The 71,306-nt window shown below is 40.8% G+C and overlaps 3 protein-coding genes across 6 annotated transcripts; 1 reads left to right on the forward strand and 2 right to left on the reverse strand.

Moving 5' to 3' along the window:
- Window positions 1-414: 414 nt before the first annotated feature.
- On the reverse strand, window positions 415-14,716 carry C4H17orf80 (chromosome 4 C17orf80 homolog). Of its 3 annotated transcripts, none has more exons than XM_036757303.1 (5): window positions 14,016-14,716; window positions 8,695-10,181; window positions 2,104-2,211; window positions 1,515-1,628; window positions 415-724 (listed from the first exon to the last, which is right to left on the reverse strand). In XM_036757303.1, the coding sequence occupies exons 2-5, from the start codon at window positions 10,175-10,177 to the stop codon at window positions 696-698; spliced, it is 1,734 nt and encodes a 577-aa protein (XP_036613198.1). In that variant the 5' UTR covers window positions 10,178-10,181; window positions 14,016-14,716; the 3' UTR covers window positions 415-695. The 3 variants fall into 3 exon arrangements, with proteins under 3 accessions (XP_036613198.1, XP_036613196.1, XP_036613197.1); XM_036757301.1 differs by having other exon boundaries at window positions 14,582-14,663; XM_036757302.1 differs by lacking the exon at window positions 1,515-1,628 and having other exon boundaries at window positions 14,582-14,663.
- A 331-nt stretch (window positions 14,717-15,047) lies between these two features.
- On the forward strand, window positions 15,048-40,600 carry FAM104A (family with sequence similarity 104 member A). 2 transcript variants are annotated; one of them, XM_036757304.1, is made up of 4 exons: window positions 15,057-15,304; window positions 18,364-18,460; window positions 36,646-36,708; window positions 38,108-40,600. In XM_036757304.1, the coding sequence occupies exons 1-4, from the start codon at window positions 15,282-15,284 to the stop codon at window positions 38,351-38,353; spliced, it is 429 nt and encodes a 142-aa protein (XP_036613199.1). In that variant the 5' UTR covers window positions 15,057-15,281; the 3' UTR covers window positions 38,354-40,600. The 2 variants fall into 2 exon arrangements, with proteins under 2 accessions (XP_036613200.1, XP_036613199.1); XM_036757305.1 differs by lacking the exon at window positions 36,646-36,708 and having other exon boundaries at window positions 15,048-15,304.
- On the reverse strand, window positions 39,400-57,143 carry COG1 (component of oligomeric golgi complex 1). The gene is made up of 14 exons (XM_036755652.1): window positions 56,661-57,143; window positions 50,363-50,778; window positions 50,006-50,187; window positions 49,690-49,860; window positions 48,847-49,003; window positions 48,402-48,612; window positions 46,950-47,729; window positions 44,740-44,886; window positions 43,745-43,906; window positions 42,064-42,191; window positions 41,468-41,576; window positions 40,873-40,982; window positions 40,714-40,792; window positions 39,400-39,600 (listed from the first exon to the last, which is right to left on the reverse strand). Exons 1-14 carry the CDS (start codon window positions 57,141-57,143, stop codon window positions 39,460-39,462), a joined length of 3,276 nt encoding a protein of 1,091 aa, XP_036611547.1. The 3' UTR covers window positions 39,400-39,459.
- Between the last annotated feature and the right edge of the window lie 14,163 nt (window positions 57,144-71,306).

Raw genomic sequence — 71,306 nt, forward strand, 5'->3', positions numbered from 1 at the left:
TAATAATAATTAAAAAAAAGATGATTTCAGAAATTCCTGGTCTAGAGAGGATGGCCATAAAGCCTTCCTAATATGGAATATGGACTTTCAATATAGATATCTGGAAGGGGCTGGTACCAGTGGTCTGAACCAAATTTGAGGGGAAAGTATTTGTTTTCCTGAAGCCCTAGTAGGAGTTGTAGTTACAATTTACCTGTTTTTCCTCTTTAAACTAAGACTCCAACACACAGGTTAACTGTAATACAGTGTACCAAAGTAATAAAACGAATACTCATTTTTTGTCTTCTCCACACCCTCCATACAGGTGAAGCCAGTCTATGTGATCAGGCATAAATTTGACTATTTTTTCTTTTCGGTAATTTCCAACTAATAAGATCCTAGCAATGAGAATAATATTCCTATAGCACTATTTTTAGAAATTATATTTTATTTATTTTTTCCAATTACATGTAAGAATTTTTAACATTCTTTTTTTTTAAGTTCCAAATTCTCTCCCTCCCCTCCCCCATAAAGGCAAACAATTTTATATAGATCATACATGTAGCACTAATATTTTTAATATGCTTCAGGAACTTTCCTGTTCCACCTCCCACTTCCCAATTGAAATTTTAAGCTTCTACATAAATTGCAGTGGTTCTCACTGTATCTCTTCCAGTCTATTAGAAGAACTCTTGACATGATACGTGGTATCCAGATCAGTGGTGCCTGCGCCAACGCTGCAACTCTTTGGGTAGAGAAGAGAAAGAATTAAGGTTTGAGAGGCGACAATTATTGACCATAAAGTGAAGTAAGGTCCTTTTGTACAAGTTGAGATTCAAAGTCCGGGATTTCGGCCTAGATCCCAAATAGCTCATGAAGTCAAAAGCTCAAATGATACTTTGTTCCTAATGCCTTCCCTTTGTAGGCTGCCTCCAACAGGAATAAAAAAGGGTGGGGGGAGGGGAGGAATGTGTTGTCAAGCTTAAGTAATAAGAAATACCAGGCTTACAAAGAGTGTGTTGGGTTAAATGTCAGGCTGATTTAACTAGGTCTTCAAATGGTCACTGTATTGACTTAGGTCTAGGGCCATACTCAAGACTCAGGCACGGTTGCCTAGAAGGTTCTGCTTTTAAGCCCCTTGTCTGGACTCAATCTAGATCTACAAAGGGTTCATTTATCTATGTCCAAATATGAAGCCTGAAACAACTACTTCTTTCCTTTGGATGAGAAGATTACTCTTTCTTAAAGGACTCAAGGTTTATGTATCAAAGTTCCTAAAAAAATGAGTGGGCAGGTATCATTGTGATCAAAATACTCAGCAAGCAGGAGAAGCCACACGGAGCATTCTTAGAACCTTGAGGAATCTAGAAAGATGCCGAGAGGCAAAGGAACCTTGTATGTGTAAACTTTGCGGAAAATGAAAGGTCAGAAGCACAGGGCATTACTTGGTAAAGCAGAAGAGGAGTCAATCCCTAATATATTTTACCAACATTTAGGGGTCTGTAAATTCAAGCCCAAAAGCCAGGAAGTCTTACTCAGGTGCTTGAAACTCCAGCTGTAGCAAAGGACCCAGTATCCAGCAAAGAGCATGGTGATGCCACCGACGCTACCCTTCTTCAAGCTGACATATTTTGGGTATTTAATCCAGGCTGTTTAAAAAGAAGCATGAGTCTAGTTGTTAGTGAATTCCAATTCTGGGACCTAGTTTTCAATTCTGAGACCAATAGTCTCAGGCTATTGGTCATGGAGATGAAGGTATAACTCCATACATTTCTCTCAGAGGGACCTTAAAGAACAATTAATCTAGCTCCTTCAAATGCCCAGAAAGGCTAAAAACTTACCTTCTCCAAAGCAGTTTTATTTTTCATTAGGAGATAAGGTCAACTATTTCGTAGGGAAAGATCATTATATAGTATGAGGTTTGGGATTCTCAATAGGTATCAATTATACATGTTTTCATGCTAATTTATAACCAAGAGTAGAAGATAAAGAGATAGGGCCAGGCTCTTACACACAAAATGACAAACTCAGTGGCACAGATATCACGGATCTATAGAGATTTCTAAAGAAAGTTTATAAAATCATCCAAACCCAGTAAGTGAATCGTCATCAATCCAGTCTCACCTTTTTGTACTTTTCCCAGCAGTCCCATTAAAGAGAAATTGGAGATTGTAAACCAAGATGGAGGCTTTCCAGTGTTTACATCCATCACGCTTCTTTCCAAAAGAGGAGCTACGAATGCAAACAGAATTTGCTGTAATATGTCATTCAATTTCACCCACTTTGTCCTAACAATGTAATTTCTTTTTAAAAAATTTTTTAAATTTATTTTTTATTTTTAGTTTACAACATTCAGTTCCACAAGTTTCTGAGTTCCAAATTTTCTCCCCCTCCCTCTCTTCCCAGCCCGCCCCTGCCCAAGATGGCATGTAATCTGATATAGATTCTACATATAACTTCACATTAAATTTATTTACACAATATCAAGTTGTAAAGAAGAATTATAGTCAATGGAATGAACCATGAGGAAGAAGAAACAAAACAAAAAAAAGAAGAAAAAAAAAGAGAGCAAATAGTTTGCCTCAGTCTGCATTCAGACTCAATTCTCTCTCTGGATGTGGATAGCTTTTTCCATCATAAGTCTTTTGGAGCTGTCTTTGAGGCTTGGATTGCTGAGAAGGGCCAAGTCTACCAAAGTTAGTCATCACAGATACCGTGTGTCTGTAATAGTGTATAATGTTCTCCTGGTTCTGCTCCCCTCATTCAGCAACAGATCACAAATAGGTTATTATGAAGTCCATCTGCTCCTCATTTCTCATAGCACAATAGTATTCCATTACATTCATATACTACAATTTGTTTAGCCATTCCCCAATTGATGTGCATCACCTTAATTTCCAATTCTTTGCCACCACAAAAAGAGCTGCTATAAATATTTATGTATATACGGGTCTAACAATCTAATTTCACCTTCTCCTTCCACCAAATCTTCCTAGGAGAGGGACAATTTAGTATCTCTAGTGGTGAAAGTTCCCCAAGATGGGCTAGAGAAAAGTCATGATTCTTGGCAATAAAGAGAAGAGTGACTTAGGCAACACACTGAACATCTGTCATAGAAACCCTGATATACAGCTCTCTTCAACCAGGGGAATCTTCAACAGTCTGAGGCCCCCAAGAATTACAACAATTGATCTTAGTCTGTTAAGGAAGTTTATAATTCTTTTTTTTTTTTTTGAGGCAATGGGGGTTAAGTGACTTAGCCCGGAGTCACACAGCTAGTAAGTGTCTGAGGCTGCACTTGAACTCAGGTCTTCCTGACTCCAGTCTATCCAATGTGCTACCTAACTGCCCCTGGAAGTTCATAATTCTTAAGTTAACTGATGCAATGCAGTTTTCAGTAACTTTTTAAATGTATATCCCTTTATGATATCACCAATGCATACACACACACATCTATATACATATATATCTATACATACAAGTGGAGATGAAGATATACACGTATAAACATGTATATCTAACACATACATACACACACAAATACTGAATATACATACACACACACACACACACATACACACTCAGTGATCTGGTCCACAGAGGGGAACTCTTTCCACCAAGTTCATTCTTTCCAATATTGCCCAAACCACAGTTATCTTACTTTATAATCTGTCTGTTCCTCATGGTCTCTCTTGCATGATCTCAATACCTACTGATACCCAAAGCTATTCCCCCCTCAACTGTCCCATCCCAAAGCCACTCAGGTCTTTGTCCTCATTCTATACGGAGTCTTTTCCTTAGAGCTTCAACTAACTTAGCACCAGGCAACCTCTCCACTTCTCGGTGGATCAGACATTTAGAGTTGGAAGAGACCTGAACAATCATCTCAGATCAACCTTTTTATTTTAAAGATGAAGGACTGAGGATCAGATGTTAAATGACTTGACAAGCAGTCACCCAGGCAGAGCCAGGATTCCACCTTGAGTTCTCTGACCTATCAAGTCCTGTGGAGTTGCCTGAGCCACAGAGAGATGAAGTGACTTGCCAGGGTCATAGAGCTCTCAAGTGTCAGAGGCAAGAGCCAATATCATCATCAACATTTTAACTAAAATAATATTGCTCCACTGCACTACAGCATTAAGAAATACTACTGGTCATTATATTTGCCACACGTCTGAGCTATTTCACTCTCACTAGTTCTTAACTAGCAACCATTACTTTCTCTATCTTATTTCCATCTGGAACTCAAACCAGCAATTATTTCCTGCCCATATTTCATATGTGAATAAATGCAGGTGTGTTGACTTTGAAAAGGGGAAGTTTATGCTTTTCGACATTGTCCCACATCCTTTCTAACCACATGAAATGAGTAGAAAGTGTTCTCCCCCATTACTCTATGATCCAGTCTCATCATCATAGCTGGAAACTGTATAAATGAACTCAACAGGGTACAGTGTGATGTCTCTAAAGACCTTTACAAGGCATATGAAAACCACTAGGCAAGAACAAGTTATCATCAAAAGTCACAACGAAGAGAGCTATCATGGGCTTCAAGAAATATCACTTATAAGCATCACAGTGATGGAAATGAAAACTAGCCAGAAGAGAAAAGGATCTTAAATGGGAAGGAAAAAAGTATACTCCACAACCTTGGGGGAAAATGTTTTTTGTGAGAAAGAAAAATAACGGAGGAAGAGAAACAACTACATTGCAAAATTCCACAAATATCCTGGCTACCAGATTTCTTCCAATCAGGTGTCCCTACTCATATCCAACTATGGACCCCATTTCTACTTTCATAACCACTACTGCTAAGTGGTCTCATTCAAACAAGATAGTGTTACATGGTATAACACAGACCATTCCCCCAAACTGAATTCTGGTCCTACACTAAATTCCTAGATGATACATCCTGCTGTTTACCAAGAACCTCCCTTCTGTCCATGCCTCCCATTCCAGCCCAATCCCTGGTGGTCTTACTTAAACTCTGCAACATGCTCACCCCTTTTGGACAATATAGAACTGTCACACTTTCTCATCACCAATGCATTTGGCCTGTCCCATCCCATGGCCACTCATGGCATTTGAGTCTTTTCTCTAAATTCCATTCAAGGCAACATGCACACCTTAAGTGTGCAAGCCAGCATCAACATACCACTCTGCTAGCTGGCCTGGCTGACCTGCAGTCGGAAATAAAGGCCTGGCCTGACCCCTAGTTCCCTATCACTGGCCTGATCTCTCCTCCAGTGATTTTTTTCTTAAATCAGACTCCAGGAGTCTTAGCAATACCACCTTGAACTAGGAATTTCTTCCCTCAAACTTTGAAGCCTGATAACATTGTTCTGTCCATACTACCTGGACCCTAGTCCTGGCATCAACTGGATTCTAAAAAGTCACCTATATATCCTAAGGTCCAGAAACCTGGGCCCCCTGGACCCTAAAACTGATCCGCAGAATCCCCAAATATCACCAAAGCTCTAGAAGCATTTCCTTGATCTTTAGAAACCTAATCCTGTTGAAAGATCTCAGAAACATACACATTCCCTCTGAATCTTCCCTTTTTCTTAAGCCTCAGACACCTACTTTTTCCTAAGACCTGCCTTTCTATTAAATGTTTTAAACGTGGGAAAACTCCTTTTTTTTCCTGACCTTCAGAGAATAGCCCCAGGCTTTGGCTCTTCTCCCTGAAACCTGGTCCGTCACCCTACTACAACCAAGTCTGCTTCTCTATGCCCAAACCTGTGCAAACTGATTCCTATTTTTCTAGAACCAGAAGAATCTTCTTTTATTCACCAAAAATGACCTTTTGTCATTCACCAAAACTGCAGGAACAAGTTTCGATAATTCCCTAACCCCAGTGAGACACTGACTTGGCAGAATCACAAAATCTAGCTTTGGTTAGTCCCTTATGACCCAATAGGCCTGACTGTTCCTAGGTGGAATTATTTACTCTCTGTGGCTCTAGTTCCATCCTGAACTCGCTTCTCAACCTCTTACGATTCCAACACCACACCTCCACAGAAACTGCTCTCCCCTGTTCCCTGACTACTCTCTCTTTTGCCAGTTTATCATTCATCTCCTCCTCCCTACGCATGTGAATCTCTCAAAGTTCTTTTCTTATTCAACACACACTCTCCTTGGTTTCTATGATTTCTGAACAGTAACACCCAAGAAAGCAACATTAGCCTTTTGAATTGACCAGGCCTCCAGAGAAGCCTATTACCCCTGAGAGATGTTTCTCACCCTTGCAGATATCCTAAACAAAGTAATTTGGCTTATGAAGGAGATAGCGATCACTATCAATAACCCCCATCGGTCAGCACTGCACTCTAAGTCAACTATAAATCAAGTTGAAATCCCAGAATCTTTGAAGATATTGGTTATTTGGGAATAGCTCTAATGCCTGCTGCCACAGCTCCTGACCTTTCACCAGAGACCAAGATCCCTGGAAAGTCCATTATCTCTCAACTTTGATCCAAAAAACATTAGAGCCTGCTGGGATGGCACCAAAGCCAACCACAGCCATCTCAGAGCTGGCATCAGGAACTATTGAGATGACCTAAGAATCAGACATAAAAGGAAGTTATTCAGTCTCAGCAGAAAAATTTGATATTTTCTTTAGAGATCAAACTATAAACAATATCCCCAAATTGCAAGTGGGTAGGAATGGGGATACACCTTGATGAAAAGCATCTGATGAGTTTTCTCAAAAGTATGCATAATATTTTAGCTCAACAGTTTTGGATATTAATAGGTGTCTAATTAGTGAAGATAAAGTATATAGTTTTAGCCCCTTCTTTGAGTTCTGAATAAAGATCTGAACTGGGGCTTAAAGGAATAGTCTTATCTGTTCATAACATGTTTAATCTCACAGTATTGGCTACTTGACCTGCTCTGGTGAATGAAGCTGATGAAAAAAGCTAAGGCACGCAAACACTAGTCACTGTATTCATGAGCCTGAAGTAAAGGGAATTTTCTACCTACTGAGATGTTTAAATGGGTCATCTCTATTCCAATCCAACTGCTGAGACTGGGCAGAAAGACCTTCACCTAAAAAGGAAACTAGACAACAGTAATTAAATAACAGCTAACATTTATATAGCACTTCCTATGCATTGTGCTAAGCACTTTACAGTGATCTCATTTCATTAGGACTAGAACCTCAAAGGGTGCTAGAACACACACAAAAGAGTCCCTTCCCCTGTTATATGTAAACTATCATACTGTATCTATTATATAGTGTTATAAAATAGGAATTGGTAGTAATGAGACCCGTGTTCTAATCCTGATTCCAGTATCATGTGCTAGACTCGGGCCAAATAATTTCATTTTTCTCCATTTGTTTCCTTATCTATAAAATAGGAACACAACTGGTCCTGCCTGTCTCATGGGGATAATTTCATGATCAAAATGGAATAATTTATGTGAAAACTGTAAAGTGCCAATCAAATGGAAGAGAGTCATGTTATCAACAACATGGTGTTTTTAGAGAGGGAAAGAGTTTGAGACCAAGAGTTCAAGAGATGGGTTATATAAAAATCCTTGATATCAGTAGGTCCCAAGGGAAAATCTCCTCAGGAAGGTGAAAAACAATGCTAGTATCAGCTATTAGTCTTCTTTAATAATAAACCATCATCATGTAGACATTTGTCTTGTATACTAAAACATGACTGCTGTGTACAGGAGAGTGCTTTAGAGGAAGGCACAATTAAGAAAGCTCATGAGAAAAAAAACTTTTATATTAACAGGAAGCAAGAGGAATAATGACAGCTCATATCTATATAAAACTAAAGTGTATAAAGTTGTTTTCCTCTCCTCTGAGGGGGAAGCAATGTAAATATTATCCCTATCTTATGAAGAAACTGAAATTATGAGAAGTTATTGCCCAAGGTCTCTTATGAAATAAGTATCAGAGCTAAGATTCAAACCCAGGTCTCCTGTCTCCAAGTTCAACCCTTCTTCCCCATCTTACATCACGTTATAAGAGTTAACTTGAGCTTCAAACCTATTAAGGGGCTCCCCAAAACTTCCTGACAAAATGAAACAGTGAGGCATCTGAGAACACTAATGAAGACTCTATTTAGACAGTGGACAGTGCTTTGAAGCTTCTGATCAGGACCTGGTAGAGGGGTCCTTTTAAGGAAAACCAGGAAACTACTGATTACAGCTGTACAGTTAGGTCTCACCTCTAAAGGCACATCTCAGGGAAAACATAGGGACCAACTATAGTAAGTAAGGAGTTGTTATCAATTGCCTAGTCCATCATCTCTTCCTGCTGGCCGTGCCTACTTGTGGGCTGACCGTGAAGGAGGAGCAAATAAGAAATCTCTGCTTCAGAAAAGGCTGACTGACCAAGGTCAGGTGGGACAGAAGTCCTCTGTACCTTTTTTTTTTTTTTACCCAGGTTCTCTATGGTAAGGTGCCTAAATCCCTGGCATCAAAACAGTACACTCCACATTCATATTACATACCCAGGACTTACTCTTCCTTCTCCTCATTTCCTTTTGATGTTACCAAAGTCTTGGCCCTAGAAAATGGGCACAGGAGGACCACCATTTAAGGAGCAATGATAATTCTGTCAGGCACCTAGACTATCACTATGGAAAGGGGTAAAGTTAGTAAAAATACTAGTAAGAATTCAAAATTTTATCAGCCACATGCACCTATAGAGACCTTCAGGTGGGTTAAATATTTGAAAATGGAATATTCGTTTACCTTTTGTGAATCTTTCTTCCTCTGGGAAGTTGTGGTGACGTTTCTGGACCTCAATATCCCCCTTCTGAGGTCTCCCTGGTAACACCCCCAGATGTAGATACGCAGGATAGAATTCTGGAAACCACTCTAACCCCAAAGACGAAGGTGGACTTTTGCTGCCAGTAGCTTCAACATGACCACTGGTCAAGTTTTTAGGAGCACAATGGCAGGCTGGGTTTAAAGGCTGCTGATGACATTCAGTGTATGTTGTCCAAGTCTTGGGTTCAAGGTCAGGCTCGGAAGATACTGGTTTCTTATTCTCTACTGGATCAGCTGGAGTGACCGAAGCCTTGTACTCATCTTCCTCTTCTTGTAGATATTTTAAAACCAAAGTAGAGAGGCTTTGGTTACCTAAATCTGCCAAAGAAAGAGCCTCGTCATAAGCTAGCTTCCCTGAAGGGAACAAAGGTGAATCAGGATTGTCACGGTGAGGTGTCTTTTCTGCAGCTAAATCATTATTAATTTGTTTCCTGGGGCCATCTCTCATGTAATCAGATTTTGATATTTCTACCTCAGGTGATTTATTGCCTTCAAATCCTTTATTGCAACTAACCTTTCCAGCTGCCTCTAACCCAAAGTGAAACTCTTTTTTCTTTGCTCTGTGTTTGATGTGCTGGTTCTCCATTCCCCCGGGTTGAAGTGTCTTGTACAATGAAGAGTTTCCATAATTGGCTGAGAAGAATGATCCTGTGATTTTTCTCTGGGTCTCAGAGTTATTGACAGTGTGTAAAGCTTCTGAAATGCGGTCCTTAGCTTTAGCAACTTTCTCATTGCTTTGTAAAGTTGCATATGGATTCTGCCTCCTATCGAGACTTGGAAAACTCTCACAAATACTGAAAGGCAAGTCCACTGTTTCGGTCGGCAATTTCTGTCCTGAGTGCTCAATTCCGAAATCATTTAGCAAGCTTGAAAAATGTTTTTTATCTTCACTGGTAGAAGGCTGTTTGGAAGGGCTCCCCCGCAACATTTCTGAAGGATTTTTGCTCTTGTTTTCCCCTGATTTAGGTAAATATTTTGTGAATTTTGCTTTGGAATATTTTTTTGCTGCAGAGAGCATACGCCCATTCTCAGCCAGAAACACAACCCTTTTTGGTCTAATAGGATTCAGTGTCATTTGAGGGATAATTTTCATTTGCTTCTTTATATCCTCACTCATCTGCACAGCGGTTCTCATTTCTAAGTCAACACCATGTAGTCTACCCTTTGGAAGGTTAGTGTTTCTTCTTTTACTTTGACTTTTTTTACATGCCTCTTCACCAACACTTTTTGTCAGTAGCTCCTTTGATTTGGGGGCTTGGAACAAAACTGCCTTGGAATGAGTGATGTCTGAATTAAAAGGAAGAATGGCTCTTTCCTTCTTACAGTAAGGTAAATGAGTCTTTAACCGTTTAAATTGTTTCTTACAGTAGGGACACTGCTCCTTTTGGGGTAAGATGTCTGCCATCTTCCTGTAAGAAATATAAATGTGCCATATTATTATTATAAAGAAAATAAACTTCCTTTTCGTCTGTTCAGTTCAGTGCCCATTCATACTCATCTTGAACACCAAGGAAATGAGTTGGGATTTAATGACTCTTCATTTCGAATTTGTGTGAAGGTAGAAAATAAGCTAATGGGATGGTTTTTGTCTTAAAAATAAATTCAAGCCTCTGTCTCTAACCTCAGTGAGGAATTTTATAATTTCTCCTAAGGTCTTATGGGGATCAACACCTACAGAAGAAAATTAAGAAAATTTCCTTGAGTTCTACCTTCAGTAAAATACTAAGTGCTTTAGAGAGAAAAGAGAGGATAACAATCTCAAACTAATGAATGAATAGATGGATAAGGAAGGGGAAAAGATATTTAAACACAAGCTAAATATGGGATTTATCTTTAAGCACTGGCGCACACCAGCAGAGACCAGGTGAACATTAAAGCTTTAAGAATTATTACATGTTTTATTTAAGACATTGAATGCTAACATAGCCAACTAAACTTTCTTAGTAACTATTCGTACTTACATAAAAGCACATAAAGGTTTTTAGTAAAGACCATCATTTCATCATTCAAGGTAGAAAGGAGAAGTGTCCCCTAGGATTATAAGGCAGCATGGTATAAAGTACTGGAATGGCAATCAGGAGACCTAGGTTCCACTGTCTGCTAGTTCTGTGATGCTGCACAAGTTGCTTAACTACTATGGCCCTTAATTTCCTCACCTATATATATATATATATATATATATATATATATATATATATATATAAAGACTGAACTAGATAATCTCTGAGGTCTCTGTTAACTATAATATTGATTCAGGGATCCAAGGATTTGCAGAGACTTATCTTTTCACATCAGTGGCATTCTCTCCCTCACCTCCCCAGTTAGACAGGGGATACTCCAAATTTTAGGTGCAAATATCTGTTTCCTATTATTCCAGTCATTCTTTTTCTCTAGGCAAAAACACCTCTAATCTACGTAAGGTATGGTGGTTGTAATTATTTCTGACTCAAAAGCAAGGATAAATGTGCCGAGGCTAGAAAATAGACCATTGGAGCAAGCAACTTACATGAGAAACAGAATGAAACCAGATAGACCTATCAATCCATTTATCAAAGTAATCCTGTAACTCTTTCCTAGGGGAAGTCAGGTAAAACAAAAATATCTTTACTGCCAAGATAAATAAGGTGGGAGGTGGGAAAGAGGGGTTGGGAATAGGTTTTTTTGTTGTTCTTAAAAGCCTCTTCCCTTTGGGGAAGAAGAAAAAAAAAGTTTGTTTCCCCAAGTGTAGGTTTTCTCACAGATGCCCACAAACTCTGTAGTTCTCTATTTAAAAGCCCCACCATAAAGAATATTTGGTAGTTAGCAGCTTTAATAATAATAACATTTTATTATTTAATATTTAATTTTAATTAATATTATTATTTAATATCTTTATTATTTAATATTTTATATTGCACTTTAAATTTTGCAAAGTGCTTTGAAAATATTATCTATCCCATTTTATCCTCACAATGATCCTGGGAGGTAGGTGCTATTGTTATACCCACTTTACAGATGAGGAAACTGAGGCAGACAGCATTTAAGTGACTTACCCTGAGTCACAACACTAACAAGCATCTGAGGCAAAATTCCAACTCAGTTCTTCCTCACTCTAGGTGCTGCACACTATCCACCATTTCTATTCACTGTTTCCTCCTTCTATCCTCCCTAAAATATTGCCACCTAAGGCCACAGCCAACTTTCTATTATCCTCCACAACCTCCTGTAGCAACGATTCTGCTGGCAGCTGTTGTGGGGTGTAAGACCCAACAAGACAAGCAACAAGAGCTGCCAGCACAGGTTCTTTGATCTGCTCTACTAAGGAAAGTAACGTTAAGGGGTTAACAATCTTACTTTAATCCAACATACAAATATCATTTGCTTAGTTCAGGAGGGAAAAGCCAGCACCCTGAACTTTGGAGCAAATACAAACAAATTACAAACATACACAATATAAACAGACCAAATCACAATTCTTAGTTACCAGGAAAGCATCAACATCTGGGTTCACATGCGGGAAGGCTCTTAGAACGGCTGCCCAGAGTCCCATGCCACTCTTCCAGTGACTGAGAGACCCAAACGCCAACTTCTGGGCTTATATATCTTGTTCAGGGTCACATGGCCTAAAAGCTTCATTGAGTCACAAATATGTGACTCAAACCCATGTAAACTAGGCTTTTCCATGAGGGAAGGAGGTCATCAAAGACTTCTAATTTAATGCAAGGCCAAACTCTTCAAGGGCACTTAATTAAATAAGTGCTAAAAGAGAAAACAGTAAAAGAAAGTCCTACCTTAATTACCAATACACCTCCTGAACAAATGTCTTATCATGCACACCAGAGACTTAATGCCCCAGAAGCAACTTCCTGCCCTTTCTGATCAGTGACTGGTTCCCTGGTCAGTTATTTTTGGAAACCCCAGACATGTTTCACTTCACTACCCTCTCCAATTCAGATACCCCAAGCCATGACCAAATTAATTCTCCCAATGTCTTCCCTTTAGTATCCACTCACCATTCCTGTAACTTTATTATAAGAGCAAAGTATTTTCCTCTATGGTCACAAATGCTCTATGTGTGTGTTCGTTGGCCTTAAGAATGTGAGCTTCTTGTCGGCTGGGATTGTCCTTGCTTTTGTTTCTGTATCCCCAGAGCTTAACGCAGTGCCAGTCCCACAGGAGAGGCTTAAAATGCTAATTTTTCATGCATGTGCCAAGTTTGAACCACTGGGGTTTCTTCTTGCCTTCCTTCCTTCCTTCCTCAACCTTCTTCCTGATGAGCTTTTACCAAATTTTTGGTCTGTTCTTGGGAAATTAAAACTTTCACTATGGCCAAGGAAATCATAATAAGGAAGATAATCTGCAGTACATAGGGTAAGTATACTTATTCTGATGAGGGCACAGTCTCTGGGAACCCCTTGAACCCTTGAACTCTCCTTGAATCTTCCCACTCGACCTGGCCTTGGCCTGAGGCTATAACCATTAAGCCCTTGATGGGTTGTCATTTCCATATGGCCTTCAGCTATTTCCCCCACCCTGGAGTCTGACCTCGTCCTTAAGTCCCTCCCTAGACCCCTCTTCTGGCCACCCCAGACCACCCCTCAATCCCTCCCACAACCTTTGTGTATATAATCTCCATCTTGCCTCCATGAAGGCGGTCAGAACCAATCTAGCTCAGATGGGTCTGGCCCTTTTTCCTTACAGGCGTGGCAAGGGGTGGGATCTCTCGGGGCAGGCTTATTTGGCTAACTCTTAATAAACTTTATCCTTTCCCTTGGCTGAGAAAGCTTGAGTCGAATTCTTTCGGCAGGACCCGGCGTGTCGGTACTTTGGGGTGTCGAGCACCTCTCACCCCAAACCCTCATCAATTCCAGCTAAATAGAAATGATTTTGGATTACCAGCTTTCACTATCACCAACCAATGAGCGTTTATTAAGCAGATACTATGTGCTAGGAGGTACTGTGCCAGGCACGGGGTATTCGAAGACCAAAATATCCTACATGTATATATATACACACACACACATATATACATGCATATACACAGCACATGTAATAATACATGTGTGTATATATACACAGTATAATATGTATGTATGTATATACCCTCAAGGATTTCATTTTATCGGTGAAGACTATCTATATCCCGGAGAGCACGCTGCCAGCATGTCCATCATCAGGAAGAAATCCTTATATTTTCGTTTGTTTTCTTTCCCCTCCCGACATATAAATTCCCTTATCTCCTATATCCTTCCCCTCCTCCTCACCACGTGGTTCTTGAACTTCTTGTTGCTTCACGGAATCTAGCGTCCCCCTTTTCTTTTCCCTCCCCTAGGCTCCACTACATCTTCTATCGATTCGAAGGAAGGAGGGGAGTACAAGCAACAGGTGTGATGGAAAGGACCTAGGGACTTGGGAGTCCGCAAACCTGGGTTCTCCTACCGGTTCTGCGCTAAGTAGCTGTGTTACACTGATCCAGTCGCACTCCCTCTCTGGGCCTCGATATTCTCAAATGCACAGTGGCCCCCAGAGTTCCTTCTAGTTCTACAGCCTAAGACCCTAAGGAGGCTTCTCGGGCCTGGACTCCTCCTCGGGAGTCCCTGTGCTGTAGGGTCATGGCTTCTTTGTAACTTGCTCAGCTGCTCGGGTTTTTTCCGAGTCTGGACCCGTTCCCTACCACCGGCTCTAAACTCCGAGGAAGGCGAGGGTTAGGATTCCAGGAGCCTGGAGGTCAAGCCGGCCCCCAGCCACCCAGTCACAGTCCCCATCTCGGAGCATCGCATCCACTACCGGCTCTCCCTTTTGGGGGACTCCTCAAAACTCAGGTTCTCACTTTGAGAGCTCCCCGCCTCTCTTCGGGAAAGTTTAGGAAAGCCTAAGGCACGCCCGCCTTCTTTGCAGAAACTCCATTTGCTACCTCCGGACGCTCCTAAGAGGACTACAAAAAAGGCCACCTCCCTCGTCGGCTGTCTTTTCAACTGCCGGATGCCTGTGAACTTTCCTTTTCCAAACCCCACCCCAAATTTGACTCGCAATATTTTATATCAACCTTATGGATTTCTTGTCTATTTGTAACTTGGGGACGTGACTTGTGTCCGCAATTATCAGGATGAGAACAGGCGAAAGTCGTGGACACCTACATACGAGGACCCTCCTCGATTCCCCTGGCCCCCTTCCCCCACCTTTCCTGAAAGGTGAAGATCGAATTTCTCAGTTCGCCACACCCCCTCTTCCGGTGGGTGGGATTGCGGGTCCTCTCGGGTCGGCCCAATTGCGCAAGCGCGAGTGGGCGGGCCTACAGAGGCAGTGGTATAGGGGGTGGGGGCGTCGGGGAGACACCGGAAATCGCGGTGGTACGGGTCTGGTGGAGGGGTATTCCACACCGACGGCGTAGAGGAAGACGATAGTGAGGGACAGGACCGGAGGGGGAGGGCGTGGGGGCGGCGGTCGCCGCTACCGCCCCCTGAACCGAAGACTCCCCCACCGATCTCCCCCGCCTGGCGACGTGCCGTCGCTCCCCTCCATCAGCTGCCATGAGCGAACGCCTCCGCCCCAGGTGAGAAAAGGGATCCCTTCCCCGGAGAGGCCGATGCCGCGGGAGGCGGGTGGGAGCAGTGGAGCGGGGAGCCGGGAGGGGATTGGCCCTGCGGGGGCTCCATCAGTCCGTCCGTCCGTCCCGGCGCCTGGCAGCTGGGGTCGGGGGGCAGTGGAGGAGGCATAAAGATTTGATCCTGCCGGAGTCCCGTAGTTCGCCCGAGGGGGACTAATTGCGAGCTTTTGGGTACCCCATTCTCTCCCCTCCTCCCCTGGGTAGGAATTCAGGTGAGCTGCGGCAGGTTAGGCCCCTGGCTTCTTTCGGGGAGGACTAAACCTGACCCCGTGGTCCGATAGCGGTGGATACTTAGTTGTGTTGCCGAGGGGAGGATGGGGTTACCCCTTGTTTCCTTGATGTCAGAACGAGAAGTTGTGCTTTATACAGCAATGGGAAAAGACTTGGAGTGAGACCTAAGGAAGGACTTCGATAATAAAGTTGATCCGTTGTGGTAGAGAGACAGATAACGAGGGGAGGTGGTGGAGTATTTTCCTGGGACAGCATTAAGAAAAGGAGAAAATCAGCTGTCCTGGGGTAAGTAGCATTCGGCATACACTGTGCCGGTGTCTAGTTCCAGTGCTTGGCTCCCTCCGTACGCTGAGTTTTTATTCTTCGGTTTGCGATTAGGGTAGATGGGCTAAAGGAGCAAGTTGCCTTTTTTTTTTTTTGCCCTTTTTCTGTTACTTTTATTTCTCTTTCCTACTGCCCTTGCTGAACTACCTTTATACAGAGAGAGTCGTTAAAAGAATCAAGAATTTTCAGTAGCTACTACAATGCAGTAGTGTCATGTTTGTTTGGAGATGAGGAGTGATGGGAAGATGCCACAGAATGAAATAGAAAAAGATCCAGGTGTTTTGAAATCAAGATCATTCTGTGGGTGTAGATTTTTAGAACTAGAAGAGACTTTAGAGATCATATACTCCTACTCCCTCATTTTACAGATAGGAAAACTGAGGCCCAGAAAGGTGAAGTGCCCTAAAATCACCATAGAAGCCCATGATAAACTAGGATTAAAATTTCATTGACTAGCAAGTGCTATCGAATTTATTTTTTGTCTTTCATTAACTAAACAGTTAATTAACATAAGTTGACACTTATTTAAATGCCTGTTTCCCTCTCCTCACTCTCAAACCTCAACCCAGTTCCTAGAATTACAGTATTTCTATTTGGTCCAGCTTCCAGATAAGTGAAAACCTGAGATCCATATGGTCAATATACATGCATAACATCAGAAAGAGAAGCGAAGAGGCCAAGGATTGAATTGGGGGCATATAGAGACTACTTATATAGAAAGAGAGGGTCATTTTAGGTCTGGGATGTTATATACTGTGATGCTGTCATAAATAGAATCCAGCTACTCTCTGTTGTATGTAGTGAAAGTCTGTTCTGTTTCTGTAGTGCTGTTCCTCAAGCGTAGCTTTATGTGTTGGTTTGCTGTTGGGGCACTTCCCTCATTTTTGAAAATTCAGACATTTCCAACAGAAAAGATTTCTCTACTCTGATACTCTCCTGCTTCTATATGGGAAATACATATTGTGGTTCGTGCCTGAAACTTCTTTTTACCATCAAATAGATGATTTAGGCTTACCCTACAGCTCCTTAGATTTCCCCTTACTCTGGTAGTTTAGTAGGTGTCAAGGGTAGCAGTTTTTCAGGCCCATGTATTTGGCAACTGAGCTTTTTCCCCCACCCACTTAATGATAATGATAGTAATACCTTCGTGTGGCATCCACCTCCAAGGAGTTGAAAGTATTACTGTACCGATATGATATTCTTCACAGCACCCTTGAGAGGAAGTAAGGAAAATAGGGACGATTATTCCATTTTTCAGCTAGATAATTGAGTCTCAGAGAGAATACTTGACCCAAAGAAAATTGGTAACAGAGCTGAAAACATCCGTTTCCACCAGACCAGGCAGAAATTGAGATTATTATCTGTATTAACAGGGTTTACATTTAAGGGGGAGAACATAATTCAAGGAATTTGATTGAGATTTAGGACTCAGAGCCTCTTTTTCCTTATTTTAAAATTTTTGTACACATTTCTAGTCAAGTATCCATAGTGGGAGGCCACACTATATGCCCAATATTAAATAGTTTTTGAAAAGACTTCACCTCTTCACCCCAGTCGTTGGCCTTCTAGCTATAGAAGATGAATTTTAGGTAATTCTTCATTGCAGTAAGAAGAGGTTGGATCTACAGCAAATTTAGCTTAAACCACATGGCAAGTTTTTCCTCCTATGATTTATTGTTTTTCAGCAGCTATTTAGAATCCCAGTAGAGATCCTTTTTCCAACAGTTGTGGCCCATACAGAGTACAGCCATAGTCTTGTCTCTTGATTATTTAAATTCCTTCCAGAATGCTTGATTAAGAAGAGTCAGACCTGTATTTAACACTCTTTTTACCAGTGAGCCTTAAAACATAAATGGATTTTTCCCCCCTTCAAAATAATCCAGTGAAGTAACAACTATGTCATAATACTAACAGGTACAAGCAGACTGAGTGATTGGGTTAACAATAGAAGAGCCCAGCCTTTTCAGTGTTTGTCATAGTACCACTGTAAAGTGTTTTAAGGGTAAATAGTGATTGGCAGTCACACCTGGCTTAACTGCCGTCACATGGAAGGGAGTAAAATTAGTTAACATGGAATTGTAATTTCGGGGATTGTGAAAAGATGAACTTAATAAGGTAGATATTTATAATTTAGTTATTAACAGTTTACTCTTACAGTATTCCTGGTAGTTACTTAAAATTTCTGCAGGCTTATCCTTAGAACTGAATCTAACACTTACAACTTAATTTTATCCAGTACTGCTACTTTTATACTGATACTGTTTTTGTTATCAGTGCCTAGTAGTGCTGTTGTATTTCTTAAATCACCCTAGTATCAATTGGGTAATTCAAGTTTTGGAGGACATTTTAGGGGAAAGATGTAAAATTGTTTATGTCTTCTTGTTTACACTTGAGAAGTCAAAAGATCAATAGTTGGCCAATTTTTTTCTCACTGAATGATTTAATTTCAGGAAAAGGAGAAGGAATGGCAATGAAGAAGACAGTCATCTCCCCCAGACCAAACGGAGTAGCAGAAACCCTGTTTTTCAGGACTCCTGGGATACAGAGGTAATAACTGGATTAAGTTTAAGGCCCCTAGTTTTTAGAAGTTACCTGAACTAAATATCCACATTGTAAAGGGCAGCCAAAAGAAATATGACAATTATTGAGAGAAATAAACAAGAAAAGAGTTTCACTTTAAAATATTTGAAGTACTTCTTCTAAGGGTTATAAGTACCTTAAAGACCAGTTTGCTTTCTGCCTTTCTTTGTTGGCACATAGTAGGCACTTAAATACTAGTTTACTGATGACATATAAACATCTCATAATTGTTTAATATAGGACTAGATCTACATGGTGCTTCTGGGGAATTTTTCTAATTAAAATTTTTTTTAAAAGTTAGGCAGTTGTTTTCAGAACAGCTTTAAGAGTAATAAAGAAAATCCCTCAAAATATGAGGAGTCAACACATACTAGAAAAGCTTTGAAGCAATAATCTGCTGGACACCTATCTAAGCCAGGCTTACTGAAAGTGGTGCTTTGTGTGTGGATAATGAACCAGATTTCCATGAAAAAGAATGATCTATTTTGGGAAGTGGAAGCTTACATTACTTACATTATAACGAAAGAGAAGGATTTGAACTCTTGATATTACAGGTAAAATCAGATGAAGACAAACACAACAGCAAAAAAAAAAATCTCTATATAAAGGTTTCTAAGCCCCAGTCCATTTATTTAAAATATATTCTCTTCAGTAGAATTCTATTGCAATAGTTATTGTTTATTTCATTGTAGTTGAATTTGATTTGTCCATGTAAAGACTTCCTTACTACTCAAGTCCTTTTGGAAATAGATGCAGGTTAGAAACACTATCTAGAAATTGAGTTCCTAGAGTCCTTTAGAATTCTTGGCCTTTTTGTCCACCTTTCCTCCTCACCCGTTCCCATTCCCTTGGCCCGCAGGACCTTATGTGTCCCTTTGGATAATACTAATGCTCTTCTGCCTTAGTTTCTATTTTCATTTCCTGTGTATGTGTCATATTCCCCTCTTAGTGCCTTCCTTGAAGGCGTATCTAAACTTGCTGTCTCCCCTAGTGCTTAGAGTGCTGCTCTGCACATTTAAACCGATGCTTAATACACTTGAATTCATTGAACAGAAAAGCACCAAGTGAATTGGATGAAATTAGAGCAGTATGATTTTTAGTGAAAGGGAGAAGACAGTTACTAGGGCTTAAGGTAAGCCAAGCTAGTGATTGTAAAGAGCCACTTGTGTTAAAAGCTGGAGTAGCAATAATTCAAATTCCACTCTGAAGTTCCTTTTCAATTAGGTGGAGAGAAATTTGTTGGAAATGATTTGACCTGTTGTCAGCACGACTCTTCTGTTTTTCAACATCGGTATCAATTTTGCTTCTGCTACATGCGATATGTTTACAGTGCGTCGCAGATATAGTGTCATTTAATTAATACTGATCTTAAGAAGTTTCTCTGAATTCTTATTTACTGTTACATTCATATACCATGATATATTCAGGTATTCCCTCAATTGATAGGCTCCCATTTAGATTCCTGTTTTTTTGCTTCCAAAGAAGTGCTACCATGAAACATGTTTGTACACATGGGACCTATCCTTCTTGTCTTTTACTACCTCCTTGAGGTATAGGCCCAAGTATTGGTATTTACTGCCTCATATCTTTTTAAAGTGGCTAAAATGCTTTTTTTTAAAAGGCACTTTAAGCCTTTTAGCCTGAAAATTTATTTTTGAGTGACGTGTTTGCATAATAGGAAGTTTGAGGATTATTATTTATCGCAGTTATTTGTCTTAAAGGTGCTGTAATAATTGAGTTAATAGATGTGGATTTTTAAAAATTATTATTGGTTCAACTTCTTTGTTTTAGTATCTGGTATAGTTTCTTCATTTGCAAAAATGGTGGTACTGTGTGCTTTTCAGGCTGGAAGAGTCAGTTTGTGAAATGCATGTCTGGAGAAACTTCAGCACCAACAATTCTTTTTTTCTCCTGCCGCTTCTCTCTCTCCACCCCTTGCCCCCTTCCAGCAATATTCAGTATTTCCCTAGTCCTTGAAGAGGTAGTCTGAGGTGCTCTGAAGCCTAAGAAGAGTCAAACTGGTTTGAACAGAGCAGTCCTATTGGCTTAAAGTGGGCTGCTTTCCCACCTGTAACTGTTGAATTGCCAATTATGCTTTGTCCCCAGGGGCAGGGAGCAATCTATCCACATAATTGCTGCCCTAGCTTTCTTTCAAGGAGACTTGAAAGTATCTTTGATTATAAGGCTAGACACCAGCCTCAGTTTCTCACTGGAAAAACGAGAAGAAACTGAGGCCAAATGGTTTCTCCAAAGCTGCACTTGGGAGAAGTCAGGAGCCCTTTAACTTAAAAGTTTTCCCAAACCACTTTGGCCATGCAAAGCTTTTGTACCTGAAATATATTGACAGTTGTTTTTGCATAACTTTGTCTTTCTTACAAGCAGGCATTTGGTTCTTGAGGACTGGTTGCACAGGGCTGTATGTGTCCAAAAATAACTGGTATAAGAACAAAAGATAATTAGAAAAACTTATTTTAACAAGAAATGAAATAAAGTGATGGAATCTAGAAGTGTTGATCCAAGAAATCTGGGGATATGGAATATCCTCCTAGGACAAAGCAGAGTCAGGGCAATTGAGGATGGTGAGAGGGAAAGACATTTAGGTCTATTTACCTCAAAAATTTTGATACATAAATTTATTTTTAATACATAATTTAGAAGGAAAAATAATAGAATAGAATTCTAATTGAACCCCTGCCTATATTGTGAAGAACATTGTTTAGAAAACACTGCTTTACTAGTTTGTGCGCGTTAGGTCCTGATGTTATGTCACATATCTTATTTATGATTTTAAAAATATAAATATTATTCAGTCTTGACTAGATTATATTTGTGCTAACTTACACTTAATATAAGCTAAATTAGGCATAATATTAATTTTTAGCTTTACTTTCACAAGGGCTCTTATCTATAGTATATATTTTGGGAAAAATTCAAAATTTCCTTCTAGAATACATATGATCGTGGATTCAGGGAAGAAAGGTACTTGTTTTCCCTAGTGTAGATAGTCATCCTGTTTCTCAAAAACTGTATTAGGTCTGGAAAACACAGTAGGTGCTATGTGAATGTTATAGAAATCCATGTACAACATGGATTTCACACTTGACATTATTTCATTTGAACCTTACAGCCCTGTGAGGTATGTATGATTGGTATTAGGATCTCATCCAACTCATATTTTACAAAGGAGAAAACCAAGGTTTACAGAAATGAATTGTCCATAGTTATTTAGCTAGGAAGTACTGGAGGCAAGATTTGAACCCAAATCTTTTACTTCAGTTCCATCCCTCGGTATACCTCACACACTGCTCTTGAGTAGAAATCAGCTCTATGTGATGGGTCTCACTTTATTCAGCTATAATGAGGAATTCTAGCATCTAAGTGTAGACAAAAAGGCCATGTGAGTTGAGGAACTGGGACAGGGATTGGGGTGGAGAAGTCTGTTCATCAAATAGGAGGAGGAAGGAGGAATCAAAAATTGAGGAGGAGAAGTGTCGGTCCAGGGAATGACTGCAACAAGGATCTAGACATATTCTGGAGTGAACTTTAAAAGAAGATAGGTTGTTGCTCCAGTGTGGTTAGCAAATGAAAAGAGCTTGAAGGTGACAGTGTGGAGCAAGGGGTATGCCCAGCTCCTCTTGGTGTCTCTGTGTGTGTGTGTGTGTGTGTGTGTGTGTGTGTGTGTGTAAGAGATGTGCAGTCTTTAGGAGAAAGCTAGCTGTCAGCCACTCCAGAAGTTGAAATGAATGAGGGAAAGGGACCACAAGATCATAACATTTTACCTCCAAAGGACCTTGAAAGTCATTTTGTCTAATCCCTTCATTTTACGGTCAGGAACCTTAGCGTAGAGAGGTGAAATGATGACTTACTTGCCTAAGGTGTCACATAGTTATGGGTGGCAGAACCAGGGGGAGGACTCTGGTACTCTTACTTTAAATCACCACCACAACAGAGAAGTTTTCAGAGGGCATGGTAGAAAAGCAAAGGAAAGGAAAGGATGAAGATGAAAGGTATCCTCAGGTGATTATGCACTGATCCTGGCTGTTATGGGGCCCCAGGTTAGACAGCCTATGTGGGGTATGGAGTGATACAATGTGCCGTTGTGAAAAAACACTCTCAGAGGAAGCCTACAGTGGTCGTGGGTCTTGGAAAGATAGTAACCCAGTACTGGGGAAAAGAAGAAATGGAGGGCTGGTCACTTGACTAGGATGAAGGTCAGGGAGGAATTATGCCTCCTGGGATGCCTCTGCAGCTGTCCCATTCACCTCATGATAGTTGTGACTCTTTCCTCACCAGTACTCTAGGTCAGGGCTTCTTAAACTTTTTCCACTCTCAACCCCATCAGCGTTTCTTAAACTGGTTTGACCCCATATGGGTTTAAGTTTAAGAAGCGCTGTTTAGGTCCTAACACCAAAGCTTAGTGGCTTGTTTTATTTATACCTTTCATTTTAAACCAGAAATGTTCTTTTCTTTACTCTGCTTTTAAACAATCTATGAAATAATCTTATGTAATCTTACTCTCTGATACAAAGTGACACTTAAAGATTTCTACTTGAAGAGCTTATGCCTGTGGCTTGCTACATTGTAAACTGAATGTCTTTTTCTTCATCATCCCTGACTTGCTGAGATCTTTAATTTTGACTGAAAAGATCGTATCATGCCAACAACCTGGGAGTAAAAATGAGAGGGAAAGAAGAACAGAAGAGACTTACCTCTAGTTTCTGCCTCGTCCCTTCCTTTCTCTGTAGGCAAAATCCATTGATGTCATAATCTCAACATTCTAAGGATGTTCTCACTGTAAAAGTAAAGAATGGATAAACAAAGACCAAGGAACAGCATGATTCCAAAATTCTGTGAATATTTCACTGTGTGTTGGATTTGGTTTTTCAAACAGTTATAGATTTAGTTAAAGACTAACATTAATAAGAATAGAAACCAAATATTTTAAAGCTTCTGGTAGCCCAGCCATCTCTCATGACTAGCAATGAATTTGAGAATAAGAACAATCCAGAAAACTGATAAAACCAGCAGAAGTTTTAGGTTGGTTTGGTTTGTCTTTCGGTTTTGAGCTTTCTAAGGTTTTTAAGCTCTATAACCAAGTAGGAATCAGATTCTAAGAAAAGATTAATGAAAAAAAAAATTAAAGCAATGTATTTTCACGGGTATTCTGATTTCATTAATTTCTTATTTTTAAACTTTGGTTATGGTTCAAGTCCTTGGAATGTTAGTAATGTATATTATGTCCACTCAGAATCCATAACTATTCCAAAAATTTTTTAATCTTTTAATATTTTTAATTTAGTTATCATTTGATGCCTTTGTTTTTACCTCATACTCATTTCTGAATATATTACTTCTCCCCATCCCACTTAAATTTTCCCTTGTAAATAGAGATTGAGAAAGAAAAGCAATTCGGTAAACCAGAATATTGATTACATTTGACAACACATGTGGTATTACACATCTATGGTCCTCTACTTCAGCAGTGAATGGAAAGAAGTTCCACTTGCTCAGCTCTGCGGCCGATCTTGGGTCATTATAATTACATGAGGTTTCATTTCACCTTATTGTTTTGTTTTCATATATCATTTTCCTGGTTTAAAAGAATTCTGATGTTTCTTGGAATTTTTCACATTTGTTATTTCCCATGGTGTACCGATTTCATTGTATTCATGTACCACAATGAGTTTAGTCATGCCTCAACCAGCTGGGACTTATGTTGCAGTTTTTTACTATGACAAAAAGTGCTACAGTGAATTATTTTGCATACAAGACTTTTAATGTTGCAACTGAGATTGTTTTTAAAGGGTGAATGTGTTGCCAACATATTTATGCAGTTGAGAACCCCAGTTCTGAAATTGTTCCCTCCCTGTTCAGCCAGCTTACGGAGATGAGGTGGTCATAGAGGTAATAGAATTTGAGAGTTTAAAAGGAGCATAGAGATCAGATATTCTAAACCACTTATTTAGTAGATAAGGAAACTAAGACCCAAATATGTTCAATTATTTTCCCAGAGGAAAACCCTATCCCCTTAAGTCACTGGTTTACAGCTTTTACTATTATACTATAGGTAAGTTGGGGGGGAAAGTTAATTTAAGGAAGGATTGATTTCGTATGGCACATATTCTAGTATATTTGATCTGCAATCTTGCTACCTTCTGTTTTTATCTCACCTTTATTTTCAAATATATATGCCCCTCCATGCCCCAGAGAGCTACTATCCCTTATAAGAAATGGGGAATGGACTTCAGCAAAACTAATGAACACATCAGCCAGGTCTCACATTATGTGCATTGTTGTACACCCATGGTCTCCTACTTCTGTAATGGACAGGGAGTTGCCTTTCTTTTCTTCGGGGTCAAGCTTTATTTTTATAGTCACACAGCAGTCAGGTTGGGGCTTGGGTTTTTTTTGGTGGGGGGGGTTGGTTGGTTGCTATTCTTACATTTTTATATTGTTGTAGTCATTCTGTATGTTTAGTAGTTTGGATTAATTTACTTTGCATCAGTCAAATCAGTCACCAATAATTTATTAAGTGCTAACAACGGTGGACCACTCTTTGGCATTGTAAATACAAAGATAAAAGTGAAAAAGTCTGCTTACCTTGTATTGGTGGGAACAACATGCACATATGTAGTTATATGCAAAACACAAGGCATTTTGGAGGCAGGGAATGCCCTGGCAGCTTGTTTGCACTTGAATTGAGTATTGGAGGAAATTAGGGAATTTAAGAAGTAAAGGGGGGAAGATCTTTTGAGATTAGGAGGGAGACAAACCAGGGCAAAACCCAGAAATGGGAAATGAAATACATAAGAAAACCCAGTTTGGCTGGACTGTAGCATGCTTGGAGGGAAGTAATATGTAAATAATCCTGGAAAGGTAAGCAGAGACCAGATTTTGGAAGGCTTTACATGTCAAACTGAGGAGTATCTATTTGTCCCCAGAGGTATTAAGGGACCACTGGAGTGTGAATAGGAGGTGTGACATTATCAGACCTGTACGTTGGCAGCCTTGTAGACAATGGGTTGAAGTGGAGAGAGACTGGGTATAAGGAGATCAACTAGGGAGCTATTACAATAGTTTAGGTAGTAACAGGTGATAAAGTTATTGCTATTGGTAGTGGCTTGAAAAGCAGAGAGATAGGGACAAGTGAAGGATATTGAAGAACTAGAAACAAAACCTGACATGATTGTATGTATGTAGTGAGGGGTTGAAGATGATGCCAAAGGTTGTGAAACTGACTAGAAGGATGGTGTTGACAGAAATTGGAAGGGAATATGGTAAGTTTTTTGGACGTGTTGAGTTTGAAATGCTTGTGAGACATCCATTTCAGAATATCTAATGTGGAATTGGTGATTCAAGTGGGATTAGAGCTTGGGAAGGCAACTGGCTGGATATGGAAATCTGCGAGTCATCTGTACAGTGATAATTAAACCCATGAAAGTTGATAAAGTCACCAAGTGAAAGTATATATAGAGAGAAAGGGGGCATATGACTGAGCCTTGGACATTCCCATAGGGGATGTAATTGTAAATGATCATCTATTAAAGGAAGTGGTCAGTCAGTGAGTATCTAAGTGCTGCTATGCACTGTGCTAAGCACTGAGGATACAAAGAAGGGCCAAAGACAGTCTGTATCTTTGAGGAGCTCACAATCTAGTGAGAGAGATAACAAAGAAACAAACATGTACAAACAAGACAACTAAGAGAATACAATGTCAAGGAAGCCCAGAAATGAGAGAGTATCTAGGAGGAAGCAGTTGCAAATACTGAAGAGAAGCCAAGAAGAATGAGGATTGAGGAAACTATTAGATTTGTCTATTAAGATATCATTGGCAAAATTAACAAAAGAGAAAGGCAAGTGTTGGAGGGGATACAGGAAAACGGGAATATTAATACACTGTTGGTGGAGTTGTGAATTGGTCCAACCACTGGGGAAAGTAATTTGTAACTGTACACAAAAAGTTACCAAGCTGTGTGTACTTTTTAATCCAGAAATACTGTTACTAGTTCTCTATCCCCAAATAGGTCACAGAAAGAAGAAAAGGACCTATATGTGCAAAACAGTTTATAGTGGCAGTTTTTGAAGTGGTAAAGAACTGGAAATTAGGGGAATGCCCATTAATTGGGGAATGGCTCAACAAATTACAGTATGTGGCTATAGAGGAATACTACTTTGTGGTAAGAAATGAAAGTGGTGGTTTCAGAGAAACCTGGAAAGACATGTATGAATTGATGCAAAATGAGCATGACCAGAAGAGTTTATACATTGACATAGTTGTCTAGCCTTGTTTTAAGCCTCCTGTCAAAGTTGGTTGAAATCTGTTGCTTCACTTAACCCAATTTCTGTAATTAAAGTAGAACTGAGTTTATATTACTATAACATCAGAGATACAGCATGTGTCCTAAGGTTGAGGAACTATTTTCCCAGTTGAATCCTCCATAAATAAAAATCACCTTTTTTTTTAATAAAAAAGTAAAATATTCTACTTTAAAAATGAGTAATGTGGGACCAAAAAAAAAAAACTTTAGTAAATAGAACCAGAACTTTAGTAAATGCAAATATTATAAAGACAAACAACTTTGAAAGGCTTAAAGAACTTTGATCAATGTGCTGACCAACAAGGATCCCAAAGAACTGATGAAGTGTGCTGCTCACCTCCTGACAGGTGATGGACTCATTTTGCTTGACTATGCATATTTGTTACAAGAGTTGTTTTTTCCAATGAAAAGGGCATATGTGAGAAGGAGAGAAAGTAAAATTTGAAAAAGAGATAATTTAGAACATCCTCAGACTTTCTTTTCATCAAGAATATGGAGTAAAGGAGAACAAAGTAGAGGATGATGTCTGGAGGTTGTGAGATGTGAAGAAAAGGGAATGGAGCTCATGGTGAAATGGTCTTGATTTTCTCAGTAACATAATGGGGTAGAACCAGTATGAGAGGCTTGAGAGAAAAGAAACTTGGAGGAACACTGGCCAGGGAGAGTCAGTTAAGGGAGGGGTCAAAGCTTTGCCCTGTTAAGATTAGATAATAAACCCAGTCAACATGGTTGCCCAACTTTTTCCTGCTCCATCCAGTAGCATATGAGTGAAAAAGGCAGATGGCAAGAGTAATCCATAGTTGGGTTTTGGTATAGATTGAGCAGCAAAATGTCAAAGGAGCAAGGAATTGCACAAGAAGTGGAGAGAGAAATGGAGTAATAGGATATTGTGAACAGGATAAAAGGATTCCAGCTTTTTGCTCATGGAAGTGAAACACTTGTGCGTCAGTTGCATGATCAAAGGTGTGACCACTCCTGTGGGCAGCTGAGGTAAAGTGTAGGCCTGGGGAGTTGAGTAGTTTGAGGAACTAGAAAGTTAGGGTATTTGAGAGAACATCTGTATATGTTTTGACATAAGTTTGTATGTTTATCTGTACTCTTCATAGTCACTTATTGATAGTGTAGCAATGTTCCGTTACATTCACATACCACATTTTGTTTAGACATACCCTAATTGGTGGCATTTTACTTTGTTTCTAGCTGAACTGTAATCTTAATGACACAATGTCTGTAGTCATTCGAGCTTCATCTTTTAAACCACTAAAAATTTGGGAAATGCCAGGAGGGGCTTTCTCAAATTCTCTCTTTAGTAGGAAACAGACTTTGTGGGGGTACAAGCTTGCTTTTAAGCCCTTTTACCTAATTTCTGCAGTTATCTTAGTACTTATTGAATTCACATTATCATGATGTCAGAGATATACCATGTGTACTAGGATTGGGAAACTTTTCCCTCAAAATGAAGAATACATAAAATTCACTTGATAATTTAGAGAAAAATAAAATATTCCACTTTTTAAATTAATAAGGAGCACCCAAAATGTTTAGCACATAGAACAGTATTTTTTTTTAAAAGTATTCAAAGGGGCAGCTAGGTGGCGCAGTGAGTAGAGCACTGGCCCTGGAGTCAGGAGGACCTGAATTCAAATCTGGCCTCAGACACTTGACACACTTACTAGCTGTGTGACCTTGGGCAAGTCACTTAACCCCAATTGCCCTTCCTTCCCCCCTGCAAAAAAAAAAGTATTCAGTTATTTGTTACAGCCAAATATAGGGAGACTATGAAGTGAACTTTCCATATTACCTGAAAATACCAGTCAAGAATTAAAGCTTGTGCTCCAAAGACTACTGAATGAAGGATTCACTATTTGGTAAAAACTGTTAAGAAAACCAAAAAAAAACCATTCTGGCAGAAACTGGTTATAGCATAACAGTTCACATCCCATACCAAGATAAGCTCCAAATAGATACATGAACTTAGGCAACTAGATGGTGCAGATAGAGTGCTAGGCCTGAGGTCAGGAAGACCTGAGTTCAAATCTGGCCTCAGACACTTAGTAGCTTTGTGACCCTGGGCAAGTCACTTTAACCTTGTTTGTCTCCATTTCCTCATCTATCAGATAAGCTGGAGAAGGAAATGACAAAACACTCCAGTAACTCCAGTATCTTTAGCAAAGAAAACCTCAAATGGGGTTTAGGCACGACTGAAAGAACTGAACAGTAACAGATACATGACTTAGATAGAAAAGGTCACATAAATACATTAGAGGAACAAGGAAGAAAATGTCTTCCAGAACCATAGCTAGAGGAAGAAGAGTTGGTGATCAAACAAGAGATAGAGGATCAAAGGAGATAAAATGGGCAGTTTTGATTAGAGAATTTATTTAAAGGTTTTGCAAAAACCAAACCAATGTAATTAAAATTAGAAGAGAAACAGTTAACTGGGGACTTGGGGGTGGACCTTATAGCAAGTTTCTCTGATAAAGGTCTCATAACCAAGAAAAGAACTGATTGAAATATATAGCCATCTCCCAATAGATAGTCAAAGATTATGAACAGGCAGTTTTCAAAGGAAGAAACCCAAATTTTTTTCATATGAAATATGTTCTGTTTCACTACTAATTTGACAAATGCAATTAATGAAACTTTGGGGCTTTACCTTATACCTATCATATTGGCAAAGATGACAAGAAGGGAAACCACAGTTGAAATGACTGTGCAAAAAATAGGTATGTTAATCAGTGAAGTGACCAGCCTCAGTTCCAGTGGACTGATGAAGCATCTATATATACATCTCCTGGCATAAGGCGATGTGGACTCTAGTTATAGAATGAGACACAAATTTTTGCATATAGGCAACATGGGAATTTGTTTTACTTGACTACGTATATTTGTTAAGGTTTTGTTTTGTTTTCTTCAGTAGGATGGGAAAGAGAAAAAAATAAATGTTTGCCAAATGATTTTTTAAAGCCATTACTGTACTGTTTGTGGTGCTGGTCCAGTAGTTTTGTGCCCCTAAAGTCACAAATTGTGCGTACCCATTGACTCATTATTAGTTCTATACCTGCAAAGAAATAAAAGGAAAAGGATCTATATGTACAAGCTCCTTTTTGCAGTAGCAAAAAAATACCCTGAAAACTAAAGAGTGATTCTCCATCAGTTGGGGAATGAATAACTGAACAAATTATACGTCTTCACTATAAGGAATGACAGGATCATTTTAGGGAAACCTGAAAACTTCTATGAACTGATAAAGAGCAGAATCAGGAAAACAGTTACACCAACACTGGTAAAGACAGCTTTGAAAGACTTTTTAAAATGCTGATCAATGAAAAGACCTACCACCACTCCACAGTATCAGTGATGAAGGAAGCATGTTGCCCATCTCCAGAGGCATGATGGATTCAACATGCAAAAGGACATACATTTGGGGACTAGGCCAATGTAGGAATTTGTTTTATTTCACTATGTAATTTTGTAACATCATCTAGTTTTTTCTTTTTCTGTTGGAGGTGGGAAGGTTGTGTACTACCCCCTCTCCAGAGAGAGAGAATAGAACCAGAGGAAGGCCAAAAAGAATCACAGACAACAAGCAGGACAGATTTGAAGTTATATGTTTATACTTCTTTTTTAAAAAATTTTCTCCATTAAATTTTTTTCTTTTTTTTGTACTTTTCCTGTTATTTTTTCTTTTAAATTCATTTTTAGTTTACAACATTCAGTTCCACAAGTTTTTGAGTTTCAAATTTTTCCCCCTTCCTCTCCTCCCCCCTCCCCACCCAAGAGGGTATGCAATCTGATATAGGTTTTACATATACCTTCACATTAATATGTTTATACATTAAAAGAAAAGTAAGCTCTGCATCATAAAGATTCACAGTTTCCTGTCCAGTATTATTCTATTCTATGGAAATGTTCATTTTTTAGTGTTTAAATTGACAGTTTTAAAAATCATTCCAAAACTTAAAAAAAGTAAAGCTCTATTCTTGGGATTATAGGAGTAATTTGGATTTCCTTTCATGCTAGAAAAGGTCTCCTTACTTTGTTTTGTTTTGTTTTTTAATCCTTCCACACCACTGCCTCCGCCTTGAGAGCAGGGACTATGGCAGTTTAATAAAATGCTTTCCCCCTCCCCCCATCTCCTTGTAGAATAATTAGCCCACTTTCCCCCTCACCAAAAAAAACCCAAACAACCCACAATATCCACAGTCCAGTAAAGCAATTTCCCACGTTGGCCATATTCAAATCTACATGTCTTTGTTTTAGACTTTAGGTCCATCAACACTCTGGGATGCATCTTCAGTCCTGCAGACTTGTGGTGTATTGTATTAATCAGAATTCTAAATTCTTTCAAGATTGTTTTAGTGTTGTTAGTATGTAAATTGTCCTAATTCTGCTCACTTTGCCTCAGATATTAGAAATTTTACCAATTTCTTTTGAAACTCTATTTTGTTATTTTTTTAATGATATAGTAATATTCCCATTACGTTTATATGCCATAATTCGCTCTGCTAATGGGTGGGCTACCCCTTAGTTTCCAGTTTAGGGCTACTATGAAAAGAGTTATTGTAAATATTTTTGTACATATGGGCCCTTTTCTTCTTCCTTTCACCTCTTTGGGATATAGGCATCATAGTGGTATAGTTGAGTTAAAGGGGTATGTATGCACAATTCAGTGCCTTTTTTTCCAAATTGCTTTCCAGAAAAGCTAGACCAGTTTACAGCTTCACCAACAGTGCATCAGTATGCTGCTTTTTGTACAGCTCCTCCAGCGTTTGTCATTTTCCTCACTTGTTGTCTTTGCCAATTTGATAGGCAGAAGATGTGATTTCCGGAGTCATTTTCATTTGCATTCCTCTAATCATTGATGATTTGGAGCATTTTATGACCTCTTCATAGCCTTTGACTATTTATTAGGAAATGGCTCATAGCCTTATGAATTTGAACAAATTACATATATATCTTGGTTGACACCTTTATCAGAGAAACTTGCTGCAAAGATTTTCTTACCCAGTTACCAAACTCTTTTCCCACAGTTGCCTATTTTTAATAAAAGGTCTTTTTTAAACTGATAATACAAGTCCTATTCTATAAACCTTGAGGATAATTACTCTTTTGAGGATCTGACATACAATTTATGATCTCACATTTCAGTACTCTACATTTTTCTTCATACCTGTGGCTCATATGTATTTGCAAGGGATTCTTTTTCACAGTTCAGCCTCTCAGATCCTCTATTGTTTTACCATAAAGGTGTCATGAAAGTACCTTGTCAGGTGTTGATGGACAGTAAACTTTAATCACAGTTTCAGGGAAGTGAAGACAAACTTTGGCACAGCCAGTCTTTGTATGAACATTTGTTTCTGGCAGAAACTCTTGAGTTGAGTTATGGAATTTGTATATTGATTGGAATATTATTTTATGGACATCTGCCTAAAATCACTTTGCTCTTGAAGTGAGAGGATTTGTGTGCTACACTTTATGACTTTTAGAAGAAGTCATGAATGCTACCACAAAACTAAAACTAAGAAAACTGCTTGAGGGAGGCCTGTTAATTAGTCAGTGGTGAGTGTATTTCTGAGATTCTCAACACGATTGCTTTAGTCTCTTAAACAATATTAATACACAGTTACATAGAAATCACCATTTCTCTTTGGAAGAAGGAGTGAACTTACTGTGAGAACAAAGTGTAGACTGAAAAACTGACTGTTACACAGTTTTTAGATTTTTAGGTCGTAATAGGCACTTAGTGCTGGTTAGCTCTTAAAATGCCTCCTTTCGGACCCAGGAATGCTGCTATTAATTCTGTTTCCTAAGGTGATCAGGAAAAAAGGAAAAGAACCTGTATGTTCTAAAATATTTATAGCAGCTCTCTTTGTGATATCAAAGAACTGGAAATTGAGGGGGATGCTCATCAGTTGAGGTATGGCTAAACAAGTTGTGGTATATGATTGTGATAGAATACTGTTTTATTCTATCAGAAACGATGAGGTTGCATGAAATAATAAAGATTCGAAATATGCAGAATCTGTAGTAACAGTAATATTGTTCAAAGAATAACTGAACCACTAAGTTATTTTGAGTATTATAAATACTCAAATCAACTACAAAAGACCTATGAAGGAAGATGCTATCTACCTCCAGAGAAAGAACTGATAAATAGAAATATATACACAGTATGGTTTTACATATATTGACATATATGTCAAATGATGGCCTCTAATGTGGATTGGGAAGGGGAGGGGAGGGAGACAGCTCAGAACTTAAAATGTAAATCCCTCCCTTTCCCCCTAGGCCTTTAGAATTCAGTTTTATGCCTTAAGAGATCTCTTCAGTAAACCTTGAGGACTAGTCTATTACTGTGTTGGGTCCTTGGGAAACAGATCAAAAGAGTGAGTCCTTCCTCAAGGGACTGACTTTCTGAGAGGAGGAGGAGAAGGGGGTGATTAACATATAGACACATAACTAAATACAAGGTAATTTGAAGACTGAGAGAAGTAACAACCTGGAGACATCAGGAAGAATATCATAAATTATGGAAGGAGGCACCTATGGGTAAGTATCCAGAGATGGCATATTGAGTTCAGTAATGGGTAGTGGGCCAAGCTTGCCTGGAACATAGAGTATGTGAAGAGGAGTAAGTCTGAAGTGCTCTCTGATGTTCTCCCCTCTCCCACTAATTAAATGTACTTTTTTTTTTTTGGAGGGAAGAGGTAAGGCAGTTGGGGTTAAGTAACTTGCCCAAGGTCACACATCTAGTAAGTGTCAAGTGTCTGAGGCCAGATTTGAAAGCAGGTCCTCCTGACCCCAGGGCCAGTGTTCTATTCACTGTGCCACCCAGCTGTCCCAAATGTATTCTTTTGGTAGCTCTGAGTATTGAGGTGACCTTGATAGTTTTTACACAACAGGTATATTCTTAGAACTGGGAAATAAAGTAAAACTGGTTTTGGCTTATTCTCTTTTAGTCCTCAGTACTTCTCAGTATCTTTGCTTAGATTCTTTCCTTTGGTCACTGAAGTATCCCTGATCTTCATTTAGAGATTCCTCTCTGCCTATGTCCTTGAATTCTTGTCACTAGGACCTTCCTCCAGCAGTTGCTTTTCTCCCTCCTTTAGTTCTGCCTTAGTACCAGCTCTTCCCCACATACCTACCATAACCATCCCATCTCAAAAACATAACAGAAAACTTTATTGACCCATCACCCCCAGCTACTTATTGTCCTAAATCTCTTCCCTTTCACTGCTCAGTTTTTTAGAAAAAGTCCACATCCCAGTGCTTCCACATATTCCCTGCCTTACTCCTTAATCCATTGTCATCTATCTTCTGCTTTCAGTGATCCACAGAAACTGCTTTCTACAGTTACCTAGTCGTAAAACCCATATCCTTTTTTTAGTCTTTATACCCTTTGACACTATCGATCGTCCTTTGACCACAGAGACACTACTCTCTTCTAGTTCTGCCTCTGTCTCTGCCTCTGTTCCTCCATTTCCCTTAATATATGTAGTTTTTTTTCCCTGAATCTCTGTCTTTGGTCATCTCAGTTCCTTCATGACCTTGGAACCCCCAACAGGTTATGAGAAAGCTCCAACAGGTGAGTTTTTACAAAATAGCTTGCCTGTAATTATTGTCATGTAATCTCAGTCACTCTCAAACCTTTAATTACTGCGTCCTTGCAAATCACTCATAAGCTTCATATCTCTAGTCTTGCCCTCTCTGACCTTCAGATCTACATTTCCAATTGCAAGGTCCTTTGTCAGCACCTCACACTGTGAAGTGGAAAGAGTACTAGATGTGAGATCAGAAGACCTTGGGCAAGTCACTCAACCCTCAGTCTGTTTCTCCATCTATAAAATGAAGAGATTCTCAGAATCCCCAGCCTCCTTCAAAGGTCACTTCTAGCAGTTACGAAATATTTCCTAACTATTAGTGTCTTCCCCAATTAACTAATATTTACTTTTATATTTGTTCATTAATTGAAAAGCATAGACTAGGGGACTTCTTAAGTCTCTTTTATCTCTAAATGTATGATCCTGGACAGAGCTTATGTTTTCCCCCTAAACTTTTCACTCATTCATTAATTTCACTCAGTAACTTCTCTCTCATGCTCAACATTTTGTTCTGTGACAGACACTACTAGTCTTTGGGGTGAGGAGTGGGATAATCTTTTTAGTTTTCATTCCCTCTCATGGCCAATCATTTAATAATTTATATTTCATCATTTATATAAGTGCTTGGTCTCATTTGATTGTCCAAATATTGAGGAATAGGTATTATCATTATTATTTCTTTTATAGATGAGGAAACTGAAGCTGAGACAGATTGATTGACTTACCCAGGGTCACACAGCTAGGAAGTGGTAGGATTTGAACTCAAGTCTTTCTGATTCCAGGACTGTATTCACTGCACCACCTAGCTGTCATGACATTTACCATGTTGTGACCATTTTACCTTCATAGCATCTTTCTCACATATGTCCTTTCTTCTTTGTTCCTGTAGCCATCATTATTGTTCTACCTACCTGGACTAGTATAATGTCTCACCCATGCTTTTATCCATGCTTACTAACTAACTTTCTCATGCCTAGGTCATGTCATTCTATTAGTCATTAACTCTAAATTGCCTACAAAGTAAAATCTTGTGCCTTTGAGTTGTCTAACCTTACCTTTCAAACCTTTTCCCATTCATTACCGTGTACTCTCTGCTCCAGCCAAACCGGATACTCTCGGTCCTCTGGTTTGTTTGCACCTCCATACACTTTGTCCAGAATGTATAGCTTCCCTCACCTTCTGCCCATTTGTTATTTCTATTTATTCTTTAAAGTCCAGTTCATCTGGTATCACCTTTATTCACTCTGTTCTCTTCTTGCATGTCTCTTCATTCAGCCATTCCTTGCTTTTGCCCCTCTTTAATGCACATATCGTCTAATACTACATGTTGTAGTTGGAAACTACATGATAGTGACCCATTTTCCACAGCATGGTGCTTTGCGCATTGTGGATCCTTAATAAATAAATGTTTGTTGATTTGTACCAATTTTGGGTAACATCTTTCTCATTCCACTCATTTCACATTCCACTTAAGTCCTTAATTGGTTCCACGGAAAAATGTAAGATAGATGAAGTAACATTATGCTTAGTGCCACAGGAACAGTGTTACAAATGGGTGATTGAATTTGGCTCTGATGTGTAATGTGATTTAATGGTGAAACAGTGTTTCTTGGGGACAACTATGGGGGTAGGGTGTGTTTGTAGAGAGTATTTTTAAAAGAATGACAAAAGGTTTCATAGGATTATAGAAATCTTAGGAATGATTCTATCTAAATGTAGTTTTATTACTTTCACATAATCCTTGTAAATAATTGTTATCAAATAGGGAATACTATATAGGCCTTTCTTTTCATAGATAAGAAATATTAGATGCATTCATTTATGTATAGTGCACCTCCAGAATGCTTTTAGAATTGAGAAGTTTGAAAGATTAAATGTTCTCCCAATCTTGTTTATGCTATTGTAATAAATGGAATTTTTTGTTTTTGTAGTTTAAGGACCATGTTATAAATTCAGAAATGGTTGATCTAAATTAATGAGATCTTTTGTCATGGAGTATTTTCAGTGGTGCTCAAGTGTATGACTTAAATTGAATTTGGGTTGAAGTTTACTTTATTCAGGGGTACTTTGTTTTTACTTTTTCAAATCTTTCTTTTACAATTTTGAAATAGATATTGCCATTTCACCAAGAATTACCAACTTTGTCATTACAATTGTAGACTTTGCTATATTATAACTTAAAATGAAAGCTTGATTAGAAACTGATTATAGTTCTCACCTTAATTTTCAGACAGCACCCGTAACGAAAAACAGTAAAGAAAACAGACTAAGAGGAAACAAAGTGTTCTGTGCGGTGGGTTACTTATCCAGTGTAGCAAACTTACTTTATGACTGCTGTTCATTAACCCAGGGGCCTGTTCAAATGGAGTCTTTAGCAGATACAGTCTAGGATATATATTCCTGCAGTGAAGATGCCGTCTTATTTTGACTTGCTAATTTTTAAATTATGTGTAAAGTCCACATATGTATGAACTTCATTTTTACAGCTAACAATACTGTCACTCTTATGGTGGATAAATTCTTCAACCTGTCTTCAGATGGCTTAATTACTTTCTTGAGCTTAAAAAAGAACTGTATCTTCATCTTTCTGAATTTGCTTGGCTTCTTCTAGTAAAAATTTGTGTAACGCATGTTGAATAGACCCAGATGACTGGTGGAATATGAGTTTTGTTATGTTATTAGGATGTCTCTTTTCCTAATATTGTCATCCATGCTATTACAAGTGGTCATGCATATGTGTTGAACTTGACATGATTAAAACTTATTTTTATTTTTTTAATTATATATACCCAGATGACATTTCAAATTTAAATGATAGCCGTTATTTAGCAACTCTAACAAAAGAGCAGCAAAACAAGTGTTTCTTTAAATCTCATTTCTGCCTCTCAAGGAATTCAAAGGAATAGTTGGAAAGATCATAAATTTAAATTTTCACTGTGCATAGGATCATTACTAAAACTCTAAATTTCTTAGGTTTTCTTCCCTTGCTTTGTTGATAGTATTGACATCCTTTAAGGTTTTTTATATTGGTTTGTTAAATTTTGAATCTTAGGAATGCAATAAATGTTCCTAACCTAGTTACTTGGGGTTAAGTATAATAACCTAATTTTGAAATGAGTTCTGTTGGAAGACCTCTTTTCAGAGACCTAATATTGAGAATAAAATCTGACAATGATGTCAGATATGTCCCATATGACAGCAGGAAGCACTGTGTCAGCTGAGTTCGTTTAAAAAGTGGTAAAATTAATGGCAAACAGGAATGCCAATTTTTTACACAGACTTCTGGAATTTTATGAAAGATTGAGCAAAATATACTTCTTGCATTGTAATAGTACAGTATAGCTCATGATCAGGTAAGAACTACAAAATTGTGGCAAAAGTTGCTTTTTTGCTTTGCCTTTTTTTTTTTTTGCCTCTTTCCTTTTCCCCTTCCTTTCATTCTTCCTTTTCTTTTGATGGTTAGAATGTTACTGACACTGTAGCCTGCTCCCAGTGATTGACATGTTCTCTGGAGGTCCAGAAATTCCTTTCTACATAGTAGTTGTTGGAATGGGCGGTAAAAAAAGTAGAATGTCAGAAGTGTTAAGGGGAATGAATAATATGGGTTCTTCTAAATGTTCTGAGTATAAGAGGACAAGCAGAGTTAATATTATTGCCATTAACCCTCTTCTCTCTTTTCTCTTCTTTTCTAGTCTTCAAGCAGTGACAGTGGTGGTAGCAGCAGCAGCAGTAGTACCAGCAGCAGCATCAATAGCCCAGACAGGGGAAGTGTTCAAGAAAGCAGCTTAAACCAGATAATTACCGGATCCAGCCCTAATACCCCTCAGTCCTTACAGGAGCAGTCTGCACTATGCCAAGGCCCTTACTTCCACATCAACCAGATTCTGAAGGAGGCACACTTTTATAGCCTACAGCACCGAGGACGACCTCCTACATGATGAACTAGCAGTTCCTTGCCTTCTGTGAAGGGACAGCACTGTGCAGATTTGATATTTCAACTTAAAAAGTTTGTTAAAAAATTGCACAAAATATGCCTGTTGGCTTTTCAGTCTATATTTGAAATAACAGGTTAGCAGGCATTTGTTTACTTGTGGTTTTGCTGCACTATTGCAATTTCAGAGGGGCTTTGAAGCCATTTTTATGGGATTCTTTTCAGGGTGGGTGTCATCCCAGTGAAGGTGACGGTAGGAGGAAACCGCATCTGCATGTTAAGAGTCCATACTGGCTCCATTTCAGATTTGGAAACCAATTGGAAACTTACTACTTTGTGCAAGGAGTCCTTTTAAAACATGGGGTCCTCAAATTTTAAATATTTTTTAAAAAAAATTCAGTAAACTAGTAAAGACTGGTTTGCATGAAAAACATTAGTTTTATTTCCCAAAGTATAAAAGAGCTTGCTTCTGTCTGGGACTGAAGTTGGCTATCATACTACCTCTCAGTATGCAGATGTCCTATTGAAATTAATTTCCCCTGTTACAGGGGGAGAAAAATTAGACCAAGCTTATTAGATTAGCCTTTATAAGATGGAAGCACCCTCCCTACAATCTGTCTTCTATTCTCTATGTAAGCATTTGCATTCCAGGGAGAATGCTTTTTAGATACTTCCTTAAACCCTGATTATTTCTATGATATCATTAATCCTCCAAAGGCTAGATTTCAAGCTTCTTAGCAAACACTGCACAGTTTTGAAAGACAAGAAGTTGTACTGTATTTGTGACTTTTGTCTCAGACACAAATGTATGTTAACAGCTTAAATGATTTTGTGATAATTCCACCTGTTGTGTCTAGCAAGGCACAAATGACTAATGGTAAAGACTAAGCAACCTGAGCTGGTGTTTAAGGTAACAGGTACTGTAGAACTATGTGTTAGCTTAGGTTCAATTTAATATTTGAAGTACCTTCTAATAGTCACTAGGGGGCCACATGTCTTCATCGAAACCACAAAAATTGGTGGAACTTAGAAACAAATTAGCAGAGGCACTAATAAGTACATGGTAGTATTTATTTAGGAAAGGAGAGGTATGTCCCAATAAGTTGCTTCATTTTATTTAGTCATACTAGAGAGCCAACTAAGTTTGAAGAGAGATGGCGTAGATGTGTCTTCCTCCTCTGTGACAAGCTGTCTGAACAAGGAACCAGGACGCATCATGTCATCATCTGCTCTGGAGAGTGTTGGAAGTACAACCTGCCATTAGATTGAAAGGAAAGTGCCTTAGATTCTACCAGGATTCTCTTACCTGCTTACCCACTACAGTCTTCTGTTCTGAAAGCCACCCAGCACATAAAAGCAGATCTTAAACTATTGGGATTGCTAGTGAAAGAACCTTCCCCCCCCTCCAGTAGGTAAGGTTAGAAAAAGACTGGATTTGAAGGAACTACTTCTCTTGACTGGTATCAACTTTTACTTGCGTGACAAAACTACTAAGTCAAGTTTTAAAGGAAAAGAACGAGCTTCCTTCCCACTGCTGGCTTCTTTAGTGTGAATAGGATTTGCCATAGACACTTGAAGAGGAAGGAAGTTTTAATGTTCTGAAGAAATTACAGCACCAGAGGCAAAACACCTTTGAAATGGGCATAACTTTTTCTAAATCGAAGTCTAATTATTCTTGGGGGGATTGTATTTTCTCTCTTCCTCTCACCACCCTTTAAAAAACCTGTAAAATCTACAAGTTTTTAGGAAGAAGGTCCTAACGGGGTGGTCTGCACAGAATGGGAAAAGAATACAAAACTAACATCTGCTTTTCAGTTATAGATACAGGGCAGACAGATGGTATAGATACTAAGGGGAGAGAACTGGTTTCAGTTTTGAAATACCCCAGTAAGATTACTGCAGGCTTTACTGCATGGCAAACAGCTTGAAAAAGCAATAAGTTTCCTGTTTTCTCCTAACAAATATGTTGTGGAGGATGAAACCATGAGTAGGACAAAACAGTTTTTTCTGTTTTCCAGATGAGTACAATAATTTTCTGGGGCTGGCTATGTAACTGTAGTCCCCTCCCTAGTATGCTAAATAAAACTCCATCCTATCTTTTAAGGAATTTTCTATAGTATTAGCAGCCTAAAATACTCTCTCCACTGTGAGGCTGCTTAATGTCTAAACATGATCGTCTTTTAAACATCTATCAGCTCAATCTAGTAAGACCTTGTACTTGTATCGCGCCACCATTAAATGCAGCATTAGTGCATGTTGTCATTTAGTTCTTTCTTAGTATTTAAGAGGGAGATTCCCCCAAAGGTTCTGGGGAAAGTGGGGAGGGAGAGCCATGGGATGTAGGTTTCAGAAGCTGTGCTCACTAACCTGGTCTTTGGGTTCTGTGCTTCGGCTAGTGGACTTAGCCTTTCTCGTGCTGGTCGCGCTAAGTGGAAGAAGTCCAAATCTGAAAGGTGGAATCCAGAGGTTTCAGAAGAGTCACCAGAAAACCCCAGGGCTTAGATGAAATCCCATGTCAAAGATTACCTGATCTGACTTGATGCCAGTGGCAGTATGTTATGGGGTTCTTGGGAGTTGAAAGTGCTGCTCCGGGCAGAAAACTGATTGTCTGTACCAGTTAGCAACCCAAACAGAACCTGGGAAATTTTAAAAAACAGGGACAAATTAAGATGGCCATCTTCTATTTGTTGCCTTCTTAACGTGTGGAAGTGTTCTTTTAGGTTAAATACTGCTTCTGATCAACGTTTTCTGCTTTGAGTTGAGAATACTAAATCTAAAAGTGATTTCTTACCAGTGATCACAGGAAGCTATTTGTATTTTGTTAAGTTTTCCTTGCTACAGTTTTTAAAGGTCAATCTTTATATCCAGCCACTTGGGGAGGATTTTGTAATGATCATCTGAGTTAAGATTTAACTTGACCTGCCTCGAGCTTAGTACCTGCTATACCGTGGAACTCACCTTTAACTAGAATGAGGACTTGCTTGGCTTTTCCTTCACTCTCTCCAGCTGAGAGGAAGGTGCTAATGTATTGCCAAATGCTTTAACTTGTTTATTTTGCAACCTGAGCTCCCCCACACTAGGCTTACAGCTCAGGCAGAAGCATGTTCCCAATCTGACTTACTGAAGTTCGTTGCACCAGGCGATTGAGGTTGCTATTTAGGTGTGGTGTAAAGACATCTAGGTCAAAAGGATCTATGAGACCTTCTAAGAAGTCTGTTACTTTTTCGATTCTGGAAAAGAAAAAATTGGAATAAGAATTGCTTTTCAGAATCCTGAAAAGAAAACTTATTATATAAACCTATACATATCCTAGAAAAACCCAGTACTGGGATCTGCTCTATTTGTTTGTTTTTGCTTTTTAAATGGTAGCTCACCATCTATCCCACAGTTGGATGCAGAGTAGCCTCCACAACTTTAATTAACCTCAGATTTGGACTGTAGTGTTCAGGAAGTCAGATTATATTCTGTGGTGTTAATTTTGGGGAAGAGGGCCAAACGACACCCTAAGGTTTGCAGAGTTGTGACAGATGAGATTCAGATAACCTATTTTCTCCATACACCTATCACACCCTATACCTGGAATTTAGCAGCCTTCACATGACCACTATTTCATTAGCAACGTGGGCACTTAATTTTCAAAGCAAAAAAAATTCGCTTCCAACGAATTTCTTAACTCCACCACTGCCCCACCCTCACATGGCCTTATAGGTACAATACCTGGAGTCTTGTTTACTTCGAACACTTTTCACCTCTTCGCTTTTGACTGTCAGCACAATATTGAGATAACGCAGATCATAAAGTAGCTGCAGCGCCCTGTTCTGGGTCATTGGGAATGTACCTTCTTTCTGCAAATTGTTTTCCCCAAACACAAAGAGGAATTATGTGAGCATCCTGAGCAGCCATTCGTTAACCTAGTGGTCTCCAAAGTCGGAAGGGTGGTGTCACCCCGGAGGGACTAGGCCTGATGCCTAGGGGGTGTATGGTCAACAAATTGCAGCATGGGAAGGAAGACATGTTCATTCCTACCCAGTGGTAGAGCTGATCTGTTCCCAACACCATATCCCTCTACCCTGCCTCACCTATTCCCTCTACTGAGCCAGGTGTCATCTCTGAAGGAAAATGAGACCTGAGTCCCCACAACAGCAGCTACACAGGTGCTAATGGGAAAATGCCACAATCTCTTTCACCCTGTACCTAGAGCAGTGATTGGTGAATAAGAGGAGCCAATACCACCACTCCCCCTCCACCCTTGCCATTCATTTCATTTTAGAAGGGACAGTGAACTACACAGAAAAAGCAGAAATGGATGAGTTGTCAAAGATCTCATTGATTTTTCTTCTTTATTTCCCTCCCCCAACATATCCAATCATTTACATACTTAGGCTGTTTCTACCACCACATCTTTTTTATCCTTCCCTATTCAAAAGGCCACCCACCCTAGTTCATCCTCTCATCACATCACCCGGACTACCGCAATAGCCTTCTAATTATCCCAGCCTCCAGTCTCTCCCCTCTCCAAGTCATCCTCCATGTAAATGCCCAAAGCCTCAGGTCTGAGCATGTCAGTCCCCTACGTGATCAGTTTCAGTAGCTCACTTGCCTCTAGGATGAAATATTTCATCTATCTCGCCCTTCTAAGATTTCTATTTTTGTGTAACTTTTATAATGTACATAATTAGTGCAGCAGTACATGTATATGCTTTTATTTTTATTTACTCTTAAGTAAATTACACCTCCTAGGAGTGTGTGCTCAACAATTTTTTACCAATAGGCATTTGCGATTAAGAAAGTTTAGAAATCACTGTACTAATCAATCCAGAATTAGTCTTGGGCAAATTCAATTTTGATATTTCAAGAAAAGACTTCTAAAGTGAAATTCCAAGTGTCTAGGTAAAAGATTAGACCTTGGTTTAAAAGTTAAAGTCTCCAATTTATGACAGACTATTTACACCCTGTACTGACAGGTCAAATGAGGGCTAAGTGACAATTTTTAAGGACTGCTATAAAAAGGCATATCTAATAAATTAAAGGGAGGGAAACTAGATGTTCTAGCTACCAATGGGAATTACATAGTCACTCAGTAGGAAAGATATAGCCAAGAGCTGAGTTTGATCAACATCAAACTTGAGTATGCACAGGCTTAAAAAGGAAGAATAGGTGGAGAGTGCTTTCATATTCTTAAAAATGCAAACCAGCTAGAAACCCATGATTGGGAAAAGGTATAATTTAACTGGGTGAGAGAGGAAGGCATTTAGATATTCAGTAGTAATTGGCACCTGACCCAAATGTTGCGAAGGTTTATTGCCAAGCATGTCTAAGAGCTCTATGTCTGAACTCCCCCTCAGAGCTACTGAAACCCAAGACATGTTTTAGGCAGAGATGAGCCTCTACAACGTACCTTCAATGTCTTCTCTTCAGAAAGCTTTTCATAGCCTGCTAATACTTGAACCAAGCACCCCTTTAGCATCTCCTGCAGCGTTGCTTTTGGCAAGGCCTGGCCTCCGACCTGATTTATTTCCTGACACAGGCTGAAGAGGAAGGACTGTACATACCAGGATGGCTACAAGAATCAAATATTGTCATTTAGAAAGGAGTTGGCAAGCCATCAAAATGGGTCATGGGGAAAATAGAACAGTTTTAGCTATATAAGGCTTCTTGTAATGTGACTGGATCTTGACCTCTGAAATCAACCATCTCTACCCCACATACCACTCCAGGACAATGTGCTTCACACACAGCACACAGACTTCAGGAGGAGAACCAGAATAGTGAAAATTTGCACTCGGGTACTTTTGCAAAAACCCTTTGTGAGAAGGCTGTCATTCTCATGGCCCATAGGTAACAAAATTCATAGACAAGGTAGAACCTTGTTTGGGAAGCCATACTTTACAGGATTGTGGGAAAATTGGGAACTGGGAAATGCAATTACTACAACTTTGAAGTGCTAACCCTTAACTGATGTAAGGTCCTAACTTTTACTCTCTCTGTGACGCTATTTTGGCTCCTATTAAAGGAAAGGCATCAGAAAATTGGATACCCAGTCTCTCAATTCCCACTAGTTAACTGTGTGCCCTAGCACACTCATGGTGCCTCAACCAGTAAATTACAACAAATCACTTAGGTTATTTGTCATGGATGACTTTGTAATATGATTACTTACATGTTAGCACTTTAATATAAAGTGGTTTCACAAACTTAACTTTTTCCTACAACTTTATAAGGTAATAGTGCAAGAAATTACTTCACAAAAGACAAAACTAAATATGGCTCAGAAAGGTGATCATATGCCCAAGCTTGCACCAGGACCTGAACCTAAATTTGTCTGGCTTTTCCCTACGCCTCTCAGGAAGCAGTTCTTCTAAGTAAGGCTCACGTAAAAGTGACTTATCTCACCTGGGCTGGCAGTCGAATCTTGGATGTTACACTGCTCCCAGTTTCTGTCTCCTCCTGGATTTCTAGCTCATCCCAGTTGGTGGCCATAGCTAGGATAGAGCCAGCATTATCGAGAAGTAATGACTGGGTGAAATCATGAACCAGGACCTGGCAATCAAAGAAAGACTTAATGGAACACCTCACAGATAACATCCAGGGTGGGTGCAGACAAGTGAATATACCACAGAAAGAGCATCTTGTAATGTGTTGAGCCTTTTGAGTAAATGATAACCATTTTCCCTTGTCCCTAACTTCTCAAAAGCAGCACATGGGATGTCCTTGTTACTTAAGAGGACAGCAACATAGCTTTTCAATTAAAAGCTGGCACTTCCATAGAAACTACTAGTCAAAAACAATGTAGATATTTTGGAAAAGAACAAGTTCTTTCCAGGAAGAAGAATGGATGATGAAACCACATTTAATCCCCAGAAGGGATACCACATTTTCAGCTGATAAAGCTGATGGTCATGAGGAGAGAGGTTTTGCATTGTAGCAGTCTAGCTAGAAAAAAAAAAAAAACTAGTGATGGTAAGCTTCTTCTAGTCCCCTCAAAGCCCCCACATTCACTCTTTCCACAAGGAAGGTCTCCTTATACTAAACAATGAAGCCATTCAACAGGCGCTCCTTCAACTTCTCTTCCATACCTGCACAACTTTACATCTTCATGTTGTCCCAGAGAATGAAGCCGCCTCTTTAAGGCTAATCTTTCCATCTGTGCTTCTGATCCCATCCTTTCCCATTCCCAGGCCCCTGCTCCATCAATCACCCCATTATTCTTCATCCAGTTAACCCTCAAAACCACACTGGCTCATTCCCCTTTTCTACAGTCTCTCCTATTCTTCAAAACATGCCCCCACCCCCACTCCAAAAACACTACCCTTCTCCTGTAAGAGCAATCTATACTGGAAGCCTCTCCACCACCAGCTCATGCCTCAATTAGCAGCTTATACGTCCAACAATGTTAACTTCCCTCCTTGATACTCTGTCTCCTCTTCACTTCTGCCACACTGTGCTCCTCTGATTCTCCTACCTCCTCAGACACTATGTCTGCTGTGACCTCACCCTCCAGCTCCCTAAATGCAGGCATCTCTCAAGGTTCTGTCCTTAGCTTTCTTTTCCTCCTCTATATCTTCCCTTACCACTTTCCTTCACTGCCACAATTTAAACTATCACCTTCTATACAGACAACTCCAAGTGCGTTATCTACAGCCCTGCTTTTTAGGGGTTCACACCCCTGCCCCGGGAAGATTAACCTAGTGATAGTGTATGGGACGGATTGGATGGAGGGAGAGAGGAGGCAAGGAGCCTAATTAGACTATCGCAGTAGTCCTAGTACATCTGAAGAGAAATAATTGCAAGGCACACTCCAAAGGATTTGGTATCCAATAAAGGGAGTGACAAGGACGAGAACAGGTCGAGCCTTGGCAACTTAAATGTTCGTGCCAGAACCTTCCAATCACCCAGACTTAGAACCCTGAAGTCATCTTTGACCTCTCTCTCCTTCATCTACATCCGTGCATACAGCTACCAAGTCTTTTGAGTCTGCCAGAAATCTTAAGAGTTGTCCCCAACATTTCAACTCTATCACCATGTCCCTATGGCTCTCAGGATGTCTGCTTGGGCTAGTGCAGGACTCCAATCTTATTGGTGATGTCTCCTCATTACTCTAATCCACATTAAACACTACTGCTGATTAATCAACACATATCGGAAAACATTAATCCCTGGCTAAAAACCTACAGTAGCTCCCCAGTGCCTAACAAAGACTAAACTCTAGCCTTGCATTCAAAGACTCATCCCTAGCCCCAAACTTGGTTCCAATGGACAAACCCACAGACCCTAATTCTCCAGCCAAACTGCACTAGTTAACAATCCCTTAACACCTCTTAAGTTTTCCACGTTGTTTATATACTACTTCTCATGCAGGGAATACTTTTTTATATCCACCTTCACCTGCTGAAACCCTAAGTCCTAGTTCAAGTGCCACCTCTTCCATGTAGTCTTCCCTGATAATCCCAGCTAGAAATGAACTTTTGTCACATTTTTTGCCTCGTGAACTTAATCACTCTCCTTTGTATGACAATTATTTGTGTATGTCTTATGTCCTCTAACATAATGTAAAGGCAGGTTCCTCTCTTTCCCCTCCCTGCCTCCCTCCCCCATCCTCATACATTTGTGACAGCCGTGCTCCAGAGCCGGTATCCCAGCAGACTCTGCTCCAGGAGCTGCTCCTTCACTTCCTGCCATTTTGCTAGAACAGGATTCACTTCCTGAGCTTTTCCTTTCATCTGTTTCTTTGTAGACCGAGGCTCCCTCGTGGGTTTCTCTGAACTGCCTGATTTGCCCAAAATGCATCGCTTAAGATGGGGACACAGTTCTCCAAGGGACTGGCAGAGCCTAGCCATGAACAGGACGGAGGAGAGCTTGGAACGACTGAGGGTGTGGGCCAGCCCTTGTAGCACTGCCTCAGCCCCTTGCAACTCAGCACGCACACACGCCACAATCTGTTCGGTGCAGACTACACAGTGGTTTCGGAGCATTCCCTCCACGGTGCCAGCATCCGAGTACCTATCAAAAGCAGAATTCTTGGTCTGCATGCCCAAGGCCTCCTTGGGTGCATCTGAGGGAAGGTATGATGACAGATCATCCAGTTTGACCTTCAGTTTGGAGTCTAGGGCAAGACAAAAGCTCTGTACGTAGGGGCTGAGGGCCTGGGCTTTCATGGAGAGGCCGCTGCTGGCATACTGGCTCCGGTTTGCCACGTTGACCCAAGCAGCATCTGAGGGCAAGTCAGAAGGACTCTCTGACCAGAGAAAAAGAGACATGTTGTGCTCAAACTGAACCTGCTTATTGGGGGAGGTGCTGGAACTGGCTTCAAGCTCCTGCAAAGCTGAAGCCAGAAGCTGTTTGGAACTGCTGGAGATAGAGTCAAAGCCTTCTCTTGTCAGCGTCTAGGAGAGATCGAGAAAGAATCCCACTCAGAGTCCTGGGTGGAAACCTCAGAGACATCCACAACCCCGGCTCCCTCAGCACCTTTCCAGCTTCCAGTCAAATAAGCCCACTTCTGTTCCTGGAGCATGGCATGCTCTTCCTTCCTCACCTCCCTCCCTTAGAAGCCTTGGTTTTATCCAGGCCTTTGGGCAAGGCCTTTACTGACTCCTTCACTTATTATTAGCGTTCTCTTCCACCTCAAATAGATATTTATCTATGGCACAGGTTGTGTGCCAGCTCTTTGAAGGCAGGGACCATTTCCCGTTCTGTCTTTGTATCTGCCAGGGCCTACTACAGTGCCTTCCTTTCATGTAGCAAGCATTTAATTCAACTCCATGAGCATTTTCTATGTTGATGTCATTTTTCCAAGTATAAAAAAAATTCTCTTAGTTGAGGGCTTTGAAAAGCCTAGTCTCATTTTTCCAACTCCGGCACCTGGAATTATGCTAATTTGTAAGACTTATTTACCCACAGAGTAAGCTGAGCAACCCTAGCTGAGCCACGCACAGGAGAGATGTGAAAGCTAACAGGAAAATGCCCTGAGCCAGGCAAAGGTGGTGAGGGGCAAACACCTTACAGAGGGTGGCCAGGCACTGCCTGAGAAAGCAGTACCTATCCTGCCCTCCCTTCACCTGTAAGCGGTCCAGAAACAGCTGCTGCAACAGGTCCTCCCAGAAGGAGATGCGCTTGTCCAGGAGGCGCCGGCACACCAGCTCCCAGCTGTGGCTCATGGAGTCGCTGGTGAGCAGCTCCCACACGGCATCTCGGATCCCGGCAAGGCCTTTCAAGCTCTTCACGTACACTAACAGACTGGCGATCCCACTTTTGATATCTTCGTGACACCTGCAACACAATCATTTTCTTGAGTCTCCTATCAAGGTGTAGCCTCTTTCCCATTCCTCCTCGATGTGCTGCTTTTCTCCCCTTCGGCTAAGGCCAAGGACATGTTTCTGAGTGAGTCACAAGCCTGAGGAGCACCATGCGGTGGCACTCAGGAGACCCAACATCATACACTCTACCTCAGAGAACCATGAAAAGCAGCCACTGGCCTATGGAAATCTCTCCCTCGAGGCTTACATGTTGATCCATTTCTGTAGAGCGTCTTTCAGGTACTCCTCATTGATGGGGTGTGCAAGAGTCCGAAGAGTTGGCTGGAACTCCACAATGGAGGCCGGGAGGTATTTGAACCAGCTACACAACTTCATCTCTTGCAAGACACTGATGATGCCTTTCCCTAAACAGATGAAGCCTATTGGTCAATAACAGAATAAACAGAAGTCTTAAGTCTTCCCCTTCCTCTGCACAGGTATGAAAGGAATTACTGAGGGTGAATGAAGTCTTCATCCCTGAAGCCAAGACTTGAAGTGGGAAAAATAAAGGTACCAGAAGGAGTTACAGGTCTCCCCAACACACTCACTCTCTCACTCATACACTCCACCTAACCCTTCCACAACTCCCTACTGCTTTGAGAAAATGGTTCCCAGTAAAGTAGAGAACAGGAAAAGAAGAAAAATTAGGAAGAAAATATTGGGGTGGGGAATGCTTTGGAGTGGTAGATATGAATTCGAATATGAAAAATCAAAATTAAACTGGATTTTTAAAAACATGGAAACTTGGGAAGCATTCCTACTCCTACACGCTTCAAATATTCTCTAGAGATAGCAGACCACTCCTTTCTCTGGATTTAAATCACACCTAATGATAGGGAGATACACCAAATGACATCGTAATGTCCTTTCTGGCTTTATGATTTCTAATGCCCTTGAAAAAATAAGGAGGAACCATTGTACTTAAAGGTGTATTGGGAAACAGATAGAATAAGGAGGCTGTGCCTGAGTGTGAAAGATAAGTCAGTCAGACTTGAAATGGAATGATATCCTGTTATGCCATTCTCTTAAGGAAGCTGGTCAGGGGGTTCACCTGCAAGCCGCTGGCTTGTGACAGAGTCCAGGGTAGAGAAGAGTACACCGCATGGCAGGGATGGATCAGGCAACACACCTTCAGGCAAAGTGTAGAAGAGGGCATGGGCCTGGTACAGAGTGGTGACTAGCAGCTCCACTAAGGAACAAATCTGAGCTTTGATACCAGCACCTACAAGAAGAAATTTTCTGAAATTGACAGGAATTTCATTTTACATATACATCTGTGAAAGTCTATGGTCAAAAATAATCTCAGAGAAACAATTCTCTCTCAGCTTGTGAGTATCAAATCTCAAAGGAAAATAAGCTAGGCCTACCATGGTGTGGCTGATTGAGAAGCTGCTGAATGGCTGCCTTTCTGGCTAACAGGAAATCTGCGAGGGCCTGGCGGGGAGAACTGTCTTCGAGGAGCATGACTGACGACAAGGCCTCTGCAACAGCCTGGTCAGACACAGTCTGGCATCTGAGGATCATCTTGGTTTCATGCAGAATGGTTGACCTAGGGTGAAGGAAATGACAAAGGTAGACGGGATTTCAAACTAGTCCAAAGGAATGGCAGAACCCCAAGAAACAACTGGGAGGAGTCTTAAACAGCAGAACAAGAGGAAAGGAATAACCCATAATTTGGGAGCCTTCAGAATCAACCCAAGAAATGATCTGCACCAACGACTCACCGGAAGTGGCTGGCTGCTGCCACCTGACGCACAAGGATCGGGAAACGGGCGAGAACGGGGCTATAGCGGCCACCGGTGGAGTCCAGCCGGAGCAGGCTGTGAAGGTGGCAGCAGAGCAGGTAGAGCTGGGTGGCATGCAGGTACTGAGAGGCTTCCATGGAGCTCCAGATTTTCTCAGGAACCTCTAAGAGTAGCTTGATCTGGGCAGCCATGCTGTAGAACTTCTCCTGGGAGGGCTGCGGGGGCTGCAGGAAAAATAGAGGACACGGGACAGCCCAAACTTTTGTCACCCGCCACTCACTGCAAAGCTTGGGGACCAACTGTGGGCAACAAACCTGAATTACGCAGGCTTTGTTCTTATCTACTCTGAGGGGCGTGGAAGTTTGGCTCTGTGGAATGTCAGTGGGCAAATGACACTGTGTTCAGCTATGCAGCACCTCCCCTCACTCAGTTCCACGGAGGGACACACACACACGGAAGAGTCAAGCTCCTCTCTCATCTATCTTTATGTCAAATCTCCATCATTCTCCTGGACTTCTCTTCGGCATTTCAATTCAACAAATACAGATCAAGCACCTATATGTACCAAGCACCGTGCTAGGTGCTGGAGTCATGAAGACAAAAGCAAGTCAGCCTTTGCCCTCAAGAAGCTTACAGTCTACTGAGGAAAACCAAATGTATACTTCTAAGCAAATGCAAGGTAGAACTACTAAGTGTAAAGGTGAGGCAAGGCCTCATGGCGAGAGGGTGCTTGATCTGTGCTCTGAAGGAATCTTAGGGATTCCACCATTTGGAGGTGAAAAGAACAATTCAGATGTAGGGGACAGCAAACGTGGGAGATGGAATGATGCGTACAGCTAGCAGGCCAGTTTGACTAAAGAGAGGCAATCAATGAAATCGAGAGGTAGGTAGCAGCCAGATTATGGAGGGTTTTAAATGTCAGGCTCAGAACTTTATGTTTTATCCTAGAGGCAATCAAAAGCTGCTGAAAATTTCTGAGTAGGAAATTAAATCTGTACGTTAGAAATATCAATTTAGCTGCTGTGTGTCAACATTCTTCCTCTCTTGGGTTCCTTGGGAAATATCTTGGCTCTTTTTCCACCTCTGAATATTCTTGTCTTCCTCAATGGTTTCTTTTCCCCCTCCCATCCCTTAAATGTGGATGACCCCCAAGGGTCAGGCCTCTTCTCTTTCTTTGCTCTCAGGTCTCATCCAATTTCAGTTTCAACAATCCCCTCTTATGCAGAGGATGCCCAAATCTACAGGCTTTCCCTCTCTGTCATATTCTAGCTTCATATTTCCAACTGCCTGCTGGATCTTTCCATTTGGATTTCCTCACATCACCTCCCATATATCTCAAACTGAACTCATTTCTCCAAAAAAACTACCTTCCTATATCCCATGCTGTGTTTCTTAATGATTTCTTCCCCTGTCATCATATTTAGCAAAATGTTTTTTGTTACATAAGATGGGTCCTTGGAGTTGAGAGGGAGGGATGCTGGGAGAAATTTTGGTGATTTAAAAAAAGATACCAATAAAAACGTATTTTGAAAAATACTTAACAGTATGCCATAAATGAATTTCTTGGATAGAGAGGTCCTGCAGTATAAACGGTTATCTTGCTGAGAGATAAGCTGAGCAGGACACTTCCCCTCTAGGATGTCAAGGCTTTGACATCCGGCCTGCTAGCTCCACCACTTACATTTCCCCACTCCCTTTCTGTGGATTTGGTGGTGTGATGACCTTTGGCTTAAACCTATGATTTCCCAGGAAGGTTCTTTCCTCCATTCTGATGACTGCCTTTAATTAACACCAGTCTCAACCATCAACTATCTCAGCTGAGAGCTGGGGAGGTTACATGAATGTTTCTGCCAGAAGTCTTAAAAAAATCTTGAAGTCAACTTTGACTCCCTCCATCTTGCCTTCCATATTCAGCTGGTCACTAAGTCTTGTCAAATCTTCTAAGTTTTCTCATAGCCCTCCTGCCATTTCCATTGCCACCAGTGAGTTCAGGTCCTGATCACCTGAGCTTACTACAACCACCTTTTAAATGAACTCCTTGACTCTAGTCCCTGTCCCCTCTGCCACAGCTGCTGGATTAATCACCTGCAGGTACAGCTACACTCATGTCAGCGTCTTGTTCAAAACCCCTTAAAAGGGCATGGATAATGCCTGGCATTCAAGGCCCTTGGGTATCAAGCCCTGAGCTTTCTACTTCATCTTAGCTCAGACTAAACCTAAACGTGAATCCTCCACTCCAGGAAAAGTAGCTTCCTCGCTGTCCTCAGAAAAGATCTTCTCCTTTTCCACAGTTCCTAGCTTTTACTCTCCTCATTCTACCCTCTTGTTTTGTCCTGTCTTCTCCTCTTCCACAGCCTATCTTTATGACTCTGCTCACATCTCCCTGACCAGCTCCGGCCTGTGGTGTTCTCTCCTCTGAATTCCTGAAGCAATTATTCTGCCAACTAATCATGTACCCATGGGACATTTCCTCTATTGAGTTCTTCAACTGCCATTCAAATTTTTTTATTTAGCTTTTCACCCATTTATAGATTACACAACTAGACTACAAACTCCTTGAGGGCAAGTCTTTTGCTTCTTTGTATTCCCTACATAACAGCAGGCACTCAAAAATATGTGAGGTGATTTTGATTTTGGAGTAAGAACCTTATACAGTTAAGTCCCTATACAGCTACCGTGAAAATAAGCCCATTTCCGGAATCTCAAGGTAAAAGTAAGTTCACATTTTCAATATTTTGTCATCATTATTATGATGCTGTCAAGTGTTGCTAAGGCTAAATATACTCTGGTAAATCTTGGATGAGCTCCATACATATTAGCATGCACTAACTACAGAACTCACATTTGACAATAAAGGTCCTTCATTTCACAATAAAGGGAGTACTTCCAACTTTCCAAGGTAATGAAAGAGCTCGACTTTTTAAATCAGATTCATCAGAAAAACAGCAATAAAAGCCTTGGTGTTCCTGTAGGGGCAATAGGTTCTTGTTGTTCGTCCTTCGTTCTCAAGAGGACCAATGACATCAGGAGGGTAACATCTTGACTTGCAAGTGAATTGGATTTAAGTGAGGCAACGCCATGCAAAGTCATCAGCCTCATTCTCTCCACCAGAGTCACTGAAGTCCAGTGGCTAGACACAGGTCAGGACAATTGGTGATGGCCCTGGATGCAGTGGATGACCTTGGCCTTTTTAAGCTAAGATCTTTTCCAGGTCTCAGTTTGTCTGAGGCAACACCCATTCAGTAGTTAAAGGCTAGGTAAGAACTGAGTCAAAAGATAGCCTAGTTTTTCTTCACAAAAGACTCAGTCTGGGAGGGGAAGACCCTCAGTTTCTGACCAGAACAGACATGTCTATATACACCCACTCTGAGCCATCAAAACTCAAACAATGAGCAAGTGAGGCTTAGGCTGGGACCTATTGGCCAATCAGAGCCAGAGTGATTTGGGTTTAAAGGCATAGTCAAATAGCTCCATTTGAATCCCAATGGGCTTTATCACAGCCTGGTTTTCCAGAGCTATATTTCACAGAATTCAAGTCAACAAACATTTTTTTAAGTGCCTAGGCATAGTGTTAGAGACTGGAAATACCAAAACCAAAAGAAGTCCTTGCCCTCAAAGAGTTTAAATTCTGTAGGGGAAATAGAGCAGTATACAAGTAAATACAAATTATTTTAAGAGGGAGAGAGTGCTAATCCTGGTTCCAATTCCTGGTTCCCTCACACAATTACCCTTACAAATCCCAACCTGGAATTACTACCACCTGCCAGTTCCACTCCTCTCCCCTGCAGCAGAATGAAACTAGAGGAAACTGAGGAGGTCATGTAGCTTGGATCTGTACAAATCTGTCACCTAATCTCAACTGGGTGCTCACCCCCAACAAGACAATCCTTTTATCACTCCCCAAATGATGACCGATCCCACTGTCCACAACAGCTTCTCCAAACCCTTCCTCAAGATTCCCATAATACCCATCGATCCCACCCAGTTGAGGTTCTCTCCTTTATACTTTATTAAGAGAAATTCTCAAAGAGCTCTTCTCATCTTGATATCATCCCCGACTATTTCTTCTCTTACTGTAGTCGAGACCTGCACAACTCGGCAGTAGGTAGGGGCTAAAATGAAAACAGGCTAAACATCTTTGAGCCGCAGGTAGCTTAGACTAGAGATAGACTGAAGATGGTTCGGGTGGGCAGGTCACGTGACAAACAGGAGAGTGTGCATTCTGGCTTCTGACCTCAATATTCAACTTAAACTGCTCTCTCCAAAGTTACCAATCATCCCTTAATTGCCAAATCTAATGACATTTTCTCAATCCTCACGGTCCTCGATCTCTTTTCAGCATCTGATACAGTTGGCCACCTTCTCCTTCCTGTAATACTCTGCCCTCCCTGGGTTTTTGTGACTTTATTTTCTCTGGGTTACTCTCCTATCTGCCTGACTGATCCATCTTGGTCTCCTTTACTGGTTCATCATCCAAGTCATGCCTGTGAACTGTGTCTCTACTCTAAAATTCTTCTCTCCTTTCTCTCTATATTCTCTCACCCGGTGACCTCATCAGCTTCCATGGGTCCAATTAACATATAAAAATAATTATAGCCAGGCCCATTCTCCTCAGCTGTAAGTCTAACATCGACAATGACCTACTGGATATTCAAACTGAATGTTTCAGAGACATCACAAACTCAAGAGATGAATTCTAGCAGTTGTTCTCTCAAATCCACCCTCTTCTGAATGAACTTCTAGATTACTCTCCAGGGAATCACCATCTCTCCAGTCACCCAGGTGCTCAACCCTGAAGTCTGCCTTAGACCAGGGGTGGGGAACCTGTGGCCTTGTGGCCTTCTAGGTCCTTGGGAGCTACCTTTTGACTGAAGTCTAAGTTTTACAGAACAAATCCTTTTATTATAGGGATTTGTTCTATGAAGTTTGGATTCAGTCCAAGGGCCCACTTGAGGACCTAGAAAGCTACGTGTAGCCTCAAGGCAGCAGGTTCCCCACCAATGGCCTCTCTCTTACCCCACATCCAACCACTTGCCAAATCTTGTCATTTCTACCTCCATCTCTTCTTCCCACTTCCCTAGTTTAACTTATTGCCTAAGCTACTGCAAAGATCCTGTCCTCCCTGCTTCCAGTGTTTCAGCCCTCATATCAATTCTCCACACAGCTGATAAATTGATATTCCTAAAACACATATCTGCCCACACCGCTCCCCTACTCAAAAATCTCTATGTGGCTTCCAACTGCAGCTAGGATAGCATATATACTCCCCTGCTTGGCATTTGAAATGCTCCACAGTGACCCCCACCTCCTTCCTCCAGGCTTCTTTCATATGACTTCTTTTCATACAACTCCCCATCCAGTCAAATTATCCCACATGCTTTCTGGCTTTCTGGGAACACTTGCTCCTCACCTCTGGCTCTGGGAATCCCTCACTTCCTCACCACCTATCAGGTCTTTCCTGACCTTCTGGCTTATTGGTCCTCTCTCTTTTGTCTTTACTTTATCTGTGTATATTGGCTCTTCAGTTAGGCCCGAGTAGTGTGGATAGAGCACTGGACCTGGAGTCTGGAAGCCCTAGGTTCAAATGCAGCCTGGGACACTTATCAGCAGGGTGCCCCTGGGTAAGCCACTTTAACGTCTGCCAGTCTCCTCACCCATAAAATGAGAATGATCATAGCACCTACCTCCCAGGGTGCGGAGAGGATAAGTTAATATTTGTAAAGTGCTTTGTAAATAACACTTTAAAAACTCTGGCTATCAGTAATCCTTCAGCAGGAGGAAATCTTCCTGAAGGCAGGGCAGTCCTTCCAGATTTTTTCTCTCCATTCTCTAAACCTAACCCAACGCCCAGGACATTTTTTTTTTGGCCCAGACCTGGAATTTCAATCATGTTGGGAATTCCCCCTTAAAAGAAACTTCTTTGCACCACTGCAGACTGCCACCTGTCCTGCAATTTATACTCTTGGGCCTTTGCTTGGAGGCCAGGTCTGAGGATGGCCCTCCCTGCACTATCCCTCCGGAGGCCTCTTCCTATGCCTGGCACAGAGCAGGTGTCGGTGGAATAGAATGGAATGCCTGGATGAAAAATGGTCCCCACTCATGAGCCCAGTGGGGTGGTCCCTCCGCAGACTGCGGGGGTCACCGGCTCCGCAGGGAGGAAGTCCTGCGGGGGGCGGGGGTATGCTTGTCAATTGCAGGGGGGGGGGGGGCGCAGGGCTGAGCTACTAGGGAGGGCGGGGCTCGCGGAAGGGGCGGGGCTTGCGGAAGGGGGCGAGACCTGGGGGGCGCGCGCGGGGCGCGACGTCGCCGAAGCCGCAGCGGCTGCAGGAGCAGCCGGAGCCGGAGCGTGGCTCTGCTGGCGGAGGCGCGCGCAGCACTGGTCCGTCGCCCTCACGGCGTCCAGCAGTCCCTCGGCGCAGCAGCGCATCTGCCCGATGGTGTCGGCCGCCTCGATCAGGTCGCGGTAGCGCTCGCCCACCATCTGCCGCAGCTCCTCCTTCTTGTGCTCGATCTCCGCTCGTACCTGTCGCTCCAGCCCGCGGATCTCCTCCGCTCCATGGGCCTCGAACAGCGCTGCGGCGTCCCGCAGCTCCGGCCGCTTCAGAGCCTGCGGACCGACCATCGCTGCCGCCATCGGGGCGCTACCTCCGCTGCGAGACGGGGCGGGGCGGATGGGTGGGAGGGAACTTCCGCCAGGCTGCCGGGCCGCCCTCGCCATCTTTGTTTGGGGCTGACAGTTTCCGCTCTCCGTGGGAGCCATGTTTGTTAGGGAATGTTACGTGGTTTGGGCTGGGGCGCCATATTTGTTAGGGGCAGACTTGTCATCTTGATAATTATACCTTATTATGGAAGAGTAATTAAATAGGCAGATAATACTGCATGTTTATTAACAGACATCTCACCAATACTCTGAAGAAGAAAGCTTCATTCACAAGACCTCCATCCTAGTTCAGACCGTGTCAGTCAACCAGCATTTATTAAACACCTACTATATGCTAAATGGTCAGCCCGGTGGCATAGTAGATAGAATGCTGGGCCTGAAGTCAGGAAGACTCATCTTCCTGAGTTCAAATTTGGTCTCACTTACCAGCTGTGTGATCCGGGGCAAGTCACTTAAACCTTGTTTGCCTCAGTTTCCCCATCTGTAAAATCAGCGGGAGAAGGAATCAGCAAATCATTTCTTTGCCAAGAAAACTCCATTCCACCTCCTCTACTTGTGTACATACAAGATAAGTACAGGATAAGTTGGAGAAAATCTCAGTAGAAGGCACTAACATTAAAGCTCCTTGCAGATGGTGAAATGTTAGCTGAGAAGCTGTTGTTAGTCCTTCCTTCTCAGTCAGACTAATGACATCACAAAGGCGATGTCCTGATTCCTAAGTGAATTGTATTGAGTGAGGCAGAGCTGCACAAAACCATCAGTGTCACTCTCTTGTCCAGAGTCATCAGAGTCCCCTGGTAAGACAAAAGTCAGGAATACTGGCCATGACCCAAAGTTTAAGGACGCCTAGGACATTTATCCCTTTTTGCCAGAAAGTGACAAGAGCTTCCTTAATTGGCCTCCCTGGCTTTAAGGCTTTCTTCTTCAATCCATTCTCCTTAGTTGCCAAATTGATACTCTTTAAGCCCTGGAGACATTCCACTGATAAAGTTCTAGGGCTTCTGTGTCATGGACCACCTCTGACAGTCCAGTGAAGCCTGAGAACGAATAAATAGAATTATGAAGGAAATCAACTATATTAAAATAGAGTTACAAAAATACTAAGGAAAAAAATTTAGGGACCCCAGATGAATAATTAAACAGCAGCTTAAATACAGATTCTTGTAAAGACCTCCAAAATCACCTCTAGCCTATCTTTTCAGCTTATTGCATGTTACTCTTCCTCTAGTTCTAAATATTCCAGCCAAATTAACCTAGTTGTAGGATCTCTGTATATGACTAGAGGACATTTTACTCCCTTTTTTGCAAGTATGCACAGGCTATCCTCTATACTGTTAGAAGTCCTACATTCCTTAAAAGCTCAATTCAAGTGCCATGAGCTATATGAGTCTTTACCTGAATGAGTCCCACCCTCAATTGCTAGTGTCCTGCCCCCAACATTCACCATTACTTTGTGAGTGTGGTAACATCCTATAAAAATAGTGCCAGGCATGCCAAAACTCAATGAACTGAAGCTGACAAGGGGAACTAAAGAAAGCAAAAAAGTGGTTGGCTTGTTTGTTTTTCCCCCTCTTATTAAAAGCTATATTGAGGGGAAAAGGAGGATAAAAGAAGGGAAGGGGCCTTTGGGATGGATGGGACAGTGATTACTCATGACACCCTTTAGCCCTTTCCAGAGAAGGGCTCCTATTATTGGCTCTTGTAGGTCAGTCAGGTTTAGTCCTAAGAGGAGCCTGACCCCAAAGAGAGGGGATTCAGGCTTTTTTTTTTCAGATTCTCTTGCTTGTGTCTCTTACCAGGGGTATAAGTCTTGGGAACTTGGGGAGTCTTGGGAAAATAAATAAAGTTGAGGTGTGGCTCATGTCTAGAGTCTCCCCAAAAGGGAAAAACATCTTAAAGCTGAGGTGTGGTTCATGTCTAGAGTCTCCCCAAAAGGGAAAAACATCTTAAATAAAGCTGAGGTGTGGTTCATGTCTAGAGTCTCCTCAAAAGGGTCCCTTCTGAAAAAGTCTCTTAATGTACAAAATATAGGTCAGCTATTAATAAGTAGATAAGTATAGGACAGCTATTTTCTCTACCACAAAAAAATCCTTAAAACACTAAACTATGTGTTTCTATGTATGCATTAACACATTCTTAAACACAATCTACCACATATACTCAAAACATAAACTATAATCTATCACATTTTTCATACACTGCTAGGAGCTAAGAAAAACTGGAGAGACTTATGGGACTGCTAAACAGATCTGATGTTCCTCTCAGTTTGCAATCTGAGGTCCTTATATTCTGGCCAACCAGGAATGCAAGACTCATCCTCCTGACTTTCATCAGCTTTTCCAAGAAGGATGTAGCTGGAAGGAGTATCTCCCCACAGAGCAACCAACACCTGATTCCATGACTCCCAATCTTTTCAAATGACAAGGTAGCCCTGAGGTTAGAAATATCCCTTTCTCAGGATCTGAAATCAAGACAAGAAATAGAAATTAGAAAAGTAGAACAGAACCATAGAGACCTAGGGCCCTCTCTCAGGCACATACTCAGCAAACACATGTTCTCCTTCCCATGCCAAAACATAGGGGCCTTTGCTTGAATGGATGAGTCAATGATATCAACATGAGAACAGAGCTACTCTGTTTTTATTTTGGTTTTGTTTGATCTGCTATGGAGAATGACCTTTGCACTAGGGAAAGGGAATAGGAAAGGGAATAAGCATTTAAGTAGTGCCTCCTACATGTCAGGCACCATGCTAAATGCTTTAATAATAATACCTAATTTTCCATAGTACCTACAATGTGCCAGGGACTATGCTAAGCACAATACAAATATTTCAATAAATTTTCACAATAACCCTGGGAGGGAGATATTATCACCTTTATAGTTGAGGAATCAGAGGTTAAGTGACTTGTCCAAGATTACACAGCTAATAAGTAGTTGAGGCTGAATTTGAACTCGGGTCCTCCTGACTCTAGGCCAAGGGCTTTAACCACTTCACCATCTCATTTCCCCTATATGCAGGAAATAAAACATAAATGACTAACCAGGAGTTGATTCCTAAAGTATGGAGAAAGTAGAATACCTAATTGCCCTCAATGAAGTCAAGTCAGCTGGCCCAAAGGAAGTAAATCTTGAGTAATATAAGGACTGGAAAATATGCTTGTTGAGCCCCTGTCAAAGATATTTCAAAGATTATGGAAAATGGGAGAGGTGCCATGAGATTGGAAAAGGGCAAATGTCCCCATTTTCCAAAAAAGGAAAGAGACCAGAATCTGCAAACTCTGTCAGTAATCTTGATTTTGATTCCTGGGAATAGATCATTAAACAGATGGTTAGTGAATACATATAAAGAGAAGCAGCAATTACAAAGAGCCAGCATGACTCCATCGAGAAGAGCTCACAGAAGATTCATTGAATTTCCTTTTTGGACATTTACTAAACTAGTAAATGAGAGGAATGCCGTGAACACAGATGGCGTGCTCTTCCAATGCACAGATAACACAAAGCTGGGAGAAATAAGTAACACACTGCGGAGATCTAGTCAGTATCCAACTTAGCTAACTTAGTATTGGACCAATCTAATAAGATGAAATTCAATAGGAATAAGTGGAAAATCTTACACTTGGGTACAAAAAATCAACTTCACAAATGCAAGATGGAGAAGGCAAAGTTAGACAGCAATTCTTCTGAAAAGGACCTGGAGGGTCTCAGGGAACTCCAAGCTCAACATGAATGAGTCCTGTGATAGTGTGGTCTTGGACTGCCTCCAAAGAGGCATAACTCTTGGGAGTGAGGTGCTAGTCCCTCTATACTCTGCTGTGATGTATAAAAAGTTTGAGAGACACAATTGCTGTGTAATTCATCATCTTATTAATTATGACTAGCAAATAATTAATAAAAAGGATTGGATATTTGGCCATCTCTTGCGAACCAAAGACCAATTATGGTGGCCTATTGATGCTTATAAGAGTGGGTGTTTCTGGCAGATGGCAATCAACTCTGATTGTTTAACAATTAATAAGAAGAATGAATGTTATAATGAGAAGTAGACCTATTCTAATGAGGAGCTGGGGTACATGACTGATTCCCACTCTTACTCCCAGATCACCCCCAGCCTTGGACAATTTAGACAAAAGATCTACCCCACTCCCACCCACACCCCCAAGCCCTAGTAGAACACAATGTGTTTCCCCACTTGGCTGGGGTCTGAACAAGTTTGAGGAGAAAGCTAACCTGATCACAGTATCAACAATGTCCTTCAGATGCTGGCTGATTAACCTATAAGGGGCAGATTTGACCTAGTAGAGAATGAGGAAATAGGAAGGAAAAAAAAAAACTTAGTCCTCATTCAGTAATTGGTTATTAATAGAAGAGAGAAATAATCATTGCTCTTATCTCCTAAGACTTTGTCTGGAGGATTGTGTTCAGTTTTGACTGCCATAGTGTAAGAAAAATGTTATTAAGGTAGAAAGTGTCCTGAGAAAGGCAGCTAGATCAGTGAAGGGCCTTGAGTCCATGTCATAGAAGGATCTGCTAAAAGGATTTAGAGATGTTTAGCCAGGAAAATCAATCAGTCCACATTTATTAAGCACCTACTGTGTGTCAGGCATTGTGCTTTTCATCTTGAGGAGAGATACCTCTCGAGATCAACAAAGAGAATGCCAGCAACCTTGTGACCATTGGTATCTTGAGCAAACTGGACTCTGGTTTTATAGTGTTAGCCTATTACAGTTACTTTTTTTTTTAGTACAAGTCAAGTGAGAGACAGACCTTCCTAGTTTCTTCTGTAAAGCAAACATTTGTGTGCTGTGTAGTATTCAGATTTTGCTGCAATATAGCATAGATGGGATGCATTTCTGGTGGACTAAACAGGTAAGGGAGACCTGTGTGCAAGATTGGAATGAGTTCTCCCCAGGTTGTCTGCAAATCCTCCCAAGGAGTTTGTATTTTTTAAGATCAAAGGGGCAAAAAACTGTCAGAATCTCTCGGCTCCCTGGACTAAATGGAATAACAGGAAGTACCTCTAAGATCAAAGGAAAGGAAACTGGGTAACTGGGAACCTGCCTCTGTTCTGCCACTTCCCCAGTGGCTCACCAGCCTGTTTGTTCTTCATCGTCAGACTTCTGGGAAGGTGGAGGTGGGAAGGCAATCTTGAGAACCAGTATTCTCTCTCACTCTTTATTATCACTCCTGAGCCCATGGGGAAAACAGGGATAAAAACCAGATTTGTGATTTCATTGGTACAAGGAACCTCCTAGTGAGGAAACTCCAGGGTCTGCACAATCTTTGCAATGGAAAATCCTAGAGAGTTGCCCAGAACACTGGGAGATTAAGTGACTGACCCAGGGTCACACAGCCAGCAAGTGTCAGAGAAAGGACTTGAACCTATGTCCCCTTGAAGCAAAGGGCAGCCCCCTCTACTATGCCAAGCTGCTTCTTAATAATTTAAATAGACAAGAGGCAAGTAAAACATTATATGCCAGTTGCATATATGCAAACATATAAATATGGTGTGTGTGTGTGTGTTTGTGTGTGTGTATATGTGTGTGTGTGTGTGTGTGTAGAGACAGCATGATATAGTGGATAGAATGCTGGACTTTGAGTCAGGTTTTAATATTGCCTCAGATACTTGTTAGTTGTGTGACCTTGGGCAAGTATGTGATTTACCTTTGCCGAGACTCAAGTTTCTTCCAGCAGTACCCATTTCACATGATTGTTGTTAGGCTCAAATCTTAAAGTGCTTTATAAATGTTTGTTGTTGATCAATATTGCAATAAAGCGAGTCATACGAATTATTTCTTAGTGCATTAAAAGTTATATATACACTGTACTGTAGTCTATTCAGTATGCAATAGTATTATGTCTAAAAAAACAATGTACCTTAATTAAAAAAAAACTTTATTGCCAAAAAATGCTAACTGTCATCTGAGCCTCCATCAGTCCTAATCTTTTTGCTGGTGGAGGGTCTTGCCTTGATGTTGTTGGCTTCTGACTGATCAGGGTGGTGGCTGCTGAAAGTTGGAGTGGCTGTGGCATGCCAATGAAGTTTGCCTGATTGATCGACTCTTCCATTCACTTGAACTCTTATAGGCCATTGTAGGGCTATCAATTGGCCTGATTTCAATATTGTTGTGATCCAGGGAATAGGGAAGCTCCAGGAGAAGGACAGAGAGATGGGGAACTGCTGGTTGGTAGACCAGTCAGAACGCACACAACATTTATCGATTAAGTTCACTGTCTTATATGGATGTGGTTCATGATGTCTCCAACCAATTTCAGTAGTAACATCAAAGATCTCTAATCACAGATTACCATAACAGACATAATAACAAGGAAAAACTTTGAAATATTGTGAGAATCACCGAAATGTGACAGAGATATGATGTGAGCATGTGCTGCTGGAAAAATGGTGCCTGTAGACTTGCTTGATGCAGAATTACCAACCTTCAATTTGTTAAATAAATAAAACAACCAAAAAAATGTAATGTCTTTGAAGTGCAATAAAACAAAATATGCCTCTACTTTCTTCTGTTCTATGTCAGAGGTATCAAATCCTCTGACAACTGGCTGAGTTTGATCAGAACCAGATTAAAATGTAATTAGAAAATATTTAACAGGATAAATAAAATACAACAAAATATAGACAATATTATATTGTGAAACTAAGCCAATATTTAGCCCACAAGAACCCTTACATAAAGTTTAGTGGTCCCTTTTACAATTGCTGTAAGTCATCTTTTTTTTCTTTTTTTTTTTGTACCCCTCAAGGGGTACAAATTTGATAAAAGGAGCTTCACTGATGCAGGAAATATGTTAAGATTGTATTTTTTTCTCCTTTGGGGGAAGCACTGTCTTCCTCCTACTTGTTGCCTGGATTCAAACTTACCTCTTTTTAATTTCATAATGTTTCCATCATTTTATATACGAAGCAAACAAAAGCCTTAGAAAGTGAAGTGATCTTTCTACCAAAGGTCATAAAGAGCATCAGTTACAGTCAGGGTGAAAATTTCTATCTAGGGCTTAGGATCTAACCCTTTGCTCTTTTGTGTCATAGACATGGTCATTCTTTTCAGGCCTCCTCTCCTCCCAGCAGAGCTCAAAGAGAGGCAGAATGACTCCTGGTCCCTTTATGAGAGTCTCAGGCACAATGAGCTTGGTTTCCAGGTTAAATTGCAGATGAACTTTTTGAACCACCTCGGAGGCCTGATCCTTCTAATGATTACCGGGCAGGCACAGCTCAGTCATCTCAGCCGCCAGGGTAATCGCGCACTAATCCTTCCCCCTGGATCTCTGCTTCCTCAGCAGAGTACATCAGGCTGCATGAAGATGCCGCTGTTGCTCCTCTGTTCAGCTAAACCAGCAGAAGAAGGATTATAGCTCTTGAGGAATGCAGCCTGGGCCTCTTCTAGGGGAAAATCATCATTGAAATCTATGTAGACTGCTTTCCCCAATTGGTCTCCTTTACCTCAGCCTCCTAAGGTCCAGACTTCAGGGTCTCTTCTCTCTTCCTCCCTTGTCCTTCCCTTATTAGAAAAATCTGCAAAAGCATTGAATTTGGAGCTTGGAGGTATTTCCTACCTGCACAAATGTGATCTTCTTAGAACATCTAGAAAACTCCAGAAAGGCCCCCAACACTTGGGCGGCCCCTCTTGTGCCCAATTTATGGGACAATCTAGACAAGGGTTCCACAGAATGGGAAGGGGCAGTTGGGTTGCAATTTGCCTCTTTGATGGGAAGGGTCAAATGAATGAGGTCACAGGTTCATTTGAGGATTTGAGTACCCTTGGGCAGATTATTTTATATCTTTGTGTCAGTAAAAAGATGGAACTAGGACAGCACCGTGTAATGGAAAGAGTGTTGGATTAGAAATCAAGGGACCTGGGTTTGAATCTCAACTTTGCAATTCATTAGCTTTGTGACTTTGGGCATTTCGTTTAACTTCATGTTCTCATCAATAAAATAAGAAAAAACTGGACTAGATGATCTCTAAGGTCCTTTCCCATGGACAAAACCTACAATCTCCTTCAATATTAATTAGTGTTTTGGGGGGACCAAGTTGCAGAGTGGGAGGATGTATAAATGGGGAAGAGGGAGGTGGGTGACAGAAGGAAAGGGGTGATGTGACCTTATCAGGTCATTAGGTGAAGAGCAAAGGGGTAATGACTCCGATAGTTTCAGAGAAAAAGTGGAGGGAGCTGCAGAAGAATAGGAGAGGCAACAGAAGGGAGTAATTTCAACATGACTAATATGGAAATATGCTTTACATGACTGCACATATATAACCTATATCAGATTGCTTGTCATCTGGGGGAGGGAGAGGAGAGGGAGGGAGTGAGAAAAATTTAGAATCTAAAATGTTATAAAAAATGAATGTTGAAAATTGACTTTACATATAATTGGAAAAAATAAAATACTATTTAAAAGGAAAAAAAGAAAGGAGTGATTTAATGCAGAAGCATGAAGGGGAGCCTGGCTTAACTCAGTGGGAGGGGTCCTATTGAAATGCACTCTCATGAAAAAAGAGGTATATGCCTGCACCCAGAGATGGGGATCTCAAGATGAGTTTAATCTGGGGAGAGTTGATGCACCCTTTAAAAGAGTGTTGTGTTATCATGGATAACATTCTAACGCCAGGAGAAGTGATATGCAAGTTCCTATGGGAAGCTGGAACTCAAAAGGAATAGGGGAAAGGGAGAGGGATGTTAGCTTTGAGAAAATAATACTAGCTAGCATTTCCATAATGCTTTAATCTTTACAAAGTGCTTTACAAATATCATATATCCCATGTTACCTTCACAAGAACCTCGGTAGGGAAGTACTCTTATTATCTGCATTTTACAGATGAGGAAACAGACATCAGTTAAATGTCTTTCCCAAAGTCACACAGCAAGTATCTGAGTCTAGATCTGAACTCAGGTCTTCCTGAAACTAGGTCCGGTACTCAATCCTACACCTAGTTAAGATGAGATGGAATGGCCAATGGGAAGGAGAATGATCATGGAGATGATGAGGATAGAACTGAATTACACAATTTGGGACATGGCAATATCTGTCATAGGGTGCTTATGTCCAAACATAACATATGTCTTCCTCTCACAAAATAATGCTTTTAAGAATAAAGCATCACAGGAAAAAGGGACAATGATTAGAAGAGAAAACTCAAACCCAGTATTTTAGAGGCTTTACCTCCATGAGGAACATGGATTAAAGAAGAAATAAAAATGAGTAACATGAATCAGAGGGAAAAAATTCAGACTAGATTGCTGGGGGAGGGAATTAATATGGAAAGCAAAGTAAAGTAAAATTTCTTAAGAAAAAAGCAGAGAGAAAAAAAGAGACCTAAAAAACGTAAGAAATTGGAAAGAAACACAGAATTTGAACTAATCGCTTAGGGGAGGTAGGAAAAGAAATAAAACAAGAAAAATAAATAATTTAAATAAAACCCCCAAACTAGGAAAAAGTTGACAAATGGGAGTAGGGGGATGAAGAGGGAAGGAAGATAACTAGGGTTACATCAAAGTGGAATTTGTTTTAAAAGCCAGTGTGAACTATTTAATTACAATAATAAAACTTGAATCTCCTATGTGGAGAACAGGGAGGGGAGTGGGTTGGCTCTTACCCAATCATTATACAACACAGCAAAAAGTGGGACTGGGGGTGGGATGAGAAGGAAAAGTAGGAGGGGAAGGATATCAGCAACAGGGGACCTGAGCATTAAAAACAGGAGATGCTCAAGTTGAGGTGATGAGTAAGAGTTTGTTTTCTGTTTTTGTAGCAAACACAGAGCAATTTGTTGTGACAATGATTAGGCTTTCACTGTGTTGAAAATGTCTACAAACAGTACTTTTGATTTAACAATCAATTCGACTTCTTGGAATTCAAATATTCACAGAGTTTTGATGGTTATTGGAGATTTTGAAAAGGAATCCACAAGATGAAAGGGAGGGTGGAAGATGGGGAAAGTTGGGCACCAACAAAGTCATTTTGAATTATCCCTGTTATGAGATAAGACACCAAATGGAACAAGCCCAACCCTGTATCCAAAACAGCTGCTTTTAAAAGGCAGAGGTTAAGAGTTGAGGAGAAAGGAGGATTGGGGAGTGGAAATAGTTTCTCCTTTCCCACCAGTTGATACAGTGGAGAGACTGTCAGACTTGGAGTCAGAAAGACCCGAATTCAGATCTTGCCTTAGACACTTAGCTGTGTGACCTTGGCCAACTCTCTTGACCTCTCTCAGCCTCAGTTTCCTGATCTGAAAAAGGAGGATAAGAATAGCATCTACCTCACAGGATTGTTTCAAGGAAAAACAAGATAACTCATGTGGAGCACTTTGCACACCTTAGAGCCTTCCATAAATGCTAGCTGTTATTAGTTTGGACAGGCTGATTGGCGGACTTTAAGGATGTCCTTCAACATAGTAAGTCAGACCTCAATAGCTCATCAGCCTACTTTGGCTTTATAGCAACAGCAAATTTAAGTATAGATAGAGATATACAGATAGATAGATACAGATGTAGATGCAGACATGATAAATTTCATCCAAAAAAATAGACAAAGCAAAACTAATTATAGGGGGAAAGTATAGACATGAAAGAAAGAGGTGACAAAAAGTAAAAATACTAAAGAAGCAGATGGAGGAAAACACAAATGAATCTCTCATAATTTTAAATGTGGACAATCCAAATATCCAAGAAGATCCTATTCTAAGCTAAACTCATTCATTCTCTATTAATGCTTGATCACACACTTAATCTTAAATCTATGCCCAAAAGATTTCAACTTAAATACAGACTCCAAAAACAAACAAAAAAGATGTGACAAACCAAGGTTTACATAAAAAAGTCTAGAGGAAACATGTGTACAAGGAGAGGGAGCTTAACATGTTCAATGTTTTTGGTTGGTTTTTTTTTTTTTGGAGGGGAGAAGGCAGGGCAATTGGGATTAAGTGACTTGCCTAAGGTCACACAGCTAGTAATCGTGTCAAGTGTCTCAATGGGGTATATATTTATACAGTGAATAGAAAGTAACAATCTAGGGAAAGTTCTGTGCAAATTCCTATACACTCTTTTTGAAACTGGGACTCTGGACTCCTATACCTGCCCAATTCAAGAACAGGGAGCTGGGAAGAAACCTTCTTGTCATTCCAAATGAAGAAGTCCAACTTCAAAGATGTGAGGAACATTTGGTGGAATGATGTCTGGGTGTCCAGTGGGACCATAAACATAGTCTGGGTAGATGATCATTTTTGCTTTTTTTGGTCCACACTCACTGGGGCAAATCCTTCCCAGGCTCAGATCACCTCTTGTTTGCCTATCAAAACTTAAAGGGGTTATTTCAGTCCACTGATGAGGCAAATTTTCCCTTATCTTCAAGTATCTCTGTGAAAAGTACCACACAAGTTTGGCTAAGCTGGGGAAAGTACACCCATCTCCAGTGAAGATGTTCTCCACTTGCACTGCCATACAGGTAGGCTTTTGGGTGGAGAAAGGTCTTAGGAGTGGGGAACTTGCAGCCTCAAGGCCACATGTGGCCTTCTAGGTCCTTGGGCATGGCCTTTTGACTGATTCCAAGTTTTACAGAACAAATCCTTTTATTAAGGGGATTTGTTCTGTGAAGTCTGCATTCATGTGGCCTTGACAACACAGGTTCCCCACCCCTGTTTAGGTCCTTGGGGCAAGAACAGAAAGCTCAAGGCTCAAGATCAAGCCAAGGAGTGTAGTAGGATCTAAAAGTGATAGTTAACCTCACATTCTGGTCCCTGTGGGTAGGAATAAAGGAAACAAAGAAACAAGAAGTTACTAAACACATACTATGTGTCAGGCACTGTACTGAGTGCTTTACAGGTATTATCTTATTTAATTATCACAACTCTGGAAGATAAGTGTTATTATGATCCCCTTTTACAATTGAGGAAACTGAGGCAGACAGCAGTTAAGTGACTTACCCACGGTCACAATCTAATAAATGTCTGAGGCTAGACTTTAACTCAGGTTTCCCTATGCCCTGTACCACCAAGCTCACTTCCACTCTGGCCCAAGTGAAGTTGGGCAGGGGTAGGGGAGTGGGGTTGTTTTTCATTTTTGTCTTAAAGTAGTTTAAGCAAAACTAATTATAGGGGAAACGTATGGACTTCAAGAGAAAAGTGATTTAAAAAATAATGTTAAATATACAAATGAAGGAACGGGCAAATGCATCTTTAATAATTTTAAATGTAGATGATCTAAATGATCTAATAAAACAAGATACTGGTAGGATGGAATTTTTTGAAAGTGCAAAATTTGTTGTTTATAAGAAACACATCAAAGTACGGTGTACACAGACTCAAAATTAGAGGCAGAACAAAATGTATTATGCATCGAGCGAATCCAAAAGTTAGGAGTTACAATCAACCTATCAGAAAAGGCCAGAGCAGCTAGGTGGCACACTGGCCCTGAAGTCAGGAGGACCTGAGTTCAAATGTGTCCTCAGACATTTACTGGCTATGCCACCCTGGGCAAGTCATTTAACCCTGATTGCCTTCCCCCTAAAAGAGAAAGAAAAGCGCCCCCCCCAATCACAATATGAACAAAGAAAAAGGGTAATGACTGTATATCAGTATTTGATATATATTATTTGATACATTATGGTGTTCAGTTGTTTTGACTTGGTATATTCTTCTGGGAGTCCTATCATCCTAGTGTACATAGAATCATTCTTTCTACTTTTTCAACTGGTATTTCATTTCTTACGTTCAGAAGTTCTGGGAAGTTTTCTTGTATTATTTCTGGCACTAAGGCATTCAGGTTTTTTGACTTGTCATGTTCTTTTGGGAGACCTGTAATCCTTAGGTTGTCTCTACACATCCTGTCTTTGGGATCAATATATTTTGTTTAAATAGAGAACATGCTTTCTTTTAATGTTACTGCTTTTTGCCTCTCATCTTCTAGCTTGTTCTCAAGATCCACAGGGTCTGGGTGTGGGGTAGAGCTCTATTTCAGGCCCAGACACACATCCTGCCCCCTTTCCCTTCGTTCCTTGCTCTTCTGTGGAGATCTTTTGCAGCACAGAATATTGCAGAAATGCCAGCTATTGTAGCCTCAGAAAATTTTTCCAGTTTGGAGCTTGGATCTCTATGGCACTAGAAAGAGGGATGGGGGCCCAGGGCATGGTGTTGCTTTGTGTTGCAAGCCCATAGGTTGAATGGAATTCTTGCTGCCAGTAGTGTGGTGGACAGTGAGGGAAGGGGTGCTGAGAAAAACTCAAGTTTGGTCTTAGTTCATAGAGTTATAGCAGTAAGGCAAAATTCATGCCCTTGGAGATGACCATGGGCATGCCTGAACGGTTCAGAATCTCAAAGTATAAAGAATTCTCTAAGTAGAAGGCAGAGGAAGTATAGAATTTATTTAGACTCCCAAAGATCAGATTCAAGGACCAATGCCCCCAATTTGATATTGTGGCAATAGCATTCCAAAACCGATAAGCCTACCTCACTGTATTAACAAGGAAATTATAACAAAATATTATAGCAAGAAATCAAGCCATACTGTAGCTTCCCCTTGATGCTAGAACCTCCCTATAAAAAGATCACTCATGAATCCTAACTCTCCCCTCAGCACTCTCCTGCAGCTCTCCTGACTCTGAGTTCCTTGACCTCTGCAACTCTCTCTTGTTCAGCACTCTCTGCTCTGTACTCTAGATGCTGCTTCGGAATCCTGCTGCTCTCTGCTCTGATGCTCCCAGTTCTGTGTGCTGCTCTTAGCTCTGGGCTCTCTTTTTATACAGTCCTATCTGTCGTATGATTGACTAGAACTCAATGCACATACCATCGGCTCTGGTTTTAGCAACTCCCCTTCAGGCCCTGAGGGCTTCACACCCACATCAGCTTAGCACCTAGTAAGTAGGGGTTTGGGGCCTGAACAAAGAATAGTCAGGCCTTCCCACCTAGGCCCACCTGAGCCACATTGAATGGGTGGGGAAGATCTTTTGATAAAATTAATACCACAGGAGGGGTTTTTAAAAGCATTTTTGGGGTCCTTGATGTAGTAGACCACAGAGATAGTTGAAGTTTCTTTATCTCTGGTGCATAATTTCTGTTTTGGACAGGTTTCAGAGGTTGTGAGGATCAGAGAAAACGTCTAGTTTCTGGTCCCACTCCTCACCTCCTACCTTGGAGTCTCAGAGATCCAAACTCCAAATGACAGAAATCATCTCAGGCTGCAAAAGCACCATCATAAAAGTGCTCTGAATTGCTGGGCCAGAGAACTAAGAAACAGAGAGAATAGGACA

This window comes from Trichosurus vulpecula, chromosome 4 (assembly GCF_011100635.1).
Source record: "Trichosurus vulpecula isolate mTriVul1 chromosome 4, mTriVul1.pri, whole genome shotgun sequence".
Taxonomy (NCBI): domain Eukaryota; kingdom Metazoa; phylum Chordata; class Mammalia; order Diprotodontia; family Phalangeridae; genus Trichosurus; species Trichosurus vulpecula.

Bases quoted from the DNA above. Each gene is read 5' to 3' on its own strand.
- C4H17orf80 (XM_036757303.1), bottom strand. From the start codon at position 10,177: ATGGCAGACATCTTACCCCAAAAGGAGCAGTGTCCCTACTGTAAGAAA. The intron at 1,629-2,103 runs GTGAGACTGGAT...CTTTTTAAACAG, and splicing joins GCTGGGAAAAGTACAAAAAG to CCTGGATTAAATACCCAAAA. The intron at 725-1,514 runs GTAAGACTTCCT...CTCTACCCAAAG, and splicing joins CTGGAGTTTCAAGCACCTGA to AGTTGCAGCGTTGGCGCAGG.
- FAM104A (XM_036757304.1), top strand. From the start codon at position 15,282: ATGAGCGAACGCCTCCGCCCCAG. The intron at 18,461-36,645 runs GTAATAACTGGA...CTTAATTTTCAG, and splicing joins AGGACTCCTGGGATACAGAG to ACAGCACCCGTAACGAAAAA. The intron at 36,709-38,107 runs GTGGGTTACTTA...CTTCTTTTCTAG, and splicing joins GAAACAAAGTGTTCTGTGCG to TCTTCAAGCAGTGACAGTGG.
- COG1 (XM_036755652.1), bottom strand. From the start codon at position 57,143: ATGGCTCCCACGGAGAGCGGAAACTGTCAGCCCCAAACAAAGATGGCG. The intron at 50,188-50,362 runs GTGAGTCGTTGG...CCTTCACCCTAG, and splicing joins GCAGCAGCCAGCCACTTCCG to GTCAACCATTCTGCATGAAA. The intron at 40,983-41,467 runs GTAAGTCAGATT...AAAATTTCCCAG, and splicing joins GCCTGGTGCAACGAACTTCA to GTTCTGTTTGGGTTGCTAAC.